The 58,277-nt window shown below is 42.2% G+C and overlaps 2 protein-coding genes across 6 annotated transcripts; both read left to right on the forward strand.

Moving 5' to 3' along the window:
- The first annotated feature begins 277 nt into the window (after positions 1 to 277).
- On the forward strand, positions 278 to 20,458 carry NMNAT3 (nicotinamide nucleotide adenylyltransferase 3). 5 transcript variants are annotated; one of them, XM_038146231.1, is made up of 5 exons: positions 278 to 395; positions 7,450 to 7,586; positions 13,806 to 13,989; positions 17,820 to 17,926; positions 19,237 to 20,458. In XM_038146231.1, the coding sequence occupies exons 2-5, from the start codon at positions 7,478 to 7,480 to the stop codon at positions 19,644 to 19,646; spliced, it is 810 nt and encodes a 269-aa protein (XP_038002159.1). In that variant the 5' UTR covers positions 278 to 395; positions 7,450 to 7,477; the 3' UTR covers positions 19,647 to 20,458. The 5 variants fall into 5 exon arrangements, with proteins under 5 accessions (XP_038002159.1, XP_038002157.1, XP_038002158.1 ...); XM_038146229.1 differs by having other exon boundaries at positions 349 to 404; XM_038146230.1 differs by lacking the exon at positions 278 to 395 and adding an exon at positions 580 to 959.
- A 333-nt stretch (positions 20,459 to 20,791) lies between these two features.
- RBP1 (retinol binding protein 1) lies at positions 20,792 to 37,539 on the forward strand. Its single transcript, XM_038146279.1, has 4 exons — positions 20,792 to 21,953; positions 22,590 to 22,768; positions 33,984 to 34,085; positions 37,264 to 37,539. Exons 1-4 carry the CDS (start codon positions 21,881 to 21,883, stop codon positions 37,315 to 37,317), a joined length of 408 nt encoding a protein of 135 aa, XP_038002207.1. The 5' UTR covers positions 20,792 to 21,880; the 3' UTR covers positions 37,318 to 37,539.
- The last annotated feature ends 20,738 nt before the right edge of the window (positions 37,540 to 58,277 follow it).

Genomic DNA, 58,277 nt, shown 5'->3' on the forward strand with positions numbered 1-58,277 from the left:
CAAGCCTCCGGCGCTGTGAGCCGGCCCTCCCTACGCTGTCAGCACAGCCCTGGCGCCGCAGGGCCCACCCTCAGTAACAGCGAGAAGCCGAAAGTTTGGGAGGTCACCTTCAGGCGACAATAAAAACACGCTCGGTGCCGTGCACGGAGGCAAGGCTGCCGCTGTGCAGCGGCGCTCAGGGAGGCCCGAGCCTGCCCCGGGAGCCGGGGAAGCGCTGCCAACCGCGGCGGCTCCGCCTGTCCTGCGGTAAGCACGGAGGGAAGGGCACACCGACGAACGGACGGACGGACGGACGGACAGACGGACGGGAGGGGGGGAGGAGCCGGCCAGCCCCCATGGCAGCCGGCAGCGGCTGCGGGCTCGGGCGGGGCCGCGGAGCGGAGCGGGCGCTGAGGGTGCTGCGGGTAGGCCTCAAAGCCCCGGCCGGGGCTGCTGGGCTGGCCACGCCACGCACCCGAGAAACGCTTATCCACCACCATATAGGCATATATATATTATATATGTGTGCGTGCGTTTGTGTTTGTGTGTGTGTGTTTAAAACAGAGTGATTTTTTTTCCCTTGTCCCCCCTCCCTCCCCCAGCACGTAGCCACCTGCAGTGAGGGTTAAAGAGGACAACCGCAGGCAGGGTTACTTTTTACAGCTAACACCGTAACTTACGCGTCTTTTCCTCCGGCTTTAAGAGGGTGCAGCAGCTGCTGTTTGCTTTTATAAACAATGCACGGTGTTTTCTTGATGCTTTGTAGCAGTACAGTCCGTGTGAGCTCATTTTCCAGGTGCGATTTGCTCCTGAAGTCTGGTTCCGCTGTGTGTACCAGTTAACTGCCTTCGTGCCTTTACCTTCAGAGACGCGAATTTGAGAATTCAGCCTGTCTGTGGCAGCCTAATTAGCACTGAGATGATCTCGAAGGCCTTTGAGAAGTCCAGAGCTGTGTGTGGGGAGCACAGAGGACACAACAGGTGACAGTCCTGTCAGAGGGGAATTTGATCTCGTGCCTTTTAAAATAATTTAATGAGACTAACTGGATTTCGTGGCAGGGCTGACTTCGGAGGGTTTAATTCCCGCAGTGTTTCAGTCGCTGCTGCTGCCCCCGGAGCAGGTGGAGCTGTCAGAGCCCAGCTGCCTGCCCTGGCCCAGCAGGTGCCTGGCTCTCAGCAGCCAGCATCACTTCTGCACCGTCCCCAGCGCACTGCTGAGCTGCTGCAATTACCACGCCACTGCTTCTGAGCCTGGCGCTCTGCTCACCGAGCACCGTGCATTTTTCTGAACAATAATTAGCAGAAATGAAGGAATTTGCCATGCAGGGTCACAGAGTATAATGGAGAACTTCAAAAACATAAGAAATGCCATCCAGCCCAGTGATCTGGCACAGGCAGGTCTTGCTCTGCGTTCTGGAAATCCTGCCTTATGCCGTGGGTGCTACATATAATTATTTTGCATTTGAGTGTTCTGCTAGGGGTTTCATTAGCTTGCTGCCTTGTAAAACCAGCTTTATGAGAGCCGATTTTCGCGACTGAAGATGTTTTCTTTACCACTTAAATTTATCTTCCATTTGTGTGTGAGCTCAGTTTCTGAAATTTGCCTTGGGATATGCTAAGTGTGTTTTGCTAGTTGAAAGAAAATTACGGAGGTGTCGATAGACAAAAATCACTGTGAATGGCTTCTCAACAGGAACTCTTGAAGTTTTAGCAAGAGTTTGTTTTGACAGATAATAAGTTGGTGCTTTCCCTAAATCATCAGTTTGTTTGCTTAAAAATAGGCTCCGAGAGCTGCAGTTCTGTGTGAATCCTCTTTTTCTGTAAATCAATGTATTGTGCATTGTGGATGACTGACTCGTACATGCAAACAGAAGGAGGACTTAGAATAGTTTACACAATTCTCTAGAAGAAGAAAAAGCTTATTTATTAGTGTGATACGGGCACAAAGACTAGGAAGGGAGTCGAGTGTCAGATGTTGAATGATCACTGGGATTATTGGAGCAGTAATTCTAAAGATCATACTGCAGGAAATACAAGATACAGGAGATGATCATATTCTCTTGAGTTGTGGAAATGCTGCAAAACTGTGCAGGGAGTGTTGTTGTGTGAGGCCAGTGAGATCCTGCACTGCCCAGCAAACACTGGCTACGAGGTGTTGGCCAGTCTGGTCCCTTTTTACTTATTTTCTGCATGGTTCTGAGTTAGTGGAGTATCACTGGCCTTGTCACCAGATGAAACTGCTGCAGAGCTCTATGTCTAAGTATTGTCAAGTGTTTTATGAGCAGTTAGAATATAATTAATGCCTTTTGTACAAAATGGGATCATTTCATTATTTTCCCCGATACAGAAAAATAACATTAAGGATGTTATGCTGTGGTTGTCTTTACATGTTTGCAGTTTAAGGGCAGCAAAAAATCTGAAATAACCTCGTAATATTTATGCACAAATAGGGATGTTGAAAGTATGGGAGTTTACTGTTGATGTGCAGGAATAGTGGTTTCTGAATTCCATGTTGCTGAGTTGTTGTTTTCCTTGTTGGTGTTCAGGCAAAGGGCAGCTTGTAAGTGTGATTATTTTGCAGGATGATTAAAAATGTTAATAGCATATAATATTCTTAAGAACACTCAGAAAAATATATAGGATATTATCATGGGAGTATCTCTGTGGATAATTTAGTGGCTGGACTCTGGGACCAGACACTCTCGTGCCCCACTGTGGAATTCTAGTTACAAACTTGCAGCAACTCACAGCAACTCATAAAAAAATGTGTTGTTGACTTGAATTCACAGGCACTGTTCTGTGTGTGTTGAGAATATAATCTTAGTGACCCTGTGCTAAGCAATAATTCTGCTCAAGTTTTTTAGAGTACAAAATTGTTGAAGGCAATGCTGTGTTCATTATTAACTGGAGGTTCAATATTTGCATGTATTTCAGACTGCGTGAGTCCTGTGCTCAATTTATTATTTATATTTGTTGTGCTTTGTCAGTGTGTGCTTTTTGTGGTGAATTTTCTTCTTTAGACCCTTTAAACTGCCAATTCTCTGTAGCAGTGGAGAAGAAAGTTGGGATTGGAAACTGAAAACAGAGAAGTGGTTTCATTCAGAAGAAAAAACTCATTCCAAGTAAATGGTGCCATAAGTCATGTTTAGGTTGATTTTAGAGATGTAACTGATGGAGAGGTTTTGTTGGTTCTTCTGTGGAAGGGAATACAGCCTGAAATAAAGGAATGGCAAGAGTGAAGTGTGCTGTGATTTGGAGGATTATAATCTCAGGAGAGGAGGAGACACTTCTGCTGAGGCTGCTTTCCCTGCTTGCCACCAGGGCACTTGGAATTTGGGCCACAGGCAGTTTTCTGTGAGGTGACTTGTTCACAGAGAACTTTTTGTTTTGCTGGGAAAATTGCTGTCTGGACAGAGAGGAAGAAGAAATATCTTGGGGAAAGTGAGTATCCCCCAAGTGAGCAGGTGTGTCTCAGGCAAACCCCCCTGTGCATTGTCAAAGGCAGCATTTGCTGTGTTTTGAGCCATCTTCTGTGTTACACGTGAAAAAGCCCAGATGATTTTTATAGGCTTGGATGAGTTGCTGCTCTGGTGAATGCTGCAGTGAGGAGGGGAGCAAATCTTGGGATTTTTCTGAAGCTGCAATGGGAATTGTGTTCCCTAACTAAATTCTGGTGTGGGGATTGGAAGGAGCAGCTTCATGGTTCTGATAGGAAATTTTGTATCCTGTCAGGGCTTTCAGGGAAAGTCAAATAAATGGGGTCCATGCGAATCACTGGAATTTAATAATAATATGACTCACCATGTGGCCCTGAAAAAGCTGTTTTGGAGGGTTACAGCATCATATTGGGCTGTGTGTAATATATGTGTCCTCCTTGTAAAATCCGTTGTGGCTGGAATGAGTAACTTCTTGATGAGTAAATAAAATACTGCCCCAGATTATACATTTTCCATTTTTCCTCACCCAGGTACATATGTTTATTATTAAAGGGAAGGTGGGGATATACAGGTAAAAATTTGTCACTGTTGTGGAGGATAGGTTTTGGTGACAGCAAATGCTGGGAACTTACTGACTGGAGTAACTTCTCTATGGCAGCAGAGAATTACTATTATTATTAACAGCATGAGAAACACTCATATCCAATCATATTTCTAAGGGATATTTGTGTACTGTGGCTTTCTATGATTTGGTCAGCTACTAAATGTAGTTTTATTTCCTGACTTTCAAAATCTGTCTCACAACTCTTAGTGTCCCTGGGTGTTACTCAGCTGGTCCCATTGCATCTGCATGAATTTATATGAGGTGGTGATGTGGCCCAGTGAAAGAATGGAATCGAGCAGCTTTGAACTTGTTCAAATCTGAATTTTATCTACATTAATCTAGATTCACCCTCACAGGAGGAGATAATGCTTTAATCCAATGCTAGGATTTGGTTTATTTCTGCTTTTTGCAGAAATGTTCCCTCAAGGGTATCTCATAGCGTGCACGTATCAGTGTCTTGTTCTCCAGTTTACTAATTTAACAGCTCATGAATCAGACTGTGCTGCTCAGCACTCCATTCTGCTGCTCATAATTAATCAGATATGGCTCTAATTACTGACTTGCAGCAGAACTTAACTGTGGTCATCTGTAACGTCATCTGTTATTGACATATTGTAGGAATATATGCACCAGAAAAAGAACTTGCAGGAACTGTCTAATGAAAATCATGATGCTTTGGCCATCATTAAACCTTTTTTATATAGCTTCAGTGTGGCCTCCCCATCTGGAGGTGACTGCCCTTTTCTGCATTGCCACACGATGTCCCTGTTGCTGGAAGGTTCCCAAGCTGTAGACTGACTTTCCTGGGAATGCACTGCTTGCCCAGGGGCTGCTGGAACTGGGAGCCAGAGCAGAGCACGCAGGCTCTGTGTTCAAACTTTCCCCAGTGTTCGATTGCTCAAGGGAGCTCAGCTGAAAAATCAGTTAACTCTCTTTTTTTCTTTTACTTTGAGTGGTGTTCTAATGATTTGAAACCCGTCAGATAATTAATGCCAGCTGAGATAGCAACTGAATCAGAAAGTTTTGTTTCAAATACTAAAAGTTGTCCCAGACCTGTTGAATAGGTGTAGGATGTGCCGTATTTGGGGATAGTAAAAATAAAAACACAGATTTAAATAAAAAGTTATATATATTTTTAAAATGTATATATTTATATATAGGGTGTTTGTGAGTTTATAGATGTATAGTAATATAGGGTGTTTGTGAGTTTATAGATGTATAGTACAATCTTGGTTTGTTGTGTTGTTTTTTTTTTCTGTTTTCTTTTTTGGTTTTGTTTGGTTTGGTTTTTTTTGGTGGTGGTGGTGGTGGTTTGATTTTTGAATTTCCATTGTCAGTATGTCAAGTTGTCACTAAAAATTCCAGGTTGAAGTCTTTCCCTGGAGTTTCCAGGGTATGAAAGAGTAAGAGCTGCAACAAAACTGTCCAACACCTTTGTTTCAGGTGAGAAGGAGAATAGTCTGTAGAATTAAAAGCAAAGCAAAAGAAATCATTCAGTTGAGATGGCAAATAAAGGAACAGCTATGGAAATATAAGCTGCACTTGATCAGAAGAGGGAGCACAGGAGAGCTGTGAGCCTGCAATGAGGGCTCCATCCAGATGCTGATGTTTTGCTCAGTTTCAGGGCAGAAACACCTTCCTCCATCCAATGGAGATACATTTACAGAATTGCTGATACTGAACAAAAGAACGGTTTTGTTTTTTTCAGGATAAAGAAGCCATAGATTTTGCATACAGTTTTCATGTGTGTTTTTGTGTCTGCACAGGGACAGTAAACCAGAGGAGAGAGCAGGGTGCAGTGAAAGGAGCTTCCTCCAGCTGCTCCCATCCCAGACCATAAAGCTGTTGCTGTCTTTACAGTTGGCTCTACAGCCAGCAAGTCCTTTCTCCCCAGCATGTCTCCCCTAGTATGATGGAAGCTATGAGAAATGAGGAAGGTAGAATAAAAACATTATAAAACAGTTGTATTCAGTACTAGATGCAGGAGGTACAGATCGCATTTAATCCTTCAAAGGATTTTCTCAGTAAAAAGATTCAAATGCTAAAGGTTCAAAAAGTCACAAATTACAATATTAACACTTGTTGCTTGCTGCACTGAGTGCTGTTCTGTGGTGCAGTCCCAGTCTTCAGGTTGTAAATCCTCCATAAATGAACAGATCAGGTTGGCAGCTATAAAACATGGACTTGACATGGATTTAACCATTATTATTAAATTTTTCAAAGTCAGAGAAAGGGGGGAGGGAACAAGGGACTGTAAGAACTGGGAACTATGAGAGGTAGGCTCTGAGCTACGGCTAGAGTGCAGAAGGACAATGAGATTTGGCTGCTCAGAACACACAGTCTGCTGGGTTTGGTCTGTTATCCCAAGACTGGGTTCTGAAGTTTGGGATGCAGGTATCTCCTGCAGGAAGCCTGTTCTGTTTGATGGGGGGAGCTGGAGGCCAGGGAAGGGAGGAGAGTGGTGTTTGTGTGATACACAGGTGTGAGCAATGTAGAGATTTCAAATTCTAGGAAAAGACTTTGGATTTGCAGACATGGGTGTGGGACACAATTGGTTTTATCTTGCCGGTTGTATTCTGGATTAGTTTTAAAAAGAGTTATGAAAGTAAATAGCTCCAAGCACAGTGGATTTAAACTGATTTTTGCTACATTTTTAGTGGATGACTGACAGTTTAACCAAATTATGTCAGGCTTGTTTGCAAACACCCCTGCAAGGCTCCTCATAGCGTATCTCCCTATGCATTCCCCCTGTTCACAGCTTTTTAATGCCCTGGGGATCTCCTGACACAGCTGTGCTTCCTCTTCCCTGCTGCTCCCTGTTGTTGGTGTGTCCACTGCTCAGCAGTCCAGCAGAGGAACCACCCAGGCCAATGCTGATAATCTGGCTGGAAGTGTTTGCCAGCTGGCTGACCCCCAGTGCTGCCTGCCCAGCTCCCCGGAACTCACACCTTAGGAATGGGTGTTGCACGGGAGGTTTTGTCAGGTGTTGCAAAGGTTCATTGAAAGAAGTTATTTTTTTTAAAAAAATTGCTTTTGTAGCAGGCCTGCGGGTTCCAACGTTGTCTATGGCCACAAAGACAGAAGAAAACCTTTCTCTCTAATAAAAGCAAGTTAAAAATTAAAAAGAAGTAAAAAAAAAAAAAAAAAAAAAGTCAGGTTTTAGTGTTAGGAATGTAAAATTCTAGAAGTGTGTTGTAGCCATGTCTGTGTGTGGGGAAGCAGAATGTGTTGGTGTTCTCCTGTTTAATATCCAGGAACAGCTGTGTTCCTGAGCAGGCAGGTGCTGAATGCTGGGACAGGACTGATCTCTGGGCACTGCCCTGGTGCTCCAGGAACACCCAGTCCTGGAAACAGCTCCTTTTAGTTCAGGAATTAAGGGCAGACTCCTCTTTCTCAAGTTTGTCTTTTGTTTTAATTTTTTTTTCTTCAGGGAGGAGCTGTAATGTTTTGCTGTCAGGATGAGGAGCAGGATCCCTGTCATCCTCCTGGCCTGTGGCTCCTTTAACCCCACCACCAACATGCACATGCGTTTGTTTGAGCTGGCCAGAGACCACCTGCACCAGACAGGTCAGTGAGGCCTGGGAAAAGCAAGAAAGAGTTTTAATACTCACTCAGATCAACTCTTTACAGCGGGGCTCATTTTAAAATTCTTTACTGATATTAATGTAAAGCTTTCATGGGATATTCAATGTAGAAAGTCTGGCATTACCTCAGTGAATAAGCAAGTATAATGAGTGCTGATGCAAAGAGAGTGAAAGTTTTATCAGCAGTTTGAGGATCCTGCTCATGGCACTGGCTGAACCTTGTGAAATGGTTAATAATTTTGAAACTTAGGAAAATCTTTTATGTTCCGATTCTGTGCTTTTCTGATACAATATGAGGAAGAGTTCCAGGTAGCAGTTTTGACAGCCGGGGGAAATTGGAGAAAAGATGAAACGTTAATTATTCATTATCTGTCTTCACTAAGAGGCACTTTATCTATCCTAAAAAAAGATCAGAAAAGCGAGATGCCACAGGCTAGAATGTTTTGGCAACAAAAGAGCAAGGTGGTAACATCAGGAATTTAAGAAAGAATCAGAAATGCTACTGGAAAGCCTTGAACTCTTAAGCTTGAGCATCTCCTTAGTTGCTCAGGGATTTTTTGTTTAATTTTTTTTTCATCTGCAGCTAAAATATGCAGTTAGTTTCTGGAAGTGGTTGGGAGGGAATCATTATTTACTGGAATCTGACAGAGAAGATCCCAGGGAGGTTGTTCAGTAGGACCCTAAACACCAAATAATAGTAAAAGGAATTTGGTTGTCAAACTGGGCAGGGGGAGAGAACCTGGGAGCCCACTGATACCAGTGTGCAATAAAAGCAGCAGCTGCATACTCAGAATGTCCTGTGAGGAAACTCTGACTGCCATGAGGAGGAATCACAGAGCTGGCTCTGAGGGCCGCCTCTACAAGTCTCTGTTTTCCTAGAACTAACATTATTTTGTTGCTCCTGCAACAAAAGGACTAGAAATAAAGGGTTAAAAAGAGATTTTAATTTACTTTTTTCACTGTAGTTTTATAACTGATTCTGCTGCCCAGATATGCAAAGAGTAGAAAGGTAATATGAGACCAACTGGTAATTTTGTTTAAGTCATAAATTGTAGTCCAGTAACATTTCTCTTTGCCTTTAAAGAAGGACTGAACTGGGAAATTAATTACTATTCTGTCTGAATCAATTTAATGTCTGGTCTGCTCCAGGGTCAGTTTAGAAAGATTCCACCCCTTACTCAGGGTAGTTTGCTCAAAATTTAGTAATAATCCTATTAAAAATGAAATTTTGAAAGGTTGAAATGGAAATTGCGCATTATATTACACCTGATGTCAATGCCTACTTCTGGGTAGGGTGTGACTTGCCTTTTGGCTTCTTATTTTAATTTGTGAAGCCTTACAAGTACAAGGACTTTCTGCACTGGATAATCCTTTGGTGTCTGGGTTGCCTACAGCGTTGTCTTTGCTCTTTCTGAAAGCTTAACCCAGCGTGGCAGCAGAGTCAGAGCCCTCAGTGTGCCTGCAGAAGCTTTACCCTTCCCAAGCAGAGGTGGCTGCGTCTGCAGGAGCTCCAAGAGCAGCTGTATGTGTTGGTACTGTGTGGATGGGTGTATGTGTTTGTGTGTGGGGGCACTCAAACCCCATCTGTGGCCCCTCCTCGACAGGGAACACAGCAGCATGCTATAAAAATGAATGATTCTGGATGCCTCTTTTATAGCAGAACCATTCCTACCCAGCAAATTTATTGGCCATTCTCTCATGGTTTCAGCCCTGTTTCCACTTCTGGGGTTAGCAGGGAAGGAGAGGAGAAATTGGAGCTTATTTGCTGAGAAGGTGCAGCAGCTGCAGCCTGGGAGCTGATGGAGGGGCTGGAGAACAGGGCTTGTCTGACTTGAGGCAGCAGTGATTCCCTTTCAGAGGGAACAGTGCACTTTGGAGCTGACATCCACACTGGATGCCTGAAAGGAGTGAGAAATTAATTAATTAGTGTGAGGGACGTGTTTCCTAGGCTTGGGAGTGGCTTCATCCTCCTGCTGCTTCAGCAGTGCTGCTCCATCACAAATCGGGCTGAAATGATGAGTTGGGCCATGGCTTGGCTGGAGTTCAGTCACCAAGTCTTCAAAGTGTGGAAGTGTTCAAAAGGGTGTGGCACCTGGGGACATGTTCTAGTGCTGGGTTACTGGCTGGACTCAGTGATCTTAGGGGATTTTCCTACCTCAGCAGTTCCAGGATCCTGTGCCTTCAGAGGCAGGTTTCACTGCCGTGAACGATGTGACTATCCCTGATGTGCATCCTGACTGACATCTCCAGTAATTCTGTCTGCCAGCTTTTTGTACATCACGTCAGTTTCTAATGCTGCCTAATCTTATTTTTCATACATCCCTATTTTAAGTAAGACATTTCATTGGGTTTCTTTAAGTGCAGTTTCATTGCCACATGTCAAGTAATTCATCCTTTTTCTGTTAATATCAGCCAATAAATCTTGTCATGCTGCCTTTTAAATACAACACACATAGCTGTGTGTGCCTGAATGACTCAAATCATTCTCTTTATCTGGATTTTCTGTCTGCTCGTTTGAATCTGGCACTTTACACATCCTCAGACAAAGCTAAAAATTTCCAATATTCAGTCCCTTGTTTTACAATTGTTTTCTGAAACTTGCAGTGACTGTGGCAGATGCCTTTAGAGTCTGTGAATACCTAATCACAAGCACTTTTGCTTCTCTGTGACTGTATTCCTCGTTTGACCATAAAGACCAAAGAAATAGTACTAGAATCAGTCTATCTGAGATATTTTTAATTTTGTTTCCCAAGTGTTGCCAGTGGAGGATACTTACATCCCCAAGTTTCCAGATGAGACCAAAAGCGATGCAGGTCAAAGGAGGGGGGTGGGAACGACAAGATGTTTTATCTGTGGCAAGACAAATGCCAGGGGAAGGTGAAGGATAATGAGTTTTATCTTATGAAAACTGGGGAAAATGGGACACCATTAATGGGTTGCTATCACTGTCTGGCTCTCTGCAACCCCGAGTCCAGTGGGGGCAATGTGGCAAAAACAGACGGACAGGAGCAATGGACTTGCCCAAAAATAAACTTTAATAACCACATAACAAACGCTGAAACCTCATCATCTGAGGGGCAAGATCCAAAGACGGGGGGCGTGGGGAACATAACAAGATACAGGGGTATTCTGAGGGGGAGGGTCCACTCACCAATGAGCTCAGAACATGACCTTGAACGTGACAGGTTCCAAACTGAGAACAAGAGCCAGAAACGTGGCCTGATCTAGAACAGTTCCATGAACATGCCATGAACATCCTGACTCCCATGAGCACACTCTTCTCGCCATGAGCTGACCAGGAATCTCCCTTTCAGTATCCCACTTCCCATGGTCTGAGGCTAAAGCACTGCTCATCCCAGCTGGCTGCATTCCTCCAGCTTCTGTCAAAGGCATTCCTGTTCACTGGGTAGGGTAACACCAGGAAGCTGCAGAGCTTCTCTTGGGGGATTTTCCCTTGACGCTGAGAGGAAAATGAGTAATGAGCAAGAGTGAAATGTATGGAAGTGGTTTCATTTATTTGCTTTTCTGTCGTGGTTATTTTCTTTTGTTATTGACTTCTGGCATAATTTCTCCCAGTGAATTCCAGACTTACTACCAGAAGAAATTAATCTTTAGAAGCCCCACCAAAATACACAAACAGTTTTGTATGAAATTGGCATTTGATAAATTTGCTTTAGTATTAATAAACTAATTAAGCATTACGATTTGTGTTAGTGTTTGTGACAATTTCCAGTGACACCTTGATAACAGAAAACTAAATACCTGTTTTCCTTAATAATCTCCTCTAACTTTCCAGTGACACCTTGATAACAGAAAACTAAATACCTGTTTTCCTTAATAATCTCCTCTAACATGTTTGAGGGACAGTCTTTGTTTCATTCCTTTTGTTATATTTAGTTTTCTGAGCACTAGCCAGTTCTCCTAAACAGTTCTTAGGTAATGTAAGTTCATAGCAAGAGGAACTTTTTTGCTGCTTTTGGTAGGTATATTTTGAAAAACAAAGCCACTTGAGGGCCTGGAGGACTGTTACACATATTTAGGACAAGCAATAATAACAAACTACATGATGAAAACAAATAGAATCCCAGAGAAATAGAATTTGAAGATAATTCTGGACCAAGGAAGGTAGGAAACAACCTGTAATAATTTATGGGAGAGAAAAGAGAATTGCAATGGACATTAATAAAAGCCCAAGGTGACAGAATTTAATTATTTCGTCTTCACACACCTGCCAAAACAGAGGGGCATATTTGAACAAGTGAACTTCTAAATTACTGAATGGGAAAGAAGTTATTTAGAGCCAGTAATAAAATTATTTCCTATATTTTGACAGCTGAAGCTTGTGTTTCCATGTGGAAGGCTCTCATGTATCCTGTTTGCACAGTGCTGGGTTACTGCATTGTGAATCTTCTCAAGCCATTCCTGTGTTTGACTCTCTGAAGTGTTACCAACCTGGCTTTTTCTCTTCCAGTTGGTTTCATTTATGCTTGGGAACAAGCTGATGTGGCACCAGAAGCTCTTATCTCATCCCATTTATGCAGCTCTAGGGCAGATTAGAGACTGAAATCTTTCCATCTCACAAGGATGAGGCAGACCCATATGTTTGGTTAGCATGAGCTCACAGAAATATGATTTTTTCATTTAATATATTCATTTAAGTTATAAGGGAAGAACTTATATCTGTAGAAACGTAAAGAAACTGAAACATGGCAAATAGAATCATCATGTAGGAAAAACCTTTTAATAAGGTTAACGTAGTAGTGAATTCAAACTGCAGTTTGAAAAAAAGTTTCCTTCCCTTTAAATGAGAAATGAATTTAAACTGTAATTTCTTTCCCTTTAAATGACAACTTGTTATAGCACTGTATAATACCAGAGTTCGAGCGAATAATTGTTGTTCATAAATCAAGTGGAATTATTTCCAATTTCAAATCAAGAGATGGACTTAATTATATACACATCTTTGCATGATTCTGGAAAATTTTATCTTGCTCATTTTGCCTGTAATGAGAATATTTTAAAACAGAGGATGGTTTCAGCTGACATCTTAAGAGGATGTAAATCTCATTGAATTTTACTGCTGGTTTTTTAAGTCCAATTCAATGAAGTTCTTTTGAAAATTTTATTACATCAAAATAAATGTGACATTGCTAGAGTGACATTTTCGTGTTGGAATATTAAATTGTCATGTACCAGTATGAGAAATGTCAGGGGTGTTGTTTTCCTTACAAAGCAATAAAGGTAGTATGCTGCACTGAAGTTTCACTGTTAAAATAATTGAATTAGAAAAAAGGAAGAGGATTTTTTTCCCTCTTCAGTATCATATTTATCATAGTTATTTACAATGTGTTAGAAATGCTAGCTTTCTGATCAGTTGAAACACTCTCCTCTCAATTTCTCGAGGCTTGCAGCTTGTGGTGGTGCTTTATTTTTGTTTCCTGGTTTGGGGCCAGAACTGCAAAATCTAACCAGTCTGTTGTGTTAATGGTTATGTTGTGTTACAGGGGTGGAAAACCAGGGGCATATTGTCAAATGTATTTAACACGGTCAGCCAGATAGAAAGGCATGTCATGGCTGCTGAGCTGATGTGTGGAGCACAGTGCTCCAAGTCTTGTTTTAGACTCCATTAGCCCCACCTTTGTGCTTGAATCTTCTGATTCATCTGAATCACATCTATCACAGCTGCAGTAATATGCTGTAGTTCCTGCTTTAACAGAAAGAAGGGCACAATGATTCTGATAAAGAACAATGATCAACTATCTAAGAACAAAGAGGTGGTCAGTTAAGTCATTCTTTGATGTGGCTATATCAAAGCTGTACTAACTGGACTATGAAAATTAATTATATATAACAATTTTGATACTTTGCAACATCAATTATGACTATGTCTACATGGTTTAAAATTGTCTGTTTACTCAGCTTTCCTTTTTGGGTCATTTATTAGGATAAACATTATAGTAATTGTGAGCAGTTCACAGAGGAACAAAACATTTGCATTTTAATTTTGTAATTACTGGGAATGGATTAATGACAAAACCCAAATCAAGTTGTTCTTAGCATCTCAAAACTTTGACCTTAACCATGACATTACCCTTTGAAGAGGTTGGACTAGGTGAGCTCCTAAGGCTCTATCCACCCTAAATTTTCAAGATTCTGTGAAGAGGACTTAATTTTCATTTTTTTCTTTTCTTTTTTCCCAAAGGAAGATATCAGGTGATTGAAGGCATAATGTCTCCTGTCAGTGACAGCTATGGGAAGAAAGGCTTGGTGTCAGCAAGGCACCGGGTGGCAATGGCCAAACTGGCCCTGCAGACGTCTGACTGGATCCGGGTGGATCCCTGGGAGAGCCAGCAGGACACATGGACAGAGACAGTGAAAGTATTAAGGTGATTACATTCTCTTCTTCCTGTCTATGAAATTGCTGACTGCCAGAAATCTGCCAGGCTGCCATGTCAATGCACAGAACTTGCTCCTCTAAAACACCCAGGCAAGTCAGGACCCCCCCACAGGAATCTTTCATTTGCTTTCTCCAGACCTGTGCAATAACCATGGTACTGCCCTCCTGTCCTTCAAGTCATTGGATGCATGTGGAAAGCCTCTGCAAAATGATGGCCACTGCTGGGTTCTGCAGGAAAAGTTCCTGCCTCTCATGTTACCTTTCTTGGGTATAAGTCTCTAAGCAGGTGATAGAGAGCTTGTGATCAGAAAGTGAGTTCACAAATGATGCTGCTTTTCAGGAGCATCTCTGTTCCAGGTTAGCTATGGTAGCAGTATCATGCCTCCAGGTTTATCTGTTCACACATCCTTGTAAAGTTTTCTTATTATCTCTAATGGTAAATTAAGCCCAAATCCATAACCACCTACGTTCTCTTCAAAATCTTGGAGTTTGCTTTGGTTTTGTGCTGGGAGGAGGAATTAAACAAGTTTTCCAGAACTTGATATATGTCCGTTCCATATAGTAATAAATGCCTATGGAGCAGGGAGTGAAAACACAAACTTCTTGTGCTAACTGCTCTTTGGAAAAGTGCTGCAGAAGGTAACAGATACCATTGAACTGGAAGCCTTCTTGGAAGTCTACAGCAAATGTGCTGTAAGAGCTATCACTGATTCTTCATTTTTATCCCCATTTTCTAGGTGACTTTCTAAGTGGAAACAGGTATTCAAGGCTCTAAATTGTGCCCTCCAACAGCTGCCCCAAAAGCTCTTGTAGCTCTTTGTGAAAGCAGTTAAAAGCCAGACCTGTTACTTTACAAAAGCATCCATAAGAATTCATTGGAAACTTACAAGACAAAGTAGAGCCTTTTAGATCTGCTTTTATTTGCTTCCTTGAAGGAACACAGACATCCAGTTGCTCCTTTTGCTCCTTCCCTCCAGGCAGCAGAGCGGGATCAGGATGGGAGGTTTTCTATCTTTGCAGAAAACTCTACTCTTTCTCTAATCATAACTGTATGTCCCAGTTTGAGAAGCCACCAAGTGCTGTCCTACAGTATGGCCTGGTTATAGGGCTTTTGTCCTAAACTTCAGTCAAACCATTGTCCTCAAGAGAAGCAGTTTCAGATCTTACAGATCAGGTGATCCTACTTTGGTCTTGCACAGCTCCAACTGAAGTGAATACTGCTTGCAAGACTGGGTTTGTAAATTATAAATCCACTTCAGAGTTCTTCAGGATCAGAAATCCAGTAAGTAAAACCTATATGAATAATTTTCAGCTCAGGCAATGTGGTATGAACAGCCAAACCTCCTGTCTGCCTAGAAAGTGAACCTCCATTTATATTAGGAAATCCACAAAACATTAAAATGACTGCTTGTTAAGGAGAGAAATGAGCTTAAATCCTGTTTTGTCGACAAATGTTGATGTGTATTAATGAGCTGAACCAGTGCCATAGTCCAGTGCTGAACCGTGTCCTTTGAATGGGGAAGCAGCATTCTGATGAAATGCAGGTGTTTGTGCTTTACACTGTATTTTAAGTGTCACGGGTGAAAAAAAGATTAAAAAAGAGCATATCCTTACTAAGTATAAACAGGAAACAGGTTTATTGTAGAGGTGTTGTCCTTCACATGCATTCAGAGTTAATCTATAGGTTCTTTACTCCTCAGAAAGCCAAGGACTAACTGCTGCATTCACAATAAGCTCCTTCAGGTAGGAAACTTCACTACCAATAGAAAGAGATTTCCCTATTGCAAGGCAGAGGAGATCATTATTGTACCTAAGTGTCTCTTCTTATCTGTAGTTTGAGTTGTACACTTACCTGCAGTAGAACATTTAGTCCTGAAACACATGAATGGCCTTTTCCTACGCTACTTGTTTTAACTGAGTGCGATAAAAATGTCACATTTCATCAAAACCTGTGGATATTGCAGAGGATCCCAAGTAGTTGTTACACTAAAGAATTTAAAGCAGCAAAGCTCAAATCCCACTTATGGCAGTGCTATTAAATGAGTATGGAAATCTTGGAGACTATCCCAAGGCTTTTCTTAGAGAGGAGGAGGGAGCATAATAGAGCTGTTTTCCACTTAGCTGCTGATGATGATTATTCCTAGACAAGGAAACAGTATTGTCAGTAGGCAAAGGACTGCGTTCATTGCTCCTGTGGATTTGATTGGCATGCAGTCACAGTAATTAAAAATTGGCAAAGATCTGCTCTACCCAACTTCTGTTGAGTTGTGCTTGTGATTTAGCTCTAGAGTTACTCAAAGCTTCATACACAGCTCTGAAGCTGTTTGAGAAGCAGCAGATGGGTTTGTCTTTTTTGCTGTGTCTAAAGTAATGCAGCCCCACTTGCTCCAGCCCTTGAGCTGCTGAGCAGACCCGGGGCAGCTCAGATTTTGCAGTGTTTGTAACATTGGTCCTGCAGGGAGCTCTTTGCCAAACGTTCTTGTTTTTGAATCCTGGCCTGGTTTTGAATCCTGGTCGGTGTGCTTGGCTATACATAGCAGCAGACTGTTTACAGCAAGGCAGGGTTAAAATTAGGTGTGTGGGAAGGCACAGACCAAGCTCCTGGTACCCACTCTCTGCTGCCATATGTGCCTCACCTCTTGGCTGTGCAGTTTTTCTGGCCAGTGGCTGAGTACCAAAAATCACTGGAGGCTGCTTTGCAGCCTGCCTGGGTGTAGGTTCTTGGCCCATATGCTGCTTATTCCTGTGGCTAAACTGTTTGCACAATTAGAAAAATGTACTTTTAAATCACTAACCTGTGAATTCCTTCCTTACAGCACACATTCTGAGGGTCAGCTGGGGCTTTGTACATGCACTGGATTCAGACTGTTCCTTGAAACTCAGAACCTTTGTGTTGCTGCAGTTGGATAAGAGCTGATGGTCACTGTGGCTCTATACATGCTGCACTGAAATTGGACACAGCTTTGATTCTGTGTCTGCTTGTCCTGCCTGACCAGGGGCTTGTATCCCTGAAACAGCGTTGGCTTGTGCCAGTGTGAGCAATGCTTAGGCCTGGCTCAGGATGGTGCAAGGCAGGGACTGTTCTAAACAAGCAAGGTTGTGCTGATTTGGAAGGAAAAGGCCCCTGCCATGAGGTAGCAATACCATTATTGCAGGGGGACCCAGGGATGAGGAGTGATAAAGGATAAAGTAGCAGAAACCTGGAAAAACATGCAAAGGGATCCTTGCCTGCCTTCCTGGATCTGGACTCAGTAAAATTAGAAGCACAGCAGATGTCAAAAATCTTAAGAGAATTTTTAGTTTCTTGGAATTGTGATTCTTATAATTAAAATAAACAGGAAAACAGCAAGGTAAAAACTTAGGGAACATATTTTTATGGAGAGGAGGAGGAGGAGAGAGAACAAGAATGTCTCCTTCTCAAAACAGAGCACATGTTACAAAAACACTATCGTGAGGGGTTGTATTTAGTCAAGAAATTGCAGCTAGTGATTGAAGTGAGATTTAGCCCTGTTTCAGGCAAAAAAAACCCAAACCCTCTATGTTTTAAATGTAGTAGCTGCCAAAATTGCCATAACGGTAGAATTTCAAAAAGAATTTACAAACCAGGATGCCATTAATGAGATTGTATGTGAATGCCACAAATTTAACTACATTGATACTAATCTCATGGCAGCATGAATGTGCCAAATTCCTAAAAAATGGTGTTCCGATCCAAAGGGCATAAAAGTAGACCCTGTTCTGAAAGGGGAAAGTGCCAGGTTATCACATTTTTGCATCTCTGAGAATTACCTCACACAGGAGCCTTTATTTTAAATGCAGGCACCATTATAATGAAGCCCTCAGAACGTTCCAGTCCAAGGAGTTCACAAGAAACAAACATCCCACGAAAAGCTCCACGGGGGACTCCCTTTCTTGCCAGCAACCAGGTTGGTTCATGACTGTAAACATGATGCTGTGTTTAGCATTAAAAACTCTACAACTTTACCAGATTAGTAGTGAGAAAATTGAACATAGTAGCTGATGAGTTTTGAGGGTTGGAGCTATGTGCCAAAACCAAGCCATGCCAAATGCCAACATAACTGCTGGGGCAGTTGTTCTGTAATAGCTCCCACACAGATAAGAGACCCTGGAGTTGTATTAATTTTTGATTTTATAGGCAGCTCTTTAGCTCTGTCAGAGATGTACATTGTGGCGCTGCTTGTTTTGCAAAGCACAGAATACATTAATAAAAAATATGAAAAATACAGGGATTGCTTAGAATTCTACTGTTAGACAATGGACAAAGTGTATGGATAGCACAGTAGTGATGCTGCCATGGTGATGTTTGCTGGCCAGAAAAGCTCCTGTTGGCAGTAGAGGCATGGCAGGCTCTGGAAACAGTGTCAGTTTTCAGTTCCCTATCTAATCATCTTCCCTAGCCCAATGGCTTGCCAGGATGCTGCTGGATTTCTGATGCATTGCCTTTTTCCTCTAGCATTGTAGCATCTCTTGGACATGAATAATACATTTCAGTTGTTCCTGGTTGTTAAGGAGTTGTATCTTTCAGGTGGTGGAAGAAAGAAGTCACTCTTTTGGCACATCATCACTGGAATGTTTCTTACATTCTGAATCTCTCCTTTAAGGTGTTTGTAGAAGACTTGCAGATGTGCTAACCATCAAACAAGTGTAAAGTGAAGGCAAACCTCCATCTTTCCTCTTCATTTCACATGAATACAAGGCTGTGAAACTACCTGGTCAATGTTTGTGCAGCACTCAGGTGGAATAATGATGAGTGCTGTGGAAGAAGTTTGAGGAAAGAGTTCTTTGCTGGGGCTTAGGCAGGGAACAGCAAATAAGAAATAGAGACAATAAAGAACAGCAGGGCAGGATGGTGTGGAGTAGCTAGGTTCAACCAAGTCTAACTTTGTGCTAAAGTATTTCTCTTAATTTCTTTCTTCCCCTTTTTGGATTGCTTGAGTGGAGTAAAAATTATCTTTTAACTGTGTACAGATAATATTCAATATGCTTTGAATGATGATGAAATAGGTGATAAAGTAGTTGTGACCAGACACATAAAAACCTAAACTGAATTTTTCTTGCAACCTTCTGAAAAAAAAAGCCTGGAATAAAGGTAAATGCTTTAAAAATAATTTTTTATTAAAAATCTAAAGTGATAAGTTAAAACTGATTTTAAGTATAAACTTCCAAGAAGACTGAGAAAGGATAAGACATCTGTTACTTCCTTTTGTCTTTCCAGTTCTACCAGAATTAAAGCTGCTCTGTGGGGCTGATTTTCTACAGACATTTAAGACACCCAATCTCTGGAAGGAAGAAGACATCAAAGAAATAGTGGGAAAGTTTGGTTTGGTCTGCGTAAGCCGGGCTGGCTGTGATCCATCACAGTTCATCCAGGAATCAGACCTTTTATCTCAATTCCAGCACAACATTTTTCTAGTGAGAGAGTGGATCCAGAATGAAGTCAGTGCGACGCAGATCCGCTCTGCCCTGTGCAGGGGGCTGAGTGTGAAATATCTCATCCCAGACTCTGTCATTGCCTACATCGCACAGCACAACGTCTACATAGCGGAGAGCGAGCGCAGGAACCAGGGGCACCTGCTGCAGCCTCTCAGGCTGCAAAACACACCAATAAACCCTCTGAGCGACTGATTTCTGCACTGTGTGCCCTGTCAGACCAGGACCCGTGTCATCTAGATTTCTTGAGAAAGTTGTTTCTTGTTGATAATGAAGAGAAAGTCCAAGATTTCTTGAAATCATGTGGTGTTTTAGATCCATGAATCTGTGTGTGGTAGTGTTCAAGAAAATTGGGATGCTCAGCTGTGTAGCTTAAAATACTCAAAAACCAGCTTCTTTGTGAAAATAAAAGCAAGGAGATCTTCACAACAAATATTCTTAGTATTTCAATAAATTCAATAAGTCAATAAATATGATTTAAGGGTCAAATATAGTACTTCCCTAACTTGTAATTCTGAAATCCTCACTGTTCTAAACTAGCAAAATACAATGAACCATAACTTGAGAGAGAGAGAGAGATGTTTAAATATATGTTACTTCTAAACTTTGACTTTATAAGACCCTGAATAACTTCTTTGATTTTTGGTAATTTGGCCAAGACATGGAAATCAATCTTTCTTCCATGCAAGCACTTAAAAATGTACGTGCTACTTCTGCCACTTCTAAGGCTCTGGGTTCTCAAATGACAGGCAGCCCTCATCCCCACATTTGAAAGGTTTGAAAGACAGGTGTCTGCTAAGGAAGGCAGGAGCCTCACTTGGAATGGAAAATGTAAACCCCTCCCTCTGAATTGTTATAAATCTAAAATTAAGGGGCTGTCAGGCAAAGATATGAGGATAGGAATAACAGTTCTTTACTAATATGTATAAATAATAAATTTTAAAAAAACAACTATAACTTAATAGGGAAATGAAAATAAAATGTAGTAGTACAAAAACACTGCCAGAGTCAGAACAGGAGCTGACCCCCTGTGTGTCAGGGTGGTGGCAGCAGTGCCATTCCATGGTGGCTCAGCCCTCCTGCAGTGCCAGCTGTGCTTCTGCTGGAGCAGGGATCCTGGACAAGGCTGGAGTTTTCCTCTGAAGCTCCAGGGCTGCTGGAGATGGGCCTGCTCTCCCTCTGGGAATGCAGTGAAAAGAAAGCTGCTCCTCTGGGAATGCAGGGGGCAAAGGCTGCTGTGCTGTTCCAGGCTCAGATTGGATCCAGGTAGGAATGCTTGGCTCCTGCCCTGGGCACAGCATCTCCCATGGGATGATGGAATTTGATCAGCCATGCAGGGACACTCAGTGGCCATGAACAGCAGAGATCTCTTGGAGGGAGGATTGGTTGTGGGAGAGATAAAGAAAACTGCCCCACCTGGTTTTAACAGATGGTGATAGAATACACACTTTGGTTACATCTTGCATTGCAACCTAAGACAAGTGGGTTTCTTCTCTTCTCTGTTCCAGAATCTTCTCAAGAGCAAGCAACTGCCAAAGCCCCAGAGTAGATAAAATGTCCAGTATGGGCTTCATTTGTACCATATGCAAACGTCTGAGAGGCTCGGTACTTGAGCTCTGATGTTAGTGGGGAAAATCCGTGCTCCTCTGTGCTGGTTGCCTGTTACAATGATTGAGTGTCTCTCATTTCTGACAGGAGTCATGTTCAGAGAATACAGAACTCTATAAAGTGTCCCCTCTGTGTTTCAGAGCTCCTCAACTGAAAGCATTCATGCAGCAGTACATAGCATTTATCCCTGTAAAGAGTAACCACTGCTTCCTAGTACAAGTTCCCTCCTAACTGGTCCTTCTGAGCCCCCAGCTGGCCAAGCAGCTTCCACGGGTGGCTCTTTAGGATTCAGGAGCTTGTGGAACAAGTTAAAGGACTACCAGACACAAATGGCTTTGACTGAAAGGGTCTGTATGATTGTTTTCTTGAAAGAAAGCATAAAGTAGCTGAAACCTATTCAAGAAGAAGAATTTGGCTCAAAAAACACACAAGATAAGCACTTTTATAGCTTTGGCTAATATCCTAAACTAAAGCTATTTGAAAGTTTGTTTTTTTTTTCCTGAGTGGCATGAAGAATGAAGAGTAGTATGGATAAAACGGATTTCCCTCGCACAAGTGATATGAAAGGTGAATATTTCATTTGTTTTAAATCAAGTCGTCCTGCTGTCATTAGAACTCTCAGAGGTTCAGCCCTGCAGAAAGATTTAAAGGCAGCACTTCAACAATAATCGGATTAGAAGGACTTGCATAGCTCCATGGTCTAAAAAAGAGATAAAAGAAACCAGAGTTCAAACTTGCCACAAAGCAAGGCACTGAGTTGTGTGGTGCAGAACCAACCCACGGTTCTGAGCCAGTGATTTTGACAACCACCTGAAGCAGGGATGCCTGCAGACTTCAACGGGTACTGGAAAATGGTCAGCAATGACAATTTTGAGGAGTATCTGAAAGCACTGGGTAAGGTTCCCTTCAGACTTCTTGGATGAATAATCAATGCCACCTCTCTTATTCTTTACGTGAATCTATTTTTTCTTGTACAGTCATAAGTCATTTTTGTGAGAAGTGGTTTTTTTCAGAAATGCACTTTAAGGATTGTCTTAAGCAAAATTGTTTTGCCTTAAGCAGCCTCTACCTTTTACCATCTTGAAGCTTACCTTAACAGACATTAAACTACATAGCTTGAAGAGGTATGTGGTGGGTTCCAAACATTAAAAATCTCCTATAATTTGAAAAGCAGTAAAATTTTTCTATTTAATAAAGATATATTTTTATATTTAATATTTAATGTAGTAGTTAATGCAATTTTGTGTGTTTGTATTTGATGTTGTGTTAGTATCTCTATAGAAATATTGGAGGCCTTATTAACTGTCAAATACAAATGGTATTTTTAATAGATTTCACATAATCAGAAAATTGAAGCTTTAAGTTATTTAAGTTATAAGAATTAGGTTACATCCTTTTTCTAGATGGGAAGGCTGGTTTGAAAGATTTGGACATCTCTTTATCTTTGTTCATTTCTGTTCTCCCTAGAAGCAACAAGCTTCTTCTTGTGGAAGACTTTCCTGGATAAAAATAACTCTTTTTCTTTTTCAGATGTAAATGTTGCTGTAAGAAAAATAGCAAACTTGCTAAAGCCTGACAAAGAAATCCTTCAGAACGGGGATCATATGATCATTAAAACGCTAAGCACTTTTAGAAACTACATCATGGAATTTGATGTAGGAAAGGAGTTTGAGGAGGATTTATCTGGGGTGGATGATCGCAAGTGCATGGTAAGAAGTAGAACTTCAACAATGGACAAAATGATCATTGATAACCTGAGGCCTTTCACAGAACACATAGTTTAACCATCCTGGTGGCTATTCCTGAAATTCTTTCTGTACTTCTCAGTTTGCCAAGAGGTACCTACAGTTTTGAGCAAGCCTTCAGATTAGAGGAATGCTAATTTTAATCAGGAGCACAAAGCAATTTTCTCAATCAGTGAATAATAACCTCAGTGAAGCTGGGCTCATTTATACTGGGATGTTTGTTAGTCAAAAAGACATCTAGGGTCACTTCCAGAACCTCTTTAATGAGTAAGGTTTTACAGTAGAGGAAATCCACTGATTGCAAGGTCAGGCACTGCTCCTGTGTGAGAATGGCCAAGTGCTTAAAGATCACCTGGGTGTTCTTATTAGAGTGCACACTTAATTAGCCCACTGGAACAAATCTTACTGAAATGAATAAGCAAACACTGGGAACTTTGTTTGACAACAGTTCTGTTTGATGAGCTCTTTTTGCTTTTTAATTTAGGACTGATAAATGTCAATTTACTGAGGAAAAAACTTGAGAATAGCAAGTTCTCGCCTATTAGTTTGGCAGCATGACACTGGCAATGTTCTACAGTCAGGAAGTTGACAAATAAAAGAAAATTATCTCAGGAGGGACTCTAGAGGAGAAATCTCATAAAAGAGAATTAATAGGTTTACATTCTGAGAAAGATAGTTCTATTTAAAAACAATACTTTTCTCTCACACTAAGATTTGCAAATTTGCTTTTCCTCTGATCGTGGCAGGAAAGGGAAAAAATGTGAAAACCAGAGAAGAAGAATGGTTGGCTACTGAGTGCCTCAGCAAATCCCTCTGTGGTCCTTGTTCCAGAGGGTACAAGTGATGAGAGTGCTGAATCCAACATTAATGGAAGGGAGGAGCAGCTGCATTTGTGTTTAGGAAAGTGCCCCAATGGCATCTTGTGATTTTGGTTCCTGGACTGCTCTTAATTAGGGTATTGAGGTCTAGATTCACTGAACAGTTATGAGCCCAAGAAAAGATTTAAGACTGAGGTGATTAAACTACCATCAAAGATAGCAATGTTCAAAACATCTGCTCCAGAGTTTGTGTGTGCACAGAACTGTCCATGTGTAAGCATTATCTGTACTTGAATGCAATTAATTCCCATCTGAAGGAGAACTAAACCATCCTCTGCATGGTAGAAAGAAGTAATAATATTTTATTATTTTTAACAAACCAAAATTCTCTACCCTATTTTGCTAAATTGAGTGATTAGGGAAGGATTTGAAATGTTAAACCTGAAAGAAGAAACTAGAGAAAGAGAATTTCAGTCACTACAACAGCTGATTGATTTGGCATAGAAGCTAGTTCAGCCTACTTTCAAAGGTGACTCAAATATTTCTCTGTTTACTGATTAGTGGGAAATGCTTATTCAGCCTTGGAAGCAGAAGGTATCAGCAGCTTCCTGCCTGTTACAAACAAACAGACAAAAACCCCAAACAACCAGGGGTAGTCACTGTCTCTGACTGGGTTTTTTTAAGGATTTAGGGATGTAATTCCACAAACCCCCCCAGAGATCTTCTTGTCTCTCTGTGGTCTTCAGCTGTAGCTGGACAGTCCAGGTCACTGACCACTGGTGCTCCATTTGCCTTGTAGCAGCACATCACACTTGATAATTCAATTTTCTCATGAAAGATTTCTTTTCTACATGAGACCTCTGTTTTTGTCAATGTCAAAGCAGTACAAGAAGCTGTCTTGCTGGAGTGACTTCAGTCCAAATCTGATAACCATAATGCCAGGCAAAATTTGCAGTTGTTAAGCAGCAAAATGACTCCAACAGTGCAGAAGGAGTCTTGTGAGAGGAGTCATGGAGCTTATAGAGGTACTGGGCCACACTCTGTGTGGTGTTACAAAGAAAACCACCATAAAAGCAAATGTTAAATATTATTCTTGGTGTTCCATTTGTTCATGCAGAACCTGTGGAACTGCATGCCATAAAAGGCTTAATCATTAATAGCCAGCCTGTGTAATGGGAAAGGTTGTGAATCAATTATTGTTATTTATATTGCGGACTGAGCAGACCACGGGGCAAGTTTTATCCAAGGAGCTCGGTACATGAGCAGTACAAAGTAACATGGATAAGACAAATTACACATTAAACATTAATCAATACAGCAGAGCAATCATCAGGAGACTTAACAAAAATAACCTCACAATTAATCCTTCCTAGACGTATAGATTGTTTTTTCTTTTAATGAAGAATATATCATCTAGCTAGAGTTAACATATCTGTAAAAATAATATCAGCACGGTGGACTGGTTAGATCCTGTGCGTAATTCACTGAAATTGTGTTCACCTTTCAGTTGTAAAACATATCCTGGAGCCAGTCAGGGTAGAGTGTAACTACAGTAATTCCAAATCAATGCTGTCCATGAGCAGGAAATGCTCAGTTTTGCTGATACTTATTTTCTATGTTGGAGATTTGGCATTAGGAGCTTGATAGTCTTGTGACAGTACAAGCCCTCTCCTCCTTTGCTGTTAGGGTTTTTTTCATTTTTGTAGTTGGTCACTCCTGGGAGCCTGTCTGAACTTTCTTGATCAGAGAGTTAATTGAGAAGGATAAACCTCAGCAATTTCAGTTTGCCCTTCTTCTGACCCTCAGCCTGGCTTTCTTGCATGCACATATTTTTGGGTTACTGTTCACTGGAGGGATAGAGGGAGCAGCAGCTGGTCCTTTAGGATGTTGTTTTTGTTGGGAAGTGAAAATTTGCAACTTTGGAAACTCTAAAGCCCTGCAGTTTAGTTAAAGATGCATTTTCTGTGTTCTGCAAAACCAAAGATGGGGATAGTTGAGCACAGGAGAGATCACAAATGGCAGTTGGTATCAATGCTCCTCAGGCTTTCCACCCAGGATTGGATCTCCTGGATAAAAGTTAAATCTATTCACTTGGCAGTTTTGTGAAAGAGATCTTTCTGCAACTTCAATCATACTTAACTATCCAGGGTTGTTAAAAACTTGGCAGTTTCAAGTACAAACGTGAAATGAAAGTTCAGGAGCATCTTTAATTCCTTGCAAATGTTCCAAGGTGTACATTAGATGGTGTAGAAGGAAGTTTAGGACATTAATTTGTGTTATATTTTTTTTCTCACGTGATGTGAATTGGAGCATGTAGTCAAGTTTCTACTGCTTTGAAGAGTTCGTTCATAGTTTTAATTGGCAACATAATATCAGATGGAGAATGTACTGAGACAGAAATTTAAAGTAAAATGGAGAGCTCTGGCTTTGGTATTCCTCACACTGAGTCTTTGATCCTGCTGTCTTAATTCTCAGTGAAGTGCCAGTCTCATCATGAAACATCAATTTTAAAGAGAATTTCTGCATTCTCAAGTTGTGCTTAATTTAGCATCTCAGGTGTTGCTCTAAGTATGAAACTTGTTTCATGTAGATAAACGTTACTGTGGAAAAAATTTACTGTGCATGCAAGAGGAAGACCCTATTGAAACAATTAATCCAAAACCATCTGAGAAAGTTTCTCTCATTTATCAGCAGATAGTTGTGCTTCCCTTTTTTCACTGTCAGTGATAACCAGTGAAGCTGGTGAAACACTACACTGTGAAATATGTACCAGCACATAGGAACAAGGCACGTAAGCTTTCTGTACCTTCACAGTGTCATTTACTTAGTGTTTAGTAAAGAAATTATCAAAAAGTGAACTGAAAAACCTTAAAATGCTGAAACAAAGACTGAAGTTTCACATTGCAAGTCTTTGCATCCAGTGAATCAGAGCAGATTGAAAATTGGATAGCTCAGATGCAGAAATTACTTTCTTAAAATTTTTAGTTTTCTAATGATTCTGCTGCTAAAGTCAGAGAAGACTTTTGCTTTATAATTATTCTCTGCTGTTCAGGCATTTGAAAGACTGAATTGCTTTATCTTATGCTATGCAGAATTAATCTCTTTTGACAGAAACTAAGGGCAAGTAATGTGTTAAAAATCAAGAAAGATTTTATGTTCTAAATGCAGAAGAGCAGAATTTCTTGGACAGCTGAGAAGAGTTGTGTTATAACTGAGTATTTGTCCAAGCATATGAGAGGTGCTTTGGTAACTCAGAACCTTGTGCTCTCTGATACAGTAATTTTCTTCTTCCATTGAAGCAGGAAATGAAATGACAAAGTCAGGGAACTGGGAAACAGAGAAAACTGCAAGAATTTTAAACTAAATGTGGGAAATGATACATCTTAACCATTTAGTTATCTAAACCTGAATACAAGTGGGATATAACCACGAATAAGTTATCAAGTGGGTGTTTAGGTTTCCTTTACTGGACCTAACAGAACTTGCAGCCCTAGTTAAGACTTGCTGGGGTGGGGTAGGGTGAGGAGGATTTGGGAGTTGTGGAATTCCCACATCAGATCTAGAAATACTTCTTACCATGTGAAATGTCAGTCAGTGTTTGAAACAGCCACAGAAGGACTGTTCACAGACACCTCAGTGTGCCACGTCCTGCTGAAGGGAGGGAGGTTGTTCAAAACTGATCATGGCTCTGTTTTAATTAACAAATGTGCCTAACGTGACACTGATTCCTCTCAGGTTTGTACTCAGGAAAACTGCAGTGGAGGTAGTTGTTCTGGCCATAATTTGATTTATACCACTGCAAGGTCAGAATAAAGCCCTATTACAAAATCACATGGTTAGTGAAGCTTATTTAACTATTTAGGCAGGTTCCTCTGTTACACAAATGGAATTCACAGCTGTTAATCTAGTTCTGAGCAGGCTTGGGAATTAAGACTTTGCTGTCAGAAAAACAACAACCAACAAACAACATTCCAGTACATGGAATTGCAGGAGGGATCTCCCACAGAGTGAAAAGATTCAAAATAAATAGTGCCTGTCTAGTAAGATGCCAGATCAGCAATATGTCTTTACTTGATCCCTCTGATTTAGCTTAGCTTAGCTTAACTGATTTTATTTCTTTACCCTTCCAGTGCTGCCCTTTTGGGCTTCTAAGTATTTTCTCATTTACTTAGGTGGAACAAGCATTATTCTAGAATCACTGTTGCTGGGGCTGGTCTTCTCTCAGATTTAGTGCCTCCTGTCTCTTTGCAGTACTGTAATTTCCCCAGCTCCTCATTGGCATAATCCCTGATTTATTTTTTTATATATATTTTGGGGGGAGGGAGGTATAATTTAAAATAGGTAGACTTTATGATAGTTTTCTGTTGGCATTTCTGGCTCTTTACAAATTGTTCTCAAAAAATGATGGAGAAAAGTCCTCCAGGCAGCCCTCTGAGGCTCCAGAGAGCAGAACCCATCTCAGGCTCTGTCAGAATGGACTCTGGTCCCCTGTGTCTGTGCCTCAGTGAGGAGGAGCAGTTTCCTTTTTTCCTGCCTTGTCCCACCCTGCTTGCTCCTTGGGCATTAGTCCCTGCCTGTAAGCGATGTGCTCAGCACATTTGCACGGTGATAGCAAATGAGATGATTGGAATCTTTGGCCATATAAATGTCATAAACTTCACATTTTGCAGGGCTGGATTCCTGTCTAAACCACGAGGCTGATGAGAAGCTTTGGAGCTAGCTATTCACAGAACTGCTGCTAGCACAAGCAAGCTCTGCAGGGGAAGTGGCTTTGGACAGGTTTAACATTTCAGCTTTTTGTGAACTCTAAAAGCTCTGAGAGCTATGATTGGAGAAAGAGCAATCAGAATCTGGTGAAAAGCTGAGAACCAGACTTAACAAATCCAATTTTGAATGACAAACCATTAGTGTTATGTACAATTGTATCTTGCCAAAATTACACAGGGGATAAATCCGTTATAGCCATTAATTTAAACAGTAAGTGTCTGAGAATCGATTCTGATCGTTGCAAGGAGTGAATTGGATGTGATGGGTCTTACTCTTTCTTCTGGTGTGGGATATAGACAAGTTTTCCTATTTTTCTATTACTTGTATACAATCTTAGTTCAGTAAGAAAAAAGCCACCATTCCTAAGAAATAAACCAGTATGCACTGTCTAAAGTATTGATTCTCCTCCTCCCCCAACATATGGTCAGCTGCATAGCCCAGAGCTTTGCACCTTCACTTTCCTGCTCCCTGGAGCATGTCTTGTCTGTGCTTTGCTCTGTTGTTCTTATGAGCAAAGATTCAAAAGAAGGAATTGGAACATTTAGGATCTGATCCTATCTGACTACAGCTTACCTTTCAGCCAATTTTTTTCAATCCAATCCTAAGCCCCTTTTCCAGTAATGCTACCCCTGGAGATGCTGACCATGACAGAAGCAAAGGACACTTTGCCATGACTGAGCTACAGCGTGGCTAAACAGGTTCAGCCTTTGGCCAGCACCAGGATCTGGAGATAAAGGCCAGGAATCCTTCCAGCAATTGTTCTCTTTGTTGTTGTTTTCTCAGTAGTTTCTGCTGCTGAACTCCCAGATGCAGATGTGATGAGACAAAAGGGGTTTCAGGGGGTGGTGACAAAGCTGCCCGTGGCTGTAGCCCCTGGAGCAGCCTCCTGCACAGAGGCCATAGGGAATGACCACCCGGCAGAATTCCCTCTCACTGCTATTGGACTTGGTCTGGGATGTCAACATGAGTTTATTCTATCAACACTTCATTTTTTCCCCAAAAAAGCTGCTTACAAGAGGCTTTTATATCACTTTGATACTTAGTACAGATGAGATGGTTTATCTTGAGAGTTGTTCAATACCTTGCTGCAGATATAGCTGTGTTTGACCAAAAGTTCTAGGATATATTTTTTTTGTGTTATTTACAAGACACAGCTCCAATTGGATTTTTCTGTTTCATCTGACCTAAAAAAAAAATTACTTTCCTTTTTTTAATCCTTCCTAGATCATAATTACAGTTGTAAAACGGGCTGTCGTTCTCCCAAGCAGAGACAGACTGGCTGAAGATGGAGCAGGGAGTGAGGTGCATGCCTAGCTTTGCAGCCATTTGGTGCTCCACATATAGAGACAACACTGAGGGAAGCAGGAGAAAAACAGAACTGATGCTGCTGTGTTTGTGCTACAGATAGGAAATCAATAACATATTTTTGATGAAAGGTGGGAGCTGCAATTCATACTTGTAAACGCAATGTGCCAAAAATCTATGTAGCATTGACAAAAAATGTTCATTAACTACTTGGATAAAAGTTATTTTCTTCCATTCATCTGTAAAATCCATTCTGCACCCTCAGCTGACGAGCCCCTGACCCAGGCAGGCACGCAGGAATTGCCAGCAGGGCAGTGAGAAATATTGTGCAGAGCCAGCACCGAATGTCTTTGCACTTAGACCTCACTGGGAAATGCAAAGTACTCTGATAACATGTTTGATGACTATTTCAGTAAATTACAAAAGTCACTGTCTCTGCCTGTGTATCAGCATGATTTGCCACTGGAAGCTGAAATTGTGCAACATTTCACTACAGTTGCTGCCACTAAAGAAAAAGCAGATATGTAGTCAAGAATTTGTTTAGGGATTACTAAATATTTCATTTAATAAATCTACCTTGTCTCATAACTGGAAGCAGTAATGAGAATACTTTAATTATCATTTCCTCCCCCTTGAATATTCAGGAAGATTTAGGCAGTGCTATGCATATGAATTTAAAACTTCATAACACAAAGAGATTAAATCACTAACAAAAGTATGTGGATGCCTAAGTATTAAAAGGAGACTATCAAAGTACACAAAAAGTGAAATACTATAGAAACCATACTATAAAAGTAAAGAAAATTTGAACATTTTCTGTGTTCTCAGGCTTCAGAGGCTTTTCCACTTCCCAGAAGAGCTCCATTCTCTGGTATTCCACCTCAGGAACAAAGTGTACATAATCTGAAAATTGTGCAGTGTTGGTGGCTGGATTTTTTGGGAAGAGTTAAGTTGAGGCAAGACTCCCTGGTTTCTACCTCACTCCATCCCCTTTTCTGGTGTTCCTGTAGTATTATTGATAGAACTGCTGACTAATTGCACCCATCACCATGCTGTGCTGAATTTTCCTGCAGAATGACATGCATGTGACCTAGGAAGAGTTCATCTTAGGGTTAAGTATGAGCAGGTGGCAAGTAAGCAAGAGTCAAGCTTGCTTATGGTGAACTAGATTATGTACTGTGTGGTTGAAAGGAATAAACAATGGCTTCCATTTATTATCAAGCAGTCCAAGGTGCTCAGAAAGGCAGAGTTCAGTTTTAGAGAGGTGCTCCATTTTCAGCCAGTTCGTTCTGTTATTGGAAACTGCAGCTCTGCAGTGTGCCCCGGGTTTGGCTGCCTGTCCCCCTCCTGCAGCAGGATAAGGAGCAGGAGCTGAGTGCTGGGCTGCCTGTCCCCCACCCTGGTGAGGATTTTCACTCCTTCTGGGCAGGTGGCAGCAGCTCTGTAATCAGGCAGCCCTTAGGTAATGCTATTACCAAAATGGGGGCAAACAAGGTTCCTGACAAAGGCACACTTTGCTAAGAAAAGTAGCTTTACATAAAAGGTAAAGTGTTTGTTTGTCTTGGGAGTGTGTGCCAGGAAGAACCAGAGGGTCACCCAGAGCTACCTTAGTGGTCTGCAAGCTCCTGATTATACCATGGCAAGATCCTGATCCAGTCCTTAAAACATAAATCCTTGCTCTTTGGTACAGCAAGAGAGATTATACATGCAACATTTGCCCTACAGTATTTCTGGAGTGCTGTTTTAAAGTTCTGATTCAAATGTTTGGGAATGTTGTGAAGCAGGTGTTGCTCTGGTTTAGGTGTTGTACAGGGTGGGATGTTGGCAGCAGCCAGCGCACTTTAACAGCCAGACCAACTTCAACCTCAGCTAACACTCACTGTGTGTCTCAGTAGAGGCATTTGAGGTGGCAGGACGTGTTCTAATCTGAGTTAAAAGAGAATTTTATCTCTTGTGTACTAGTTTAATAAAAGAGACATTGAGACATTACAGTTTGACCTAAAGAAAGGATACAGATGCCACTGATTAAAGTGGTTGTTCCTGCTAACAAAGAAAATTACATTCTCTTCTCTTGCAATGTATTCTACCCTTTATAACCTTCAGAGCAAAACAGCTACATGCAGAAATCAGGAATTGTGTGCTTTACTCATATCCCCTCACTATTATATATTTCTCCAAGGGAAGGCAGAGGATACCTGAGAATATTGTCTGATAAGCCAGCCTGGTTAATGTCTATGGGTTTAGAGTCTTCGTGGTTATCACCAAATTGCAAAAAGCAATTTCTAATCTTGACTGGAAAAATAAAATCCTGAGGAAAAAAGTGTGTCGTTTTCTGAGATGAAACAATTTCAGTCACCCTTGGAGGCTAAAAAGTTAACATTTCCTTGTGCTGCTACAAATATTTCTCTATTTCCCCCAAGTGTACTAAGTCAGTGTAACACTCTCAACTGACTTTGAACATTAGGACCAATAAAGTTGGATCCTGCTTTATCATGGTGTTTTGCCTCTGAATTCACATCTAAACCCACAAAATGTAACTATTAAGCTGGACTAAAGATAAAACTATGCTGAGCTAATACTCAGTGGATATAAACAAGTGCAGTTAATAAGCAAATCTCCACATACAAATGCTTCATTCCACAGTAGCCCTCACATCTACAACTCATCATTCATTGTCTGTTACATTCATTTTTTTGAATCAGAAATTTGTAGATATGTTCACTTATCAATTAAACATTATTCACTTTGACTCCTATTATGTGTTATCTTCTGTCTCTTCAGTGGATGTGTGCAGATTCACACATGGGAGAGGATTTAGGTTTTGGTGACCACATTAACTACAGTTTCACCCAAATATGTTGTTCCTTCCTGCATTAGCATTTTTTTGCAATAAAAGGATATGGTTTCATAAAATGTTATCTACTGCTTGGTTCAAATAAGTCACTTTACAAAAGAGAACAGAAGAATTTGTGAATGCATTTTCTAAGTTAGAGAGATTTTTAGCAAGGACACGGGTGTTTGTTTCTCAGAGCCCCCGTGTGGTGCAGCCAGACTGCTGGGATCAATCCCATTGCCTTATGATTATCTGTCCTGGCACTCTGGAGTGATTCATTTTCCATGCAGGAGGAGGCTGCTGCCTGCACTCATTCAAAGACAGTGCCTGTCATGGCTATCATTTAAGAATTAATTGTTTGTGACATACACAGATTAAATAAATAGGACTGGATAGGTTTTGAGTGCTGAAGTGGGTTTAATTACCAGAAGGAAGAATGTAGGCTGGCTTCTTCTCTTCGGAGCTACACAGGATGGATGCAGGAAATGTCCTTTAATGACAGATCAGAATTCTTCATCTCTCCATATCTGACTGCTCAAGCAAGTAGTGGCTGAAGCCTTTTACAAGGTAGACATCAATTCCATGTTTAGTCCTCAGAGTGCCTTCAAACAAGCTGATTTACAGGCCGTGTGCTAATATTAATGTTAAACTATCCCCATGGAGCATAAACTGTCACCACTCTTCCCTCTCTAAATGTTTTACAGAGCATTGCTTCTCTTTGTCTTAGGGAGATGGGAAAGGCAAATCGCCAGTAAATGCTGGCCAGAGGAGCAGCCAGCACTGTCATACAGTGATGGAATTTTATAAATCAGGTTTTCCTGAACCCCCAGGACTGCACCAATGTTCACACAAGTGCAGTATTGATTACTGCACCTGACTCTTGGCTTACTCTGCCACTCCTGGCTCGAGAAGTTGCCCAGCCTCAGTTACAAAAAGCAGGATGCTGCAAAGCTCCCAACTTGCTGACACTTCCACCCCACTCTGCTGGGTGAAGGAAGGCAGATAGGGAGATGAGGAAAGCCAGCTCAGTATTCAAAAGCTTTGTTCATCCACAGGAAATGGGAATTTTCTCAGGTGGAGCAGCTGGGGAATAATTCTTAGGGTGGAAAAAGCCAAACTGGATCTTTGGTTTTCAGCTCCTTTTGCACATACAGTGGTAGGCTGAAGGGCCCTTCTGCTGCTGCATTTTTCAGCAGGGAGAGAGGAGTGTGTTTTACACAATGGCTTTGATGGTATTTTTTCTTCCTTTATCTCATCCCTCCAGTTTTTGGCAGGCAGCTGGGCAGCAACTTTCTATTCAAGCTCATTTCTTTGGTAATTATCCTAAGTGGTACAACACTATCCACTCATTCTTTTTATGAGATACACCCATCATTAGAGATAAGTTTTGCTTCACAGAAACTAATCATAATATCAGAGAACATTACAGTAACACCAAACATGTCTGTTTTGTTAGACCACTGTGTCTTGGGATGGAGATAAGCTGCTTTGTGTACAGAATGGAGAGAAGGAAGGCCGTGGTTGGACCCAGTGGATTGAAGGAGATGAAATGCACCTGGTAAGATCATGCAAGAGGTTTTGAATGCCCCTCCATTCAAATGGTTAGATGTAACACAGCAGGGAACGTGCTATGTCATTTTGGCTTGCTTCGACATAATTGGATATTGGTGCAGCATTTGACTTGTTTCTGAAGCAGCAATTTCATTTGGAGCCATTATGTTTTTATGTCCCTTTCAAAGCCTGACCATTTTGAATGCTCTTTCTGTGCTCAGTGTCTGTCCAGACACACCAGGATGAAATGTTCACACAAGGAAGACATTTACCAGAATGTCCCTCACTGTCTGTAAAATGCTCAGTATGGGAGCTGTGACACTGAGCACCCAAAAATAAGGGAAAAATACACAATTGTTCTTTTAAAATAATTACAGGCCGCACTACATTATAGCCTAGAGAACTAAAACAGCAATTAAGCTTTTGAAATTGATGGTTTTTTCAGATCATCATTTTTATCTTTCTAAATTAACAGGACCTGAAAGAAGATGCCTGTTCTTTTGTGCTATAACTCTTTATAGCATCCTCACTCTCTCATCAGTGTGGGTAAAAGACAGTGTTCCTGCTGGGATAATAAACTCCAACCTCCATTTCTCCTCACTGTGCAGTGCTATTAGCATTCAGCAATCTAAATGGATATATTCTAAATGTTCAAATCAGTAGCAGAGTTATCAAATCACTGCAGAAGCACCTCAAGCCCCTTATTACTAAACATAATTTTGAGGAAGTATTGGTGGTTCCAGGATGCAGCTGAGGAGAGGAATGGATGTGAGAGATCTCCCCACCTGGCCTTGGTGCAGCACAGGCAGGGAGAAGGTTGTTGTGTAAGGGAGCACTTTATAGCTGAGGCCAGGGGCTCACCTGGAGGAGGGGAGGCAGCACTAAAAGGAGATGCCCAAATTTCCTGTCAGTATTTCCCCACTCCTCCCTCTGTCCCAGCTGCACAGCAGGCAGGGCCATGGCAGCAGGCACAGCCCTCCCAGCTCCTCTGCTGGCACACGGGTCCAGCCCCCATCACAGTGCCTGCCCCACGGCCAGCTCTCGCCTGGTGCCCTCAGTCCTGCCCATCTGTGCCTTCCCTGCACACGAGAACAGTGGCACCCGTGGCTCTTGCATTTCTCTGGACTGGCATCCTGCTTTCTGGCCTTTGCTAGCTCCCAGGCATTATCTCTTCCCAGCTTCTGTCCCCAACACCAGTTCCTTCAGCCCTGGTTGCTGTTCTCCCTATTCTGAGTCCAGCTCCATGCCCAGAGCACTTTCTGGACTTGTCCTTGTCAGGAGGTGGATTTTAGAAGGCAGAAACTCAGATTCTGTGGCTCAAATACTTGTGTGTAGTGCCAGTATAGGTAGCTCAGGGTAACCCGGCTGCTCTGATGCTGCTTTTCAGAGGGCTGGGAGGAATTCTGGATCATACCTGCCAGCTCCTACATTCACTCACTGGCGCTTGGAAAATTTACCACAATCTGTCTCCCATGTATGCAGAAGTCACTACAAAATTAATTCATGCAAAGGAAGTAATCAAGTATTTTAGAGCCCACTCCTCGATCTTTCCATTTTCTCACTTCTGTTATTTCATGGATTTCAAAAGATATCCTCTTCATTTCTCTAGTCCTTGCTAATGCAGTTCTCTCCATTAAAAGTACAGTAGAGTTCCCTTCAGTATCTTATTTTTGACCAGCTAAGATTACTAGGTCCTGTCCTTTTGAGAGAGCTTTAATACAATGAGCAGTTACCTTTAAAGAATTGATACTTCAATACCTTTATGATCCTATTGAACTTTACACAATGAGCCAAGTGTTAATTTATCCTTTTCACAGTTCTGCAGAAAGTGGGACCACATCCTTCAGTAGTTTATCGCTTCCTATTTTCTTCATTTCATTCTGTGGTCTGTACTTTGTAGCTCTTCTTATATTTTATTTTATGTGAGTGACTTATTTGGCCATTCCCCATTTCCTTTTGAGTTTTATTGCCCTTTTCTATTGTATTGATTGCTTCTGCTCCGTAGCTTTTGTCACTGTCAGCAAATCTCTCAGCCCTTATTGCACACTCCTTCTTCTGGGTTACCTCTGCAGGAGTGAACAGAAAGGCCCTGACCAAAGGCACTGCATCAGTCTGTTGTCCCACCAACTCAGCATGAAGCACTTTCTCTTACTAGGGTGGAGAAACATATGTCAATTCAGATTATTGACCTACTTTAAGGTTTTTAAAAGTCATTTTATCAAAGTCCCCCATAAGAAATCTGCGTAACTTCATCAAAATATTCTGGGAGCTTTATTAAAAGTCTCATCTTGAGCTGGGAAGTGTATCCCCTCTGCTAGGTCATGCATGTCTTTGTGTCCCTTAAGAGCTTCCACACTCTTTTTTTCTTGCACCTAAACCTTGCCACAGGCACACACCCCAGGCACAGCCCTGTGTGCACTTCTCAGGTGGGACTTGAGGAGTTTCGGGAGCGGGGATGGGTGAACAGGCAAACAGCAGCAGCAGCAGCCTCACAAATCCCAGCCCAGGATGGGAGCTCTGCCCCTGCTCATGCCCCGCTCACAGGGATGCAGAGGTCAGCAGGGGGGGCTTCCAAAGCTCCTGTGGAACACCAAGAATCATCTTTATGCATCCAGGGTGCTCAGGCTCAGTCAAACCCTCCGTGCTCTGCTGGTTGACAGGCCTGGAGCAAATCTTGTGTACAGTCACCTGCCTTTGGGAGCCAGGAGCTCTGTGTTGCTGAAGTGACCCTGATTTCTAAAGATGCAGGCTTGAGCTACCAGTTGTCACCACAGAGATTCAGAGCTGGTCAGGCAAATCCATCCCCAGTGCTTTATGTACCCAAAACAGGGAATGCCCATTCCAAAGGCCTAAAGCAGTTGCATATTATTCACTGCAAGTCAAGAATGATGCACCAGGAATGTATTTGGCCCTGTAAGATCTGAGATCCCAAAATAACTTCCCTTGCTCCACCTTTTAGCAGGAAACAAACCCAAACCAGATGTTTTCTTTTAGGATGAAAAATAGGCTAAAATCTGTACAAGCCTCCCGGTGTAATTTAATAGAAAATCATGGACTCAAATTCAGCTGGATGTACACATGAATCCATAAAATCATGGATTCAAATTCAGCTGGATGTACACATGAATCCATAATGTTTGTGTCCTAAGTAAAAATTGTGGTTTTCAATTATTTTCTCTTCCTAGGAAATAAGAGTGTGTGGAGTCACATGTAAGCAGGTCTTTAAGAAGGTGCAGTGAGCTACTGCTGCTACAGGAGTGAAGAACAATAGAATTTACTGACTTGCCAGCAACTCTCCAAGTGCTAGCTCTGAGCATCCTCAGCAACAAGAGCAAACTCAGAAATGAAGATCACATTAGAACCATAGAGTTGGAATAAAACATTTTTAGGAAATTGAAAAAAATGACTGCAAATAAAACTATTTTTAGAAATGCCAATTAAAGATACTAAACTCTCTAAAAGTGTGCATACCATAATTCTTGACTCTGCCAAAAAAAGGACTATTAGGTGTAAAACAAGATGCTGGGGTTTAGACCTTGTAAGCTATTTTTTTACTCTCAGTAGACATCACCCTTTCAGAGCCTTAGCCTTGTTTTTAAATGGTGAAGTGCAGTTTTAAGGAAGCAAATGAGAGCTGTAGGATGCAGCTTGCACTAAAATCCTGAATTTACTGAAGTCAGTAAGAATGTTACCATTAGCTCGGGTGGAATAGATCTATACTGGAAGTGTTCCATCAAAAATAAAAATCTGATTCCTCAAAACGAGTAAATTTATGGATCAATACTTTGGAAAAAACAATGCTTACAGAAGCATGGCTAAGGGGCAATGCTTTTCAAATGCTTTAGCTAATTTCTGTCCCCGTGCTTTTTTTTTGTTGTTCTGGAGATACTGAGAGTAAGGTCATAGCTAGAAACTGTCTGTAACTGTACACACAGCACACAGAAGGTGAGACCAGCATTGCTTTGTACAGTTTCATTTGCAGATATTTGATGCCCATCATCGTCCCATGTTCTTGTGCAGACTGAGAGCCTTGGCCTGGCAGTTGAAATCAGAACACTGATTAAACCTTAGTGAGGGGAATAATACTGCCAGATTGTCAGTCCATCGACACACTGGATACACTGAGCACCACCAGGTCACATCAAATCCTAAAAGGTTTAAATTCACAAAGCTTTAGCATGTAACCTGGAATTCCAGGTGTCTCCCATAACAGCTGTTATCAGCCATTTTCAGGGACTCAGTCAGTGGGGAAATCACCACAGCAGAGCCTGCTCTGAGCTGGGACCATCCCCCTTCCCTGCTCTGAGCTGGGACCATCCCCTTCCCTGCCTTAAACTGGGACCCTCCCTTTCCCTGCTCTAAACTGGGACCATCCCTTCCCTGCTCTAAACTGGGACCATCCCCTTTCCCTGCTCTGAGCTGGGACCATCCCCTTCCCTGCTCTAAACTGGGACCATCCCCTTCCCTGCTCTGAACTGGGACCATCCCTTTCCCTGCTCTGAACTGGGACCATCCCTTTCCCTGCTCTGAGCTGGGACCATCCCCTTCCCTGCTCTGAACTGGGACCATCCCCTTTCCCTGCTCTAAACTGGGACCATCCCCTTCCCTGCTCTGAACTGGGACCATCCCTTTCCCTGCTCTGAGCTGGGACCATCCCCTTCCCTGCTCTGAACTGGGACCATCCCCTTTCCCTGCTCTAAACTGGGACCATCCCCTTCCCTGCCTTAAACTGGGACCATCCCCTTTCCCTGCTCTAAACTGGGACCATCCCCTTCCCTGCTCTGAACTGGGACCATCCCTTTCCCTGCTCTGAACTGGGACCATCCCCTTCCCTGCTCTGAACTGGGACCATCCCCTTTCCCTGCTCTGAACTGGGACCATCCCCTTCCCTGCTCTGAGCTGGGACCATCCCCTTCCCTGCTCTGAACTGGGACCATCCCCTTCCCTGCTCTGAAATGGGACCATCCCTTTCCCTGCTCTGAGCTGGGACCATCCCCTTCCCTGCTCTGAACTGGGACCATCCCTTTCCCTGCTCTGAGCTGGGACCATCCCCTTCCCTGCTCTGAACTGGGACCATCCCTTCCCCTGCTCTGAACTGGGACCATCCCTTTCCCTGCTCTGAACTGGGACCATCCCCTTCCCTGCTCTGAACTGGGACCATCCCTTTCCCTGCTCTGAGCTGGGACCATCCCCTTTCCCTGCTCTAAACTGGGACCATCCCCTTCCCTGCTCTGAACTGGGACCATCCCCTTTCCCTGCTCTAAACTGGGACCATCCCCTTCCCTGCTCTGAAATGGGACCATCCCTTTCCCTGCTCTGAGCTGGGACCATCCCTTTCCCTGCCTTAAACTGGGACCATCCCCTTCCCTGCTCTGAACTGGGACCATCCCCTTTCCCTGCTCTAAACTGGGACCATCCCCTTCCCTGCTCTGAAATGGGACCATCCCTTTCCCTGCTCTGAGCTGGGACCATCCCCTTCCCTGCTCTAAACTGGGACCATCCCTTTCCCTGCTCTAAACTGGGACCATCCCCTTTCCCTGCTCTAAACTGGGACCATCCCTTTCCCTGCTCTAAACTGGGACCATCCCCTTTCCCTGCTCTGAGCTGGGACCATCCCCTTCCCTGCTCTGAGCTGGGACCATCCCTTTCCCTGCTCTGAACTGGGACCATCCCCTTCCCTGCTCTGAACTGGGACCATCCCTTTCCCTGCCTTAAACTGGGACCATCCCTTTCCCTGCTCTGAACTGGGACCATCCCCTTCCCTGCTCTGAACTGGGACCATCCCTTCCCTGCTCTGAGCTGGGACCATCCCTTTCCCTGCTCTGAACTGGGACCATCCCCTTCCCTGCTCTGAACTGGGACCATCCCTTTCCCTGCCTTAAACTGGGACCATCCCTTCCCTGCTCTGAGCTGGGACCATCCCCTTCCCTGCTCTGAACTGGGACCATCCCCTTCCCTGCTCTGAACTGGGACCATCCCTTTCCCTGCTCTAAACTGGGACCATCCCTTTCCCTGCTCTAAACTGGGACCATCCCTTTCCCTGCTCTAAACTGGGACCATCCCTTTCCCTGCTCTAAACTGGGACCATCCCTTTCCCTGCTCTAAACTGGGACCATCCCTTTCCCTGCTCTAAACTGGGACCATCCCTTTCCCTGCTCTAAACTGGGACCATCCCTTCCCTGCTCTGCTGCAGCTCCTCTGCTTAGCCCTGCTTTTGCCTTCCCCAGGGACTCAGTGCTGACTGGGAGAGTTTAGACCTGTGAATGGAATTCGTTCCTGTAAATGGAACAAATGCTGCCATCTAACCAGAGGCTGTTTGAAAACATGCCCTGTTATTAATCCTGTTTAGGAGAGCTGGGAGCCTGATCTAACATGGAATCCCAGACTCACAGGATGGCCAGGGATGGAAGGGCCCTCAGAGATCCAACCTGCCTGCCACGGGCAGGGACACAGCTTGGAGAAAAGGAGGTTCAGAAACAGCCATTGTAAAATCCAAAGTTAGCACAGCAGGGATGGTAAACTTTCTGAACTATGTTATTTCACTGTATCTTGTGGGTGTAGCACCAGACGTGCTGTAACGGACATCTAATTCCATTTTCTAAAGTTTTGGGGCTTGCTTTACTTCAGAAAGCACCCAGAAGATGTTACCCATGAAGACTTAAGCATCCCCATGTGATAAACAGGTGAATAATACTCCCTGTCCATGTCAATTCTTGTGCTAGCATTGCAGCAGCTGTGGATGATTTTATTTTATGTGAGTGACTTATGGATGATGCCGCTCAGAATTACAGACATGCAATGAAATTTATTTTTTTTAAGTTCCCCTGTAATTATTTCTTCTTGGTAATACTTAGGGCTAAGGAAGTTTCTGGGCAATATACTTGAGTCTGATCAGCCAGGTCCATGCAGAAGCTGCTTTTCTCTCCTGGAAGAGTGTGTTAGCCAGCCAGCTGTGTGTCCATAGCTAAAGGGACAGACAGACAGACCACCAGCTCATGGGGATTGAGTTTTCTGGTGCTTGGAGTGGGACATATCAAAACTGGTTACAATAAAATAAGGTAGAAAGGTTGTAAGAGAGGGAAAGGATCAGAAACATGTGGATCTTTGCTAAAATGCTGTTCTGTTTAAGGGAAATTGCAAATACCTATTTAAAATGCTATTTATCATCTTCCACAAGGTTGAGGATATCCCAGTCGCCAAATTTCAGCACATCAGTCATTTGTTTTTCTTGGAAGATTATTAGACACAGCAACTTTTTTCCTTAAAGTCACTAATTATTGATTTCATAAGCATGGACACCCTCCAAGTATCTCTCCACTCCTCAGCCCCAAGGAGAGCAAGAGAACAAACAAGTAACTGTAATAAAGTGATGGCTCACACCTCCATGCCCAGATAAACTTGGCAGGATTTTTTTTAATGCTCAGCACTGACAAAGAATTTTTTGGAAATGTAGTTTTCCTTCAATAGAACTTGGCAGTTCATAACCCTTAATTCACCAGCTGTCTTCTAATTTTTGCCTGCAGCTCTCTCCAGTCTTGTGTAACATTCACAAACTCTTTTTGCAGAAGGTTGTAAGTGGATCAGTTAACATCTAGCTAAGTAAATCCAATTGTTAAAAGCTATTATTATTGCAATCAAACAGACAGCTTTTCCCCTTTGGGTCATTTGGTACAAGGGCAAATTTAGCACCATACTAATAACTAATGGCTTATCAAGCAAAAGCAATGTAACCTGCTGCTAATTACGAGGAAAGGCAAGCCCACAAAGCACTTCCACAGCTCATGGGTGGAAAATACAGAAACTTCAGAAATGTTTAACTTTGAATAGATTCTCTTCAAACCATCTCAGTTGCTTGTCATTATAATTGTAACCTCTTATCTCACTGCAGCAACCCTTTCCCTTGGAAAAGGAAATTATGTTCATCCATTGCTTCCACGACGATGCTTTCCAATTAACATGTGTAAAATTAACCATGCTGTTTCCATGAACCTTTAACAGCTGTTATTGTGAAATGTAATTTAAAACTGTCTCCATAAAATGGATGCTTACTGAATGTACAGCACTCAACAATTATTTGACAAACACCTGCCTCCCTGACAATTTCATAACTACTTAGTAACCAAGACCTTCACAGGGAATTCATATCCAGATTTGCTTGTGATTCAAGAGTCAAACTTCGTATTGATTTCCTTGATCTTCTGCAGAATTTCAGCCATGGTTTACAAATATCCACTCTGCATTTCTACAGATGCAATACCTTCAGATAAGGGACATCTTGTGTTTTGTTAGGAAAGACCAGTGCCTACCAGAAGCAGTGTGAATGGAAAGTGCAAAACTTCCCATTGTTGAGAAAACACTTTTTCTCTATGTGAACTGCAACCTGCAGGTACATTACAATGTAATTCCTCCCTCCAAACAGCCATTCCCTGTTTTGTCCATGCCACTCAGGTTTTCTTTACCCTTTCCAGTGTATAAACTTGGCTGTTCCCATCTCTCACAAGCTAAGCCATGGAAACCAGAACTGAAGGAAGAGCTGGGGTTACAGTCTGCATTTATGCAACAGTCCAGCTGTGAAGGCTGGGGAGGAGCTCCTTGGTGTGATCTGAGTAACACTTTGATTGTAAAATAAACACGGGCTGAATGGCAAATTCCTCACAGTGAGAAGGGGCATCAGGTTCCCAAAGAGTGTCCCATGGGACTGAGCTCTGGAGCACAGCAGAGCCCTGGCGTGGCATGGCATGGATGTGTTCCCCTGGGCACATCCACTTCCATCAATGTCTGTCATTTGCTTGGCTCTCCTCTAGGAAACTTGACAGGAAAAAGCAAGAGTTCACCACTGCAACATTAATAAAACTTCCTGGGATGTATCATTTTGTATTATATTCTCATTTGGACAGCCTCATCTGTAACCACAGAGGAGAGTCCCAGCTATTCATCCTTTCACCCTCTCTCAGTAGCACATTTCTCTTGGATGATTACCTGGGTGGTGCCGCTATTTCTATTTTAAGTTTTTTTCACCTCAAAGCAAATGTTTATTTAAATAATTTGCTCCTGTCTAGCAAAAGTGCAGTCAAAAGTAGAGTCCCTTCAGTACCATGTATTTTATTACCAGGGCAAGCTTTTTCTCTGTATTAGTAGCTAATAATAAGAATCCACACTGAACAATTAAGCAAAATCACACCTCAGTTCTTCGCCAAACCGTTCAATAAGACTGCCTGGCAATTAAGTTTCTGCACCTGGAGGCAAAATGAAATCCCTCCCTTTCAATGGCAACATTCTTATTAAAGGAAGGGAGGAAAGAAGGATAGGAAACAGTCTGTGATTATTGACTCTAGACTTATTTACATAACAAGAGACCATTTGTCTCACGGTACACCCTGATCCTAGTGCTGAGCAAATAAGAGGTCAATATTGTGACAAGAGCATTCCAAATTTAAAATATTTCATTTAAGTGTTCAGCTATTTGACATTTCCAGATTGGAGCAGAAGCACAAGCAGTTATTTATGTGTCCACCAGCATTGCAGAGTAGCTAACATTTAAAACTTGTGTGTGCCAGTGCAGAACATGTGGTGACACAGACCATGGTTTTCAGCAGAACACTGCAAAGATAGGCAGTCCTTTAAATGCCTTCAGCCTCACTCCCAGAGCTTTCTTGTGCCTGTTTGGCCTTTCTTTCCCTCCCCTGGCAGCTACAAAAGGCAACAGTGCAGAAGAGCAGAGGTGAAACACAAGGAGTGATGAAGACAATGCAAAATTGTACTGAAACTTGGAGTTAAGCAGAAAAGTTCCTCTCCGTCCTGACGTTCCCAATGAATTTTTCTCTGGTGCAAGTCAGGATTTACTAGAAAAAGGAAGTGTTTACAATGCAGTGCAGTCACCATTGTAATTTGGTGAGGCTTAGAACCACAGCACACGGGGAGAACTCACTGGAATTTAACATTCCATCAAGTGCAACAAGACTCACAATAGTTCCTTGTTCCCCTTCTCTAATTTGAAATCACCGTGATCTGAGTTACATTTTCTTATCAAGGCACTGACACTTGTCACCCATAACCATTCCAATTTCCAACTCTTCTCCAGCTGGGCATGCTAAGGGCATGCAGAGGAAGTTAACACAACTCAACAGAACTCCTGTGAAATAACTGTGTGATCTCTCACCCATCCTGTCACCAAACATGCTGCCATTCTTGATGCTGGCATCCCCGAGGTTATTTTTGTAGAGGAAAATGAGCGAAAAGTGCCATTTTATGTGTGTTACAACAACACAGACAGAACTGAGACACAGCAGTGAGCAGCTCCTCCCCACACCCAGCTTTGGGTACAACAAGGTAATGCAGTCTCTCCATTGCCACACTGATGCCAATGTTCATCAGAGACACTTGATCACTCGGGACAGTCCTTGAGGCCAGCACAATCTCTGAAGGAGCCCTGGCTGGAAAGCCAAGCCATCACTACTCCTCCATTGCAACACGTGTTTGTTATTCCAGCTACAAACACAGACTCTCAGTTCCTCTTCGGAACTGGTTATAAATTCTAATAAATTCTAACTCTGAAAGAATTACTTGGGACTTTTAGACCTATTGTACCTAAAAAAGCAGCCAAAAGCACAGAGCAGACTGTCCCAATGCTCTGCAGCAGTAACTCATCATGCCAGCTTTGTCTGAGCTCAGCTCAGCCAGTCTGAGACACGGGGGCTGCAGGAGCCAGACAAACAAGAGCTGCACACGAGGTTTCACACCTCAAAATGATGCAGAAACTGATGATTCATTCCCTATCAAGCCAAACAGAAAAGAAGTAGAACATCAGAGTTGCCTAGCAAAATAACCTGTGAGCAGTCCAGTTCCACCTCCTTATGGACTAAAAGCCCCGAAATTCCACTAGAAGCTTTCTTTGGCATCTTTTGTGCAATTGAACACAAGGAAAATGTCTCCCAAACATGGATGCAGAATTATTTCAGATAATATTTTTTTTCAACATATGTTCAACCCTTTTTAATGTATTTTTCTCTCATAGCAAGTCCACCTTGTAGACATTTGAATTATCACGTTACACAAAATTCCGTTTCTGGTTCCACCTCTCAGCATGGAACCATCTATTTTTGACTGTCCTTCTAAATGTATTTTGGGAACCAAAGAAACAAGGACGTAGTTAAACTGCTGAAGGTCATTCAAAAACCTTACCAGGTGCTTAACTTTGAGTTAAAATTAACAGTTACAAAGTACCTAATTTGCTTGAAGATCCTGTGGATATTTTTAGGAGAGCCTTTTTGCCTTTTCAGCCACAAAAAAAAAATGCTTTGAAAATCTGATTAATGTCATGCAGTACTTCCCACTGCAGTTTGTGTAACTTCAGGGACATCTAGGTCCTTCTCAGTCACGTATTCCCCTGAAGTGATTGGTTTTCAGTACCCATGAGACACTAGAAATTTGAAGAGGGAATGTCCAAATTTGAAAGAGAATGTCCGATCTTAGTCAAGTGAAGGCAAATGTAGAACAGATCCCCAGACAAGTAATATTGTTCTTCTTTTAAGTCCCTCCCTGCCCAATCAAAAGGGAAAAAAAGGCCCCACAACAGCAAAATTATCAATAGCAAAACAAGGGCAGCTTTCAATCACAGAGATGACCAAGGGTCCATTGCAGCTCATCTCTGAAGCATCAAGCCTCAAGACACTGGATCATGAGGAAAAAAAATAAATGCACTAGGTATGCACAGAAAAGGGCCCTTTTCATAAGAGATATTTCTTTGTGAAGTAAAGCTCTTCCTGGACCCACTACAACTTTTTTTGGAGTGCATTTTGTTTCGTTGTGCAGCAGGTGGGCTCCACCAGATAAAAAATAATTGTTGATGAAACAGCTGGACAGAGCAAGATTTTTCCTTTTTTTCATATTCCCTTTTTAGTGTAAGTACTCCTTAATTTTATAAAGATCAGTTTTTTCAAGATGTAGCACGGGTCATTTTGGTGCTTATTTGCTTATAATTTTGACTTTTCACAATGAAAGTACTTTCTGAAATAACACTTTTTAATTTATTTTTTTAATCTTTTGACAAGACAACAAAACTACCTGTAATTTTGCCAAGGATTTCAAAAGTAGGTATTTCCATGTTTAAGACTGATTAATTATCTTCCATGTTAAGATAAATGCAAGTATGTTTCCTTGTCATATTTAAGTATCTAAATTCAACCCACTGTCTACATTGCAAACGCCCTTGAATGGGATTCTGCAAGGGTCTGAGATTTCTGCCTTGATATGGGAGCTATAAAAGCACAATGCTATCACTGGCAGGAAGAAAAAAGTGATGTTGATGTGCTGAGGTGATAAAAGGGAGATTAGCCAGCAGCTGCTGGTCAGACACTAATGAAAATGTATTAATGAGGGGGAAAGGAACAGTCTTGGGCTGCTTTTGATAAATCTAAACTTCCAAAGCATCCAATTAGAGACTGGCTCTGGTAAGTGTGTGTGTAACAGCCAGCAGGGAAAGGTTGTGATGATGATGTGATGTGTTTGGAACTCCAGCTACGCCTGATTGCCACGCAGCAGCAGAACCCTGAGTTGTGAGGGCAGGATCTGCTGGGCAGAGATGGCAAATCAGCCTTGGGAGGCCACCACGAGCACATTCCAAGGGGTGGCAGGCGCCAGGCAATTTCCCAGCTCTGCTCCCAGGGCTCCCAGCCCTTCCAGCCTCGCTGCACTTGGTCCCTGTCACTCTTGCAACGTGCTGCTGCCTGAACCCTTAGCACTGCTGGCTCAAGATGCAGCTGTAGTAGTCACGAGGAGGAAAAGGAATCATTTTTTTCCCCTTCATGCTGAATATTGTTCTAACAGACATTTTTTCTACCTTAAAACGCCCCTGGTTTCAATCTCCTGATAGCAGAGCTAATTCATGCAGCAGTGCTCTCCCCAAAAGCTCTCCCCATCTTTCAGGTGGCAAGCCATGGAGCGCAGCACCCTGATAACCAAGACTCCTCTTTTCCCTGCCAGGATTGTCTTTTACCAGCAACAAAGGCCATGAGAAGCGTCACTCTAACAGATATATAGCTTACTGCAACCACTGTGCTTTATGGTTGGCAAGTTAGGAAAAACTGCCCAGTTATCTATATTTTTACAAGGAACACATTTCATTTCAGCACAGGACTTTGTTTTCCCACTGCCATGAAGGGAGACTCCTCGAGAGGTGCTAATGGGGCTGAAGAAATACTGCCCAGCACAAACTCCTTTTTCATGGCAGAAGTCAGAGCTGACACTTCCCTTGTGCTGTTCCCACACCCCTGGCAGCCTGTGTCTGTGCTCATGAGCAGGAGACACCGGATCCACATTGGGTTTTGCTCTGATCAAACCCCAGATCACCTAGAAATTTCAAAAAAAAAAATGAGAGCCAAAATTAACTATAATTAACAAAATTAACTATTACTACAAAAGTAACTATAACTTCAAATACAGTCTAAAAGGGGCAGGTGGGGAAAATCTCTAGACACCAGAGTGGACACTTCCATTTTACACTAAATAGCAAATAGTTTTAGCAAGACAGAGGTAAACGTGGCTGTTCTGCCTTCTCCATCCAGCTTTCTTAAGTTCCTTTTGGAATTATTCTAGACAAGCTGTTGTCTTTCATTCCCCTTTCATTCCCCTTCCTTCCTTCCTTCCTTCCTTCCTTCCTTCCTTCCTTCCTTCCTTCCTTCCTTCCTTCCTTCCTTCCTTCCTTCCTTCCTTCCTTCCTTCCTTCCTTCCTTCCTTCCTTCCTTCCTTCCTTCCTTCCTTCCTTCCTTCCTTCCTTCCTTCCTTCCTTCCTTCCTTCCGCCACTTCCGCCACTTCCGCCACTTCCTTCCTTCCGCCACTTCCTTCCTTCTAGGATATAGAAATTCACTTGTGTAGTTCTCCAGTTTCTCTGAAGCTTTTAATGTAAATTTGGAAAGTAACTTTCGATGCTCTGTTGAAAGTCACTTGTGACAGGCCCAGCTGGCTGGTGCCGGGCAGTTAATTCAGTTATAAATAAGAAACCCAGCCCAGTTCCATAACCCAGCCCCTGGGCTGACACGCAGGGACTTCACCCTGTCCTGTTCCATCCTCAGCTGCAGACATCCCACTGCTCAGAGCACTGGGAGCTGTTAAGAGCAGACCAATGAGCGTTTTAGACCGGGGTGTTTCAAACCCCTGTATAACGCTGGGCTCAAACAATGAAATCTTCTCTGGTGCCACATGGACTGTGGGTGTGTGTGGTCTCTGTCTCTGACCCACCCCTTCCACATTACAGTAACTCTCCTTATCAATTGATTGATTTTGGTTTTTTTTTTTTCACATATAAACACATCATGAATATTATTCTGAACTTCTGGGGAATCCTTTCATAATCTGAGATTATATTTAAGTCTCAGGTTGGCAAGTTTCAATCATTTTTGTCTTTTCTTTCACCCTTAGTGAAGCACAGCTTGTCATTCTCTTGTATTATATAGAGAGAGATATATGTATAGGTAAATCTCTATCTAAATCTATACATTTTCAGCTGAAATACAGAATTTAAGAAACTATTTTCTCTTTTACCTTCTTCTATATTAAATGTACTTGGTACATTTTACTGCAAAGTGAAATTAGCATATTTATCAATTCTTTATTTCAATCCAGTTTTCCAGTGGCAATGTCAAGAAACCAGATGTAAATGCTCCTTCCCCTGCTTTGCATGCATGTGCATCCAGTGACTGAAACCACCTGGCATGCCCACTGTTAAGATCCAATCCTGTCATGTGTCTAACAGACTTTTCTCTCTGAGAAATCTTAACTTCAGCAATGTGTCTTGGATTGTCCTGCTTGGCCCATCCCCAGTCAGTGATGGATTGCACACAGGCCTTAGGAGCCAGCTTGCAGTGCCACAGGTGCTGCATTTTAACAACACCGAGTGGACAAACTCACTGACTACTGCAGGCAAGATCAGCATTTTCCACTTGGGTTTTTTATAAAGACTCAGTTTTCATCCTAAGTACTATTTCTATCAAATAATTGCCAGCTTAGAACCAGGAATTCACCAGAAGATCAGACAGATGTCTAGATGCCACTGTTAGTACAAAAAATTATTTTCCAATGTTCCAGCATGCCTTGGAGAGTTGCACTTGTTCATTCCTCAGACAGGGTGGGGTAGAAGGAAGCCAGAGCCTTTCCCACAGCAGGGATGCTGCTGTGGGGCTGGAGATGCAGACAGAGAAGAATTAGCCATGGAGCACTGTGAGAGGAGCAGATGAATGAGATTTACTGCACTGAGCATCCCCTAATCCACAGGAAATAATGACCTGCCGTTCTGAGAGGTGCAGCAGCACAGGATCAGGGTACTCACAGTTACCCTGATTTGCTGCTGCCTCTCTTAGCTGGTATTTTTTTCTACCTGGAGCACTAAAAGGGATTTATGGTGAAATAAAAGCAGAGATAGATACACTCACCTATCCAGGAATTTTCCTGGAGAGGGGTAACAGCTCTGGAACTGCTCTGCACTGACAGCAGCACAGTGAAGGAACACAGGCTGAGTGCTGGTGGGGATTTCCATCAGTAGCTCTGGAGCCAGCTTGCAGCACTCTGGGACACTGCCCTTGAGTCCTTGAGTTGCCACAAGAATGGTTCTAACCTTTTTCTAAATGGCTACAGTGAACCCAAAACTGGGCACTAATGGAACAGCTGATACAACCACTCCTCTTCATCAGGATCCTAGAACTGGAAGCAAAATCTTTCTGTCATTGAATTCTATCACTTAATGAGTTATGTGGAAACTTGAGGTCTTAGACGTTTGAAAGTATCTCCAAAAGTGTTATTCAGATGAGGTAAAGAGGACTGTTTCTGTCTGACAAAACTGAATCTTTAAAATATTCTTCTAATGGATGAGAGACCCTGCATTAAAATGGCATTTCAGCTTTTACGTCAGGCACGAACAAGCCAAAGGAGACACATACATACATACTAAATTGTTGAGGAAGTATCAAAGCAAAAAGCTCAGACTTCTTTCTATAGATTCTTCTGATTCAGAATCCATCATCAGTATTCCAGTTCAATGTCTAAGTAATACAACCTTTATCTGATAAAGATAAGAAGAGGCAGTTGCAATTACAAAACTTTGGCACAGAATAAATACAATTAGGGTATAGATTATGGTCACAGATATTAATGCACAGTTCATGCAGGGAATTCACGTCCCGAAAAAATCTTTTAAGGGAAAAATTAAGCAGCCTTAATGGCAATGACAAAACACTTGAATTGGGTTCAGATTTTCCATCCATGCTGGAGTTAGCCCAGAAGGAAGCAGGCTTTAGTGCAGAATGTAAAGGGTTCTGCTCATGATTGCTCTGCCTCGTGGCTTCTTCCATGACCTTGGCCAAACCACATTGTCTCCTAATTTTTCCTGATTTCACAAAGGCTAGTGATTTTTATCTGCTTCTTTGAAGCCTGAATAAAGAGCTTTGAATAAATGCTCAGAGAACCAATAAACAAATAAAGTCAGTATTCCCCATTCCCCATTTCAGTATTTTGAAAATCAAGGTCAGTCAGTTTTATCCACTGGCTAATAGTTCTCTAGAGTGTAATATTTCAAAATGTAAACCACTTTAATAAAAGTGAGTTCTCAAGGCAATAGAGTCCACTGGATTATATTTTTTGTGTTATCAGTAACACACTCACGAGTGACATCATGAAGTCTCTAAAAGCTAAGCCAGAGCCCTTAGTTAAGAGAGGAGGGAGGCTTTTGATTAATAATGTTTGTAACATCTGCATCCAACTCCATCAGCAAAATCAGATGGAGCAGAAGTGGTGGAAATGACTGGAAAAAGACAAAACCTCAATGGCTGAAAACCAATTACTTTATTTCTAAGAGTGATTTAAAGCACATTTGGTGCATCTCTGCTGAAGTTGAAGGTAAACACAAAATGTGCTGAACAGGCATAACTGACCTCTGTGTGCCCTGTGTGCACTGCTGCCCTTTTCCCAACCTGGAAATGAAACTCAAAATCATTTTGGTAATGGAAGAGCAGATCTTTATTTGAAGGCCTTCAGGGGCGGGAAAGATGTCCACAAAAGCCCTTCTTCTACAGAGATAAGTACACAGCTATAAGTTCTAGGAAATTAGCATACTTGATAAAAGCACCAATTAGGAGGACAAGTGGTGATGCAGTCCCTCCCCAGGTCAAGCCCCTTCTCTGAAGCCCCCTGGGCACTGGCTGTGCCCTGCCCATGGAAGGGATCTCCAAGAGTTGCTCTCAGCCTTGGTTCCCAGGAAGAGCCAAGACAGCACAGGAGCCTTGTGCCTCCCAGGGCTTGGAGCTCTGGAATTTGGGTTTTATTTCTGCCCAGGGAATGGCCATGGAAAAGTACTGGGGAAGCTTGTCACTAAGACAATAGGTGACAGAGCCACAGATAGATGTGCAAAGGATACAGAGAGCATACAAAAGGGAAAAAAGGCAAAAGCCAAACTGGCATCAACGCCCTCATCCTCCCACAGCGTCTGCACCCCAGCCCTGGTTTGTCATGAGCTGTCAGACAGGTTCGTCCCTGCGGATCTCTGCTCTGGCCTGACACCAAATAATAAGTGTTTGGGCAACAAGAACTCTATGTACAACTGGCCAGAATCCTTCCATTCCCTCTCTGCAGGGCTGAAGACAGCAATAAAGCCCAGGAGTCCCAGCCAAGCCTCCAGCTCCAAGGCACTGGGGGGTTTGCCTGTGCTGAGTGTGCCTGACCCAGCGAGAAAGGCTGGGAGCAGCCGGGACAGCCAAGGCAGAGCGGGGCAGTCAGCGCTGGGGGAGGCACAACCCGGGCCAGCAAACCCTGCCTGCTGAGCCCCCTTTGCCAATAACACCCCTGGATTCTGCCCCCTCCTGCTCTGCACGCCTCTCCTGCTCCTGCCAATCCTGCTGGGGTCCCTGGGCAGCAGCTGAGGACACAGGACGAGGACAAGGACAAGGAGCCCATTGCCTCCTTCCAGAGCACTTCTGGTGTTCAGAACGTGGCTCCTGGTGCTCGTGCAGAGCAGAGCCTGTGGGACAGCACCTCTGACAGCTTTTGCAGCAGAAGCAGCCATCACCGAATGCATTGCAAGCGATTAGTTTTCTAAAAAAATAAAGATAAACCTAGTGAGTGCAATGTGCTAACAAGTTAAAAATAATAATAGGTGTCTGTGACCATGCTGCTTCTGTCTGAATCCTTCAGGGGGATTCAGTTGCTAAGAAGAACTTACGCAGTTTGCCATATTCCCATGTGTGAAACAACAACCAAATCACTACAGGCAAAAGTCCCAGCTGTCAAGCATGAGGAGTGTAGGGGCTGCTTGGGGGAGTACCAGGCATTTCTCTCCCGTTAAATCTGCATTTTGGATAATTTAAAAGAAAAATTAAATGAGGCAAGGGCAGAGTGGGAAGCGTGTTACAGACTGTTCAAAACACCATCCCCAAAAGTTTAGAGGGAAAATTCCATTTGACTGGTCCTTCTGTGCTTTATATAGAGCCCTGACAGAAGAACTTTTCCAAGGGGAATGCACTTGCAGCTCTTTCAGACAGCAAGAAAGGCTGAACTTTGTTCACCTACCCAGACAGAATTTCTCTCTGGGCAGGTCTCAGACACAACGGGAGGAACTGGAAGTGTTGGAAGCAGTATCCAAGACTGCTGACTCTTCCACACAAACAGCATTTGGGTGTTTTCCATGGGAGCTTTTCCTTTCAAACTGCCTCTAATCAATCCTGACTCACAGGAACGAGGCAAGCAATGCCATCTTTGTGTCTTCACACACAAAGACTGGGAAAGTTACTTAGGCTCTTAGCCTAAGAAGTAAGTTGATTTTTTTGACTTTGCTTTATTTCCAAGAACTCAATATTCAGCCATAAATCTTAGACCTGTGTTGGAAAAAAGATATGAGCTCAGGGTTTCATTTTTAGCAAGTGGTTTGGCAAGCAAAGGGTGCTGAGAACAAGACAATTAGGAGACAACAGGATAACTAGGAGAGGGCACCTTACCTGCATTTCTCCAAATGTAGACCTTTCCCAGGGGAAGGTAATACTGTTTTGGGAGTTTGTCTCTGTGTATGGAGTGCATAAACAATAACTACAAAGCACAAAGAATAACTTCTAAGATTTCAAGTAGATAACAAGTAAAAATGTTAAAACTTCGTTGAGAGGCAGGTCAGTCTAAGTGGCAAGGCAGAGCTGAGACCTGGAAGTTTCCACCCAGGGCTTTCAGGCAATAGTGTGAGCAGGGCCTGTGCTGTGCCCTGGCACCCTGTGATTTAGGCAGGCATTTGGCTGCGGCAGAGGATTTACTGTCTCTCAAGATATTGATTCATAAACTGAATATTCTCTTTGTGGACCTCGGTGCAACACTCTTTTAAAGCTCAGGAAGCATCACAGAACTCTGTCAAGCCAATATTTCATGTTTTATTACTTCCCTACTTAGCCAGTTCTCTGATTGGTTAAATGTAGTGTCTGTAAACCTCCTAGTTGTGTTTTTACCTGAAAAGGCTCAAAATGCTAATTTAGTCTGATGGATAAACACGTGATTAGAAAATACAAATATTGGGGGGAAAATGTAAAAAAATTAATAAGAGATGAGCATAACCAAAACACTGTGGGGAAAAGCTGTACAAGTGTATGTCTATGCTGTTAACTAGTTATGATATTTTGTGCAAAGGATGAATTCATGTCATAATTAATTCTCTCTAGCTAGAGCTGGAGAGAATTAATTATGCCTAGCTCTGCATATCTACAGCAATGGAGCCTTCTGCTACTCTGTTAGTTGTTAATGGGCATTAATTGCTGATGGTCACACGATGCAGCTTCAGCCTCTTCCCCACCTCACCAAGATGAGTGTTACATAGGAAGCAAACTGTGCCAAAACCAATGAGCATCTTAAAATCCCCCCTTGAGCTTCTAGCACATGCTCTGATTCCAGGAGGTGACTGTAGACAGTCTGACATATTCTTATTTTTACAGGAGCTTTTTGTATGTACATAAAATGTGTAAATAGTCACAATGTATTATTGGCATTGATGCAACACAGAAGCTCAGAAGCCAAGTACACAAAGGCGTTCAAAACCCAACTGGTGCAGAAGTATTACATCAGACACTACAGAACAAAAGGGGTCTAATGTTCACCTTCAATGTGGCATCGCTCACAGGGCTCCATCTGGAATTTCTCAGGGTGGAAACAAACACATCAGTGGTAGATGTGATCAGCCCAATAAAGTGTGCTGGAGATGAGGCAGGTTTCAGAAAGCTGTTCTCATCCTGTGTGAAGGTGTCAGCTTCCCTGGATCAGCTGCTCTGCAGACAGTGCACCCCCAGCCAGGGCTGCAGGTCATTTCTGGGGGCATTCCCACAGGAATTCAGCTCCAGCCTCTGAGCTCCCCCTGCCTCTGCCCCATTGGAAACCCTCTTCAGGGCTCCTACAGGTACAGATCAGGATCTTCTTTTCCTTGTCTTAAATTAGCTCCTTAAGTGGAGGCATTTTAAGAACTCAATCCCCAGAAACTCTCAACTTTCTTTGGGTTTGTTTTGAGGGTTTTTTTTAATCCCTGCATTTAATTTTCAGCATTTGTGGAATTTTAACTTGGTTAAATTTTAACAAAGTAAAGGCATAGAAGAGAAATCATAAGATCAGTAACTCTTCCCTTTACTTATTTCTGAGTTGAAGATCTAGACCTTAATATATTTTTAAAATAATATTCCCATTAAAAAAGAAAAAAAAGGAGAAGAAGGCAAAGAGTTCAAGTTTTTTACTTTTGGTCACTTCAGTTATTGTCTCCGTAGAGCCATCTGTACATTATCTTGTCTCATTGAAGCCACAACATAAAACCTTACCTTAAATTAATTTGCTTTTACTACTTACTTTAAATTCCAATAAAGTTTGACTGCACATTCTCCATTCTGACACATTCTGAATGTGCTTATCTGCACAACTCAAATCCATGTTTTTCTCCACAAGTATGTATAAAATAGATTTCCAATAAAAACGGACATGTTTCAGAGGAATTACGAAATCATTTTCAGGGCAGGATTGATATTAATTATGATTGATTTTGATTTAGTTCACATTTGCTAAACTTGCTCTTAAACCAAAACAAAAAATTAAGAGTGTACTTGGTATAAGTACAGCTATTGGTATATGGCAGATACATTGAAAATCAAACAAGGCCAAAACTATTTTGAACAGGAGTATTCTCTTTCCTGCCCCGCCTAACATTTGTTTCACATTCAAGACTTCCATGAGCTTTAAGTGGGAGCTCTGTATGGGTCAGCTCTGTAAGACTCAGATTCACAGGGAAAAGCGACACGTAGAAAGGAGCTAAAAACCAATTCACCTTGGGAACTTTAACTGGGTTGTACAATTTGCCACGGTGTTCAATATATTTCAAAGGTATCCCATAATAGGCAGCAGTTCTCTACAAAGGTCACTGTAAAACCATATCCTGTATTACTCCATATTTCTGAAATTGTTCCTTGTCTGCCAGCTGTTCACCTGAACTTTGCCAATGAAAGCAAAGTTTCCAGGGTTATCACTCTGCCCCTTCAACTGCATTATCTACAAAACCATAAACCCGAGTGCAAAAAAGATCTGGGAAGGTTTATAAAAGATTCCCTGAGCAGAGGTTGTGTCCAGCCTTGTGTCCTCCTGAGCTGAAGCTGGGTTCAGGCTCTCGCCACCATGCCTGCCGACTACAATGGGACCTGGGAAATGGAGACCAATGAAAACTTTGAAGGCTACATGGTTGCTTTAGGTAAATGACAAAATGTTGATTATATCAAGAGAAAATGGTTCAATTCTAAGCCAAATCCTTCTAAAAATGAATGAGCTTTTTCTGTAATGTACATTGTGGCGTAAGGGTTTCTGCCAATCACATTACAAATCAAGTAATTGTTTTCAAAATTGCAATGATCTAAATAAATAAGCAATTGAAGACTGGTAGCCAAAGATGTTATTCTTCATTTAGATAAAAGGAAAAACAGATAGAGGTGGGGGGGAAAGCCCCAAACCAACAGGTTTTCAGATCTAAAAGATCTTTTTTACTCCTGGTGTATTCTCACTGTAAAAGTGGAGCCACAAGCTGGTTAAAGAGGAATAAGATATTCTATAGCACAATAATGCCATTATTTAATTAGTGCTTTGAACTAATCATGGTACAGAGATGAAAAACTTGATGGTTTAACTGATTTTTCTATTAGTTTTACCAAACTTAATCTTAATTGATTGATCTGTTCAGATTGAAATAGAAGAAATACATAAATACATAAAAATAAACTCTCAACATTATTCATCAACAATTGAAAGCACTTGCAACTTTCCCAAAGCTTTAACTCTCTTAAGAGAGAAAGGCAAGTTTCACCATTCATGGTTTTTAGCTTTTACATTGGTGGAAAAAAAACAACTTCAGGGACATCTGTAAATAATATGCATATACACTTGTAAGGGACAAAAAGAGAAAGTGCCGGAAAATGGGAATGATTAGGACAAGATCTTGAATTTCAGGAGAAAGAGACACATTGTTGAAGTTATTTTTGTGCATATATATACTATGAGTTATATCTACACAATCTGCTATAGTAATTTAAAACTGCCAAGGAATAAGCAAAAATGACCCAACACCAAAACCAGTGCAAAGTTGCATATGCTGTAGGTGAGTCTCAGAAAGAAATGGCAGGGAAAGGGTGAAAAGATATTCTTCTGCTCCTTTTCTCCCCATTTTGTTGATATTTTAAGTATTAATGTGCTCAGATTCAAAGCACACAGGTTTTGAGGGGTATTTTTAATTCATCTGTCCTTTTAATTAATGCATACACATTTCTATACTTTAATTAAAGATTAGGTTTGCCCTCTAAGTCTGAATGTTTGATTTTATCATAAACATGTTACAAAGTATTTAAATATACTACAATAGAACTACATATCATTTTTATTGCTTATATTGTTCAAAATGCAGTTATGAGAACCATGCTTTAATAAAACCTCCCTGATTTTTCTCCAGGAGCTGCAAGACCAATATATTAGTCAGAAAGAGCATTTTTTTAGAGGTCTAGACATTTTTCCCCTCAGAGAGAACTAAATTTTATACTGCCTGGCTATAAATCAGCCCCGGAGATCCCTTTAATCCACCACAGCAGATAAAATATACCCAAGAAGACTTGAATATAAATACTGAACAAGACCATTATTCCCCACGTTTAAAAGTCACTTTTTTTCCGAGCCTATCCTCTTCCTCAACTCAATTAGTACTTCCCAAGTAGGATAATGAATCTAGCAGAAGAAAAGGGCTCCATTAGTGAGTGGCATTGCTGGGCTGGCAGTGATTAACGCCCCCGTGAAGGCACCAGAGGGTGGCCAGCAAACCAAACCCATCTTTCAGCCTCCTGCAGGAGCAGGGGAGGGGATTTCACTTGCATGCAGCACCACAGCAGGATGCCCTGGCAGCTGGTCAGAAATGTTTGCTGCAGGTGGTGATGCTGCTGGCGCTGGGGGCTGGCTGGGCAGCCTGGGCTGGTGTCAGGGATGCTCTCCCCGTGGTGACAGCAGTGCTCCCAGTGCCAGGCAGCTGTGGGCATCATCATCAGAGTCCTCGTTGTGAACAAAATAAGGGTGTCAAGGAGATCAGTACTGCAGGAAATGTTGACAGAATATGAAACAGAAACTGTCAAATGCTCTACACAAATGCTCCTTTTTGACTTTCGACTTTGAATTTGTCTCCTTTTGAGCTGCAATTTATTTGTGTGTCTGCTATTGAGCAATAATGGCTTTCACGTTTTTATTCGATTGCTTCTTTTTTCATTAATATAACTTTCATTCTTTCAGGCTAATTAATTAACCCCTTGTATACTCCCAGACTATAGGTTCATCGTTAAAGTAACATGCCCAGGTCCTCTTGATTACATACTTACTCTCCCTTGATTACATACCCAGTCTAACATGCTAAATCTCTGATGATAAGGAATATTTTTCTGAGATCCTTCTTCAGTGAGGCAAAAAAGGCACTGTCAGGCTTAATAGCCCCTCTTGTTTCACATTCTCGAAAAAACTCAGGTGATTAAACTCACCAGCATTTATTCACTCCTGGTTGTATGTGGTATGCTCACAACATTCCCACAGATACCTCATTAATAAATAAATTCATTATCAGTGGAAGAGCCTCAGGTTGAAAGTGTACTTGTAAACACAAGATGATTTTTATTTGAAATTGTCTTTTTCTCTGAAAAA

The sequence above is a fragment of the Motacilla alba genome, chromosome 9, assembly GCF_015832195.1.
Source record: "Motacilla alba alba isolate MOTALB_02 chromosome 9, Motacilla_alba_V1.0_pri, whole genome shotgun sequence".
Taxonomy (NCBI): domain Eukaryota; kingdom Metazoa; phylum Chordata; class Aves; order Passeriformes; family Motacillidae; genus Motacilla; species Motacilla alba.

Excerpts from the sequence above, each read along its gene's own strand:
- NMNAT3 (XM_038146231.1), top strand. The coding sequence starts at position 7,478 with ATGAGGAGCAGGATCCCTGTCATCCTCCTGGCCTGTGGCTCCTTTAAC. Across the intron at positions 13,990-17,819 it reads GAGACAGTGAAAGTATTAAG|GCACCATTATAATGAAGCCC; the intron begins GTGATTACATTC and ends TTTTAAATGCAG. Across the intron at positions 17,927-19,236 it reads CCTTTCTTGCCAGCAACCAG|TTCTACCAGAATTAAAGCTG; the intron begins GTTGGTTCATGA and ends TTGTCTTTCCAG.
- RBP1 (XM_038146279.1), top strand. The coding sequence starts at position 21,881 with ATGCCTGCAGACTTCAACGGGTACTGGAAAATGGTCAGCAATGACAAT. Across the intron at positions 21,954-22,589 it reads GGAGTATCTGAAAGCACTGG|ATGTAAATGTTGCTGTAAGA; the intron begins GTAAGGTTCCCT and ends TTTCTTTTTCAG. Across the intron at positions 34,086-37,263 it reads AAGGAGATGAAATGCACCTG|GAAATAAGAGTGTGTGGAGT; the intron begins GTAAGATCATGC and ends TTCTCTTCCTAG.